Source organism: Diadema antillarum, unplaced genomic scaffold (assembly GCF_040938485.1).
Source record: "Diadema antillarum isolate AM-2024a unplaced genomic scaffold, OU_Dant_1.0 seq00001200_RagTag, whole genome shotgun sequence".
Lineage (NCBI taxonomy): Eukaryota > Metazoa > Echinodermata > Echinoidea > Diadematoida > Diadematidae > Diadema > Diadema antillarum.
Window position 1 is genome coordinate 9,283 of NW_027271994.1, and position 72,089 is coordinate 81,371.

Consider the following 72,089-nt stretch of genomic DNA (forward strand, 5'->3'; position numbering starts at 1 on the left):
GGAAATAGTAAAATAACAACCACAGGGGCAGCGTACGGTAGTGATTGCCGAGTATATGAGTTGAAGTGCAAACGAAATTATTATTTTCTTTTGTAGAAGTCGACTCAGTTACGGAGCAAGCCTACCATTGCCGCATCATCGGCATGAAGATGAATTATGTGATTCTCTCTTTTTTTTGTTGTTACCATTTACCTTCGGCAAACCTATGCATGCATTATAAGGTCTATAGGGCCCTACCTGTCGACACTTTCTTAAAAATCAATTTCCCGCATAAAACAGTAAATGTATTCCCTCTGCCAGCAAACAGAGTGATTTGACGGTAACTATTCTTGGCAACATCGTCATGGACAATGTTGTGCATACAACGTTCGGGGATATCTTGCAGATTCCCGTCATGTCCATAGCCCAGTCCGTGATTCTATCATCCAAATTCTCGCAGGATGCATCTCTCTTACTCCTCAAGAGATCTGCTTTCGTTGCTCACTATTCGCAGCGTCTTTTTCACCACCGTGATTGTTCATCGGATGGTGTCAACTTATATTATACCCTCTAGAAGCAATTTCTGCTATACTGCAAACATTCTCAGACTCCGAAAAGATGATCTCTTTCGCTAGATATGGCACACTCTTTTTCTCACAATTAGAATGTAAGTTGCCCACTTTCGACACGAGTAAACGTTGGTTTAGTTCTTTTTTTTTTTGCTTGATATGCCTTTGTTTTTATAAAGTTTTTTTTTTTTTGTTAATGCCACTGTACAGGAATGTAAATTGAAGAAGTCATTGTGAAATTAGTGTGTTCATTGTATAGCTGAAAGGCACAGGTCTATCAGTTTGTAAACTCTGCCTTAGTGAGTTTGCTTCGACAAAACACATTTCTATCATTCTGTTCAAATTTTAGCCTCTTAGATCTCCCTTTTTAATAGGGTTTGCAGGATGTTATCTTTATCTGTTATCTGTTTTCAACTTTTAGAGTACATGGTAGCATTCACACACAGGACGTAACAAATCTCCCTGTATACGCAGCCACTCTGAAGTGTCATAGATTCCCAGGTCAAAGATAAAATCATTGCATTGATATCATACGCCATACCATGTTACTGCATGTATGTCATGCCATACGGGCGTATGATGGTAGCTATAGCTGTAGACAGTCTTTGAAAGTGAAAGTCGTATCTTGCCTTCATTTTTCCTTCTTTTCTTCCTTCAAAGAATAAACACGCCAACAAAACAGTAGATGTAAGACGAGATATGAGACAGTCTGTTTTTGAGACATAAGTAAAACTGTCTGCCAAATGGAATCCGAGAGTCCTCTTAGCCTAAACAGTGCTAAGAAAAGATGCGCCAGTATAGGACCCATTCTTGAGTGCAACACCACCCCGTAACTTGCCCGCTGAACCATGAGAGGTACAAAATGAATTGTTGCTGTCTATTCATGAAAAGACGAATATAACTGGCAAAACATACAACGGTAGGAGGTCACAAACTGCCCAGCTATAACATGAAGCGATGCAACTGATGCCGCTATGATGTGCTGCCACTTCTGTTACTGCTACTTTTACGTACTTGCTGCACGTATTTTCTAACAATAATTATAGCCATCAACAAATCTGAAATAAACCAAGTTATACTCTTCAATCTATGTGGTCAGGGTCCAACAGCGTAGCCAGGATTTCATGTTGGGGGGGGGGGGGGTTAGTCTGCGAGGGAGCGAAGCGACCGAGCCCGAGCGAGCGGAGCGAGCGAGGGGGGGGGGGGGAGGGTGTGGGAGGTTGGTGTCCCCCGCCCACGGTAAGAACTTTTTGCATTTTGATGTTGTAAATGGTGCAATTTGATGCATGTTTTTGCGCGTTTTATCGACGTGAAACAGTCCCACTTGTTTAAGGTAGCAGTATATTTTAGCGTAGATTATTATTGAACAATTTGCCTATAAAATGGTATAATTTAAACACACTTCTTGTATTAATTCTTTTTCACTGAATATCATGAACGCGACTGAACCCGAGCGAGCGGAGCGAGCGAGGGGGGAGGGGAGGGTGTGGGAGGGGGATGTCCCCCCTCCCACGGTAAGAACTTTTTGCATTTTGATGTTGTAAATGGTGCAATTTGATGCATGTTTTTGCGCGTTTTATCGACGTGAAACAGTCCACTTGTTTAAGGTAGCAGTATATTTTGATGTAGATTATTATTGAACAATTTGCCTATAAAATGGTACAATTTAAATACATTTCTTGTGTTAATTCTTTTCACTGAATATCATGAACGCGACTGAACCCGAGCGAGCGGAGCGAGCGAAGGGGGAAGGGAGGTTGTGGGAGGGGGGTGTCCCCCCTCCCATGGTGAGAACTTTTTGCATTTTGATGTTGCAAATGGTGCAATTTGATGCATGTTTTTGCGTGTTTTAACGAGTTGAAACAGTCCCATTTGTTTAAGGTTGTAGTATATTTTAGTGTAGATTATTATTGAACAATTTGCCTATAAAATGTTATCATTTAAATAATCTTCTTGTATTAATTCTTACACTGAATATCATGAACGCTGTCTGCAGTTCAGCAATCATACAGAAAAAGCATGCACACGAGGGTGTAGATAGGGGCATATCCCCTCCCACACGAAGGTGATTTTGCGTTTTCAGACCTGAAATTCAGCGATCTGGTGCAAATTTTTGGTGCAATACTTTTTCGTCGAAGTGTTTAAAATCACGGAATTTAGCTCTTATTCCGAATGTGCACCATCTGTGTGTATGTATAAAGTCTAGTGAGGTAGAGCTTAGGGGAAGGGGGATCCCCCCTCCCGCTCGCGGAGCTTTTGCCTTTTTAGAATTGAAATAAAGCGATCTGGGTATAGCCACAGTCTACTTCTATGCATGGCGGAAGGGGGGGGGGGGAGGGGCGGGCGGGCGAGCAGGGAGAAGGCGTGGGCGAGTGTTATCTCCACCCTTCCCTTCCGATGGAGCTTTTGCCTGTTTAAGGTTGAAATTGAGATATCTCGTATACGCATATTTGATGGAATCAACATTTGGGAAATCACAAAAAAAAAAACAGTGGGGGGGCGGGGCTGAAGGAGGAAAGGGTCGATTAAAAGGGGGAAATTCCCCTTATACATGAAGGAACCTTGAGTTTTCGGAATATAAGTGATAAGTCTTGTGCACTCAGAATTATTCATAATTTTGGGGTTTTTTTGTAAATCTAAAAAGTGTACTAAGCTATAGGGAAAGAGGCACAAAGGGGGGGGGGGGTTGGGAGGGGGATACCCCCTCCCAAGCACGAGAGATTTTGCATATTTTGAATTGAAATTCAACGATCTGGTGCACACTTTGAGTGAAATATTCAAAAAAAAATATCTTATTTGATGAAAGGTTGCAAAGGAGACCCGCTTCATGTGCATGCATACGGTATACACGCATTTTTTTTCCGCCTCCCAAATCCCCGGTCCAAATCTAAGGGGGGGGGGGGGGGGGCGACCGCCCCCATCGCCCCCCCCCCCTCCCCCTGGCTACGCCAGTGTCAGGGTCACTGATCATGATGATTATTATGATAACTAAATGATTGTGACGATAATCAAGATAAGATAGATTAATGACAATAATAACGATAACATTGTATTAAACTAAGATAATGATAACACAACAATTTTTACGACAGAAGCTTCAATGATGTCCCTGCTTTTTCTTGCACACTATAATTGCTTGCTCTTACTTCCTTCTGCTACTCCTCCTACTGCTTCTGCTTCAGTTTTTGTTTTATCACAAACTTAAAGCCAAAAGACTGTCTCCTAGAAACATCACTTGCATAACACTATTTTTTTTTGGCCATGCGTTATCCTCCATCCTGCTGAAACCTATAACAATAACTCTGTAAATCACCATCATCCGTTACAACCGATACAGCACAGCCGACACGCTGCAAGTATAGAGAATTTAGTACATTAATATGTATTGATTCATGAGCCCAACGTAATGATAATCAATAACGTATAAATCAAATCAATTAAATCAAATCAAATAAATCAAATCAAATCAAATCAAATCAAACTTGGATACTGATCGGTCAATAACCTTACAACCATGACAACGTGACAGTCAACAACCTCGCTATGCACACAACCACCATATATACCTTAATTATGCTACATCAAAACACAAGCCTAAAACAAGCCTAGTTGAGCCTAAAACCCCAAAACGAAGTAAAAAAAAAAAAGTGGTCCTGATAAGAGGCTGGTCTCACCTTTTATTAGGACCTCTTTGGTTTTGGATATCTCTGGTATTTTAAAACCAATTATCATTAAATAAACTTTGAATTCCTCTTTGATAGAATTGTAATTGTATGCTTTTTCATATTTCTTGAGATGTTTCTAATTATCTCGCACAAAAAAAAAAATCTGAATCCCCCATCTCAAGCAAAACTATATCATCCCTTTAAAAGACTTGTTTGTATCTGAAAGTGATTTGAAGTTTTCCATCACTTTCCCCTGACGGAAGACGTCGTTCAATGAAAACAGAAAATTAAAAAAAATCCTTCAACGGAGGGACACGTTTTATACCTCAATAGAGCATTTGACCCCTCATTTGGCCCCTAACTTCTACTTTTCCCACTTTTTAGTTTCACTTGAGTGGGCTAAAAGCCACATTTGAAAAAAAGAGAGATTACCCATCACGCGACAAACATTCTCTTTCCTGAATCTTTATTTGTGTTCTGGGATGCCTGAATAATTGATACACAGTCCCACTATTATTTATACAAGTGTGTATGAGGGACTTAAACTGCCACCTATACTTAGTCATAAAACGAAGATGCATGGACCTCGCTCGCATACACAGTTTGCTTCTTCTTCTTCTGCTGCTTTTGTGATAAAAAACATTCACACTCTATACTAGAATTTTTGTATCCACTCTACTAAATTCCATTTAAAACAGCTATTTTCAGAACATTTTTGCCTTGTTATTGCAATAAATGGAGTACTTCATATTCATTCTCGATATAATCTATTTCACTTCCAACAAAACTGCAATTGCAAATACATATTTGAACACACGTCATTTTACAAAATCAGTACAGCATTCAAGGAAAATACTGTAAACTGGTAGATATTGGATAGTAAATACCAAATAAAATTGTCGGGAATGGAAAGGATTACTAAGAAGCAGGACTTTGTAGTTAGCAATAACTAATTGCTTAATTGCTGAACTAACAACACTAGGCTAATTGCCTTAATAAGACTACAGGAAATCACAAATAACTATAAAGGTATACGTTCTTCTATGTTTAGATAGATACAATTTTGACCGAATTCGGCAGTAATATAGACTGAGTTTGCCAGTGAAGACTAGCGACGATCTGGCAATCCTGGTGGGGCAGCCACCTGAAATTTATGCAGTTATCTGAGAACTGAGCTGCGAGTAATAATCTCACGTTCTCTGGATGAGGAAAACACATGAAAACATTGTGCACTCTCATAATTTTTGGCGTCTCGATTAGGCCACCACAACAGAATTTCTTGATAAGTGGTGGACGAAATCTTATATCATGTCGATACATGGATATAGTAGCCATTATGGTGAAATTGATAAACATTTCCCATTTAAGCGGAAGACTTAAAAAATGTGTCGGAATACTGTGCCACCTTCATATCCCCTCTCGATGACACAATATCGCTGATGATTATAAACATGGATAGCTTAAAAATCTAGTGTGATTTGGCCGGTCACACCCTACAGTCCTTGCATGATTGTTGCAATTGACATCTATGCATGGAATGGCATTATTCTAGACATTTAGTTTGAAGTTTCAATCGATATTTTGCAAACATTTTAAAACACAAAATTTTCTCGAGTTTGTACTGTTGCCATGGATATGATTCATTTTAAAAGTCAGATTTTGCATGACGGTGACTGTATATAGTTCACACGCTTTATTTGGCAACCAACTTGGAAATTGATAAACATTCCTATCCACTTAAATTGTGATTAGGGTCAGTTTGGTAACAACGCTAGCCACAGCATCTCACTCAACCCACTGTTCATGGTTGTTATTGGAGTAATATTGATGGCGTCATTTGGTTTGTTGCCGAATAGTAATTATGAGTTGATTTCGATCGTGAGGTTGTCAGAATCAATACAACTTCAAAAAAAATCGAACTTTGTTAGTTATGCGACAGGTGCCACTTGACTTGAAAATCCACCAATCATCTATTGGCCTACTTCACTTTGACAGATTGATGATGCGACCTCCCCAGAAATCTGATGGCTGTTACTCAAGCTGACGTGAAGATTATAGATCCTCAGCGTTGATTAGGATGACCGCCAACTGTCGTCTCTTGTAGAAAGCATAATACAAGTGTTGATGTTGTTGCCTCCGCTAGTCGGTAAAAACGGCCCGAGGTTATGTTTTCGGTTCCGTATATGTTTGCTTGTCTGTCTGTCTGTTTTTGAACAAGAAAACTCGAGAACGGATTATGTTCACGAGAAACGGATCATTAAACGGAAGTTGTTTGTTTGGCAATACAGTGACTTAGATTTATGTAATGTTTGCGGTTGTATAGGGAAGATATCCAACATGCTTTTCTGTTTCGTAAGATGAACAATTTTTTTAGAAACAAATTTAAAAGGTTATTAAATGTGTCTTTAAAGTTGATTTAGAGATCAATGTTTTGTTGATATCAAAGTTGCGGGGAAATAGGAATATGAATGATTTGGTAAATTTGGCTTTCTCGAGTATATTGCTGATTTTGATGAATGAAACAAGGGAGGATAAAAGGAACTAATACTTATGGTGCTTTTTTGCGGGAAATCAACAGTCGTTTAAATAAGGATAACATGTTTGGAAAATGTGGAAAAAGAAAGTGTATAATTTTCATCTGTTATTGACTGCTATAGCCATGTATAGACAATATGTTTTGAAAGAAAGATTGTAACACGTCATACGTTATTTTTTGGGGGAAAATGTTGAATTTATTGTTTGTATGGGCGAAAGAGAAAAAAACCTCGAGAACGGATGGACGAATTTCACAAAATTTGCAGGGTGTGTTCAGAATGAGGTAAGAAAGAAACGATTACAGTAAATTTGGGGATCACGAGGTCAAAGGTCGTAGGGGTCATAATGAACATAACATATTAATACTTATTCTCCCAATAACTGAAGAACGGATGATCGGATATCCACCAAACGTTCATAATGAACTATTCAATTACTTTGGGGTCATAAGGACAATGGTCAAAGGTTATGAGGGTCATAAAGGACATACAAATATCTCATCTGCTAACAGCTCAACAATGGATGATCAGATTTTTACCAAATGTGTTGTGTAGATATCCCTATATCTCTATGTTTGTGATGAAAATAGTGCCCACGAAATGGCGATGTTTGAAGCATGCTGCTCTCTCCAGTGTTCTCCTCTGTTTGTTGTTGCATTAGACTATATGACTCCGAAGGTTCTTAATCTTTAATTTGGGCTAGAACATTAGCAGGTGTGAGTTTCTCCATCTGAACTGAAATGAAATGAATTCAATTTATGTTTTATATTTCACTGCAAAAGCCAAATACGGTACATATCTCTGGACAAAAACATTATCAAAATCATCAGCTTACAGATCGAAACGTGAAACGTACAACTAAAAAAAAATGCAATGATATAAGAGCAAATAGACACTTCACCCTATATTTCCATAAAAGAAAAGAAAAATGATGGGAAAATATACAGAAATAATGATGACGGCATGTTCACGAAAATGAGTCGAACTTGCTTAAAACATCAGCCCCCTTGGACAAATATTATGCGTATGCGGCCCCCAGAATGATTGACAAGTTCTCAAGATCAGTGTCAGACTCGGCTTTCGGCGCGCCAACTCTAGCTTTGGCAGCATCTGTGATATTCTATAGCACCATTGGCCTAGATTTATTATCGGGAGAGAGAAACAGAATCACACATACGTCTGCTCAACGAAACGCTCGAAGCTGAGCTTACAAAAAAAAAGAAAAAGAAAAAAAGAACCCGACAACAACGACCATGAAACTAAAAATCATCAAGGGTCTGGTGTGCGTGTGACACATGTGAGGCATCGGCATACTCTATTGCAACCAAATTCCCATAGGCCGCCGATCTTTCGACATTGATATAAATGCATTCAGATGAACGTACTCATATATATTTTTGAGCAATAAGAATTAGGAAGAATTGAAATGTTGACATTAGTAAGTGTCGTTTGTGACTAATTAAAGAAAAAAAGATGTGCAAGATATCACTATGATATAGTTATGCAGTAGGGCCTGTAGTCAGAGATGTATGATATCGTAATAAAGTAAACAGAATCAAATCAAAATCAAATCAAATCAAATCAAATCAAATCAAAACAGAGTCAAATCATCTACCAAGTGCATTCTAGGCCTACCAATAACGCTGGAAAGATCTTAGATCATGGATAACAATAACATCAAAAGATGCAATAGCGTACTGAACAACGACTGTTCTTCGGGCGCATTCCATGATCCCCCTCAGTCCCTTGAGGAACTTGGTAATGTGATAAGCTCTTTCCCATTACATGATTACCTTCTTCAGGTTCAGGCTCGCTCGTCTAATTAGGCCCCTTAATGCCGTTCTGCAGGTGCGCAGCTGTTTCTGTGAACATCACGATCCCAGCGTATCAAGAACGTACTAGTAATTCTATTTTTACTTTGAAAATGATGATTTCTAATAAGAAAAAAAAAATACATGAAGATAACACGCACACACGTAATGCACATGCACGCACATGGGATTTGACGCAATCTCATTATCAGGCAGTTAGATAATGTACGCCAGAATCATATATGTCGAAGAAAAGAAGAAAACACAAAACAGACACGTCAAACAGACATACACAGACATAAATATCTAGGTCTGTGTGTACAAAGCAAAAAATGTTCTCAGTTTAGACATCACTCCTACTGTTTTCTGTACAATTGAATCTATGTAGGCACACAGCATCACACAGAAAAAAGCACACAAGATGATAAAGTGACACCCTCATTCCGGTGCAATGCTATACCATACATTATAGTCACACGAATATCTGAAATGTGACCTTAGGCTCGCGGGGCGTGCGTCGAATAACTCAACTAGATCTAAAGTAAGTTATATTCCACAGAGAGACAACGGAAGTTGGGAAACCGAGTAACTAGAATGAAATAACGAAGAAGTATACAGTAATAGGAACCAAAGTTTTACTTCAATTTCGATTTTAACATGTATTCTCTCGACCTACACCCCCCCCCCCCCACGTACACACCTCGTGCAGCCAAGTAACTGAATAATGGTCTTTAGGAGTTTACATGTCATAATGGCTTAAAGAGTTGAGTCACATTATTCTAATTTTCGTCGCTTCCTTTGACTTTCATAATTTTTAGAGTAATATATGTATGTGAGACGTTGTTGTTACAATGCTTCACTTTGAGAAGTGAAAATTACGTGGCAATGAAAAAGTAGATTGGATTCACCAACAGAATGGTCGTGCCACATTTTGCATCATGACGTCATTAATTTCGTAATTGTTTACTGTCTGTTAGCATTTGAAAGGTACACTTACACAATTGAATATTCCCATAGTAGAGAAATTGATAGTGGATGATCGAGAACATGCAGAAGACTCATACGCTTTACAGATGTAATCCCACCATTTCTATAAAAAAAGAAAAAAAGGTATATATATAGCTCTGATTCACTTTGTTACATCTATTTAGATTTAGAGAATGTAGATGATATATAATCCAACATTTCGTGAAAAAAAAGATGAAATTCGAACCACTACTGGTCAAGTTATGAGTCATCGACATTTTGTTACATTCAGTCTGCTTTCTTCCCTAGATGGGAACTGCACAATATGGTTATGACGTTACAAAATAGGACTACATAAAAAGAGGAGATTTCACAAACAGGCAATTCTATTTAGAAATGATGAAGTACTATATAGTACATGCTCATGTGACCTGTTACTGATTATGTTGACGAAAATATATTCTAGATGGCGTTGCCTTTTAGAGAAGCTATGTCTTGTAATTGTTTCGATTTCATAGAAAATACCTTTTGTTTTTCATATATTGCCTTTTGTTTTACAACGGTTACATCACGATTGTTGTGCAGTTTCCAAGCTGCGACGATGACATTAAATTAGCCACAACATCATACAGTAAGAGTTCTTGAGCGGATTATTAGTACGATTTGATCAAATTTTCATTGACTGCATGTTTTACTTCCTTTCGCTGAATCCATGGCCAAATTCGTTCAATCCATGTTTTTTTTTTTTTTTGGGGGGGGGGGGGGGGGACTTCCCCTCAACGAGGATTAGGATTTGGGAAAGTCTTGATTTTATCTTTAGAGCCAAAGTTGACTGTGGTCATTAACACCAGGGTTGAGTACTATCAAATTTGAAATTCAAACAGTCGGTTACTGCTTAAGAAGCTGGTCCAGTTTCGAAAATAGGTCAATCATGATATAAGTGAAAAGATACCTTCTGTATCGGTAATGATTGTTATCGTGCGGGTTGATATTTCAGATCATTCGTTACCTCAAGAAAACAGTAAAGGCCTCTCTGTTTATTCGAACAAAACGGTCTGAGGTTACGGCTACCTCTCTCTCTCACACAACGATGAAGGAAGGAAATATCTCGAAAAGCAGGAGAGGGAGGGAGAAAATGGAGAAGAGAGAGAGGGGGAGATGGAGGGAGCTGATGAAGGAGAGAGAGAGAGAGAGAGAGGGAGAGAGAGAGAGAGAGAGAAATTGAGAGGCAGAGAGAATGATGCAGAAAGAGAGAGATGGACAGAAGGAGAGAAATATAAGGGGAGGCAGAAAGAGGGAGCGAGAGGAGAGAGGCTGAAAGATCGAAATCGATCGCCAGCATTATGCACACCACTTCTATCGCAACTCAAGCGACGAAGTGGATTAATCAGAGACACGAAAGAAACAGGGGACGGCGGACCCGCGCGACGACGAGCTCAAACATCGTCTCGCTATCTCCCGCCAAAATCTCTTGTCGTCTGACGGATAGAGAGCTCACTAAATGCCTGGAGGAAACAGGTAAACAGATCGGGTCAAAATTTTACGGCGACCTCTGTTAATTATGAACGATGTCGATTGCTACACTTATTACCGTTCGATACGCAGATCCGCCAACAGCGTATAATCGAAATAGTAAGTATACCGGAGACAGCAAATAGTGTTCCTATTAGCGGCCATCGGCTCGCGCATAATTTAATGGTGAGCAGAAAGGAAATTAACTGATATTAATATGGCTGTGACTGTGACTGACGATCAACGATGATAATTCGAATATTAATAAGATGTATTTATAAATGAATGAATGATGATCAATGCTGATAACAGTATTATCATCACTATTATCATTGCTATCATCATCATCATCATCGTCTATGTTATTACTATTATCATTATCACTATCATCTTGACATTATCATTATCTGCGTTTGATTTTCTTGAGTTTACTCGAAAGAATTAAGATGTGGAAGAATGAAATGTAATCTCTCAAAGTGAGAGGGTGGCTGGAAATGTCCTTCTTTTAGAAATTAAGTCTACACCTGTATGGACATCTCATGTAATGAAAAGTATAGTAAAAAAAAAGGGAAACGGGAAGCTGTTTGCAAGTGACACCAGACCGGAGGGAGTATTCGAAATGACCTTAACTTGTGAGGAGCCGTTTCAGTTGACGTCGTTGGTTGTCGAAATTTCCTGAGACTTTGCCTCTGTTTCCTTGGGTTCATGATTTTTTTCTCTCCCTCTCTTTTCCCTCTCACCCATCTCTCTCTCCCTCTCTCCCTCCCTCCCTCTCTCTCTCTCTCTCTCTCTCTCTCTCTATATATATATATATATATATATATATATATGTATGTATATATCCATCTTTCGACCAATATATATCTATCGATACATCTATCTATCTATCTCTCTGTCCGTCAATTCTCCTGTTGTAATCAAAGCCGTATATATCACAGGAAGAGATGAAAACATATCCTATAAATGCAAATTTGATAAAAGAGACAGGGATATTGACATTCAATTCTCTTAAATTCAATTATACATGTACTTTATTCTCATCAAACAAAAGGTAGTACATAATACAAAGTATACAGTCACTGAAAGTTGTCAATTCTCATTGTTAAACAACTAGAAAGAAGTACAAGTCACAAAGTGTAATGCAAATCACATGCACGGATAATTATATAACGAGAAAACAATGTACACTTTGCTGTGGTAACAAAAATCTTAAAAAGCGATGGAAAAGAGCATGTGATCCATTAAAAAGTGGAGCTTGTAAGACGTGGAACACTCGAGAATACAATATATAAATAACACATTATTATTATTAATCTAAATGTACACAATTAAACCATTGATATGCATGATATTAATGATAATTATAAAAGCATATTTTGAACAGTACTTGCTTTAAAGTACAAATACAAACTTAAATAACATAACATGATAGGGAGAAACACACACACACACACATGCATGCACGGTCAAAGAAAAAACGCTTACATCGCTATCGCTATTTATTCAATCTAGATATCAATTCAAATTTAAATTCAATTTTATTTTCATATTTCTTAATGAAAAAAATACATCAAATACAACAAAATAAAATGATACATGATATCCAGCTAGGATGCACTATAGAATATTGCAAACAAAATAGAACATGGTGGTCAATGAATGAGAATGTATTTGCTATACAGAGATCAAGAGTGAAGCGATCTGATTAACAATTCACACTTAACTATGTTCAGCCTTTTTTTTAATTCTAAAGGTGACAATTATTATAATCAATAATTACAATCTTGATTCCATTTGCAATCGTCCGTATTCGGGAAAGAAGAGTGAGAAATTCTGCCGATGGAGAAGTCAACGCAAGTTCATCATTATTATTGTTCATGTCTGAACACCGAAGAAATATCAATATTTGACTCGTGATCTGTGTTCTCAATGTTGTGCTGTGGTGGCAATACTTGAAGAAAAAATAGATTTCTAGGAGGAAGAACAGGAGAAACGTATGTTTTCTAAATATGAATATGTAGATACACATACACACACACATGCACACACACACACACACAAACCCACAAGCGCACGCTATCATGCTATACAATGGACGTAGTTGTGTTTTATGTAATATTAACACACACACACACACACACACACACACACACACATATATATATATATACATATATATATAATCTATACATATATATATATTATATATGTGGATATATATGAGTAAAAAGAATACATATACATACATGATACAATGTTTTATATGATATATACATACATTATGATATGATGTGACACAAGTGACACTCAAAAATCACACCGTAAGTAAGGTCTTATTGTTTGATTTTGTTAACATTTTTAATTGAGATTTTTGTGTGTTAGTTAATTGTTGCACTGGGAATCTGTTTTAGAATTAAGATCCACAAAATATATTGATATACAGATCAAAGTCCTTTATCAGTGAACGATGTATACGAAATGGCATTCTCGATACAATGCATTTTTTTTATACCATGTACAGTCTGTACTACCAAAGTGCCCCATAAAGTGTCCATTTTACGCTGTTCAAGGCGCGTTTCAGGTCATGCGCTTGCCACTTTGGTATAACCGCTCAACTGTTGTTTTTTGCTGTTTTTTCGGCCCATGAAGAATGTTTGTGTTGACTCGTTCGCTGCATCTCGTCGCCATATTTGATGTCCTAAAAGCATTTCGCCTTCTGCAGCCATCTGCGTCTGCGGTTGCGCTTATGTGCAGGGCCGGCTCTGTTGACTCTTATACCGGCGTTGATGGCAATCAGCATTTAACATTGTCACGCGAGGCCTTGTGCAATTTTAATGCGTCATTACCATCAGGCTTGCCATAATTGGCGCATAATGATCGTCGTGCTTTAAGCACGATCATCTAAAGTGTTTTGAAAGTGAAGTAGTGGACGCGTCGATATACAGGCGACAGACATGGCACGTTTGATGCAAATACCTTCTACACAGGAATAACGAGAAATTGACGTGACTTTCACAACACACACACACACACACACACACACACACACACACACACACATACACACACACATACACACACATACACACACATACACACACACCCACCCACACACACACACACACACACACACACACACACACACATTATATATGACACATATAGATATTTTGCATTTCATACAGTCATACAGATGTTCATTATACATTCCGGTCAAATTCGTTCATATACTTGATCATATTAATGACCTATATTCTTGAAAACGATCGTCAGCTCAATAATATAGATTTTTGATTTTAATTGCAGAGAGGGTGTAACAGATAGTTGAAAGTGTTTTAGCGAGAGCAAAGGAATCTTTATTTTTCAGATAGTATTTATAATTATATGTTTGTTTCAAAGATATATGCAGGGGCGGGTGGGTTGTGGTTGTGTCTGTGTGTGTGTGTGTGTGTGTGTGTGTGTGTGTGTGTGTGTGTAGGCATAGGTTAGGGTAGTTAGAGGGGATGTGCAGAGTTCGTTTTCATTAATCTGTTATCTATAGTTTCGAGTGTTTTTTCGTGTGTATTAGATATTATTTCAGTAATTTTGTGTTTTATCCTATTGTTTGTTATCAATTACTCATTTTAAGATATTTAAGTTTTAATGGAAATGTAATTTTATTTCTTGTAAATTGATAGTCTTGCCTATTTTGTGTCTTGCCTATGATATGTAAATTGATTTGTGTACTCTTACGTATTTTTTATTTGCTTTGTATCTATGGTGATGGATCATGTTATGCATACTTATTTTTAATTGCACAGACTAACTGAAAAACAGCCGTGGCTGATGTTAGTACCGTGATTAAATAAAATGAATTAATGAATGAATAAATGAAACTTTGTTGTATGACAACAGTCAAACTACGAGCTCCCCTCCGTCCCTCCCCCTCCCTTTTCTCCCCCCCCCCCGCCTTCTCCTCCCTCAACCTCTCCCCCATCTCCCCCCCCCCCCCCGTGCTCCCACTGTCCTCGCTCCAACCATCTCCTGGATGCAGGGCTTGTGAGTGAGTCGTCATTTAGAATCCTATTCAAAGTAGCTTGATGGGAGAGTTAAATGCATACGAAGAAAAGCAACCCAGTAAACGGCTGATTGGTATCGACTGTTTGAAAGCAAAAAGATGAACGCTCTCTGGAACCTTTTTGCCACCTGGTAGGATGCCTCAAAGAATCTTAATGGGGAATACTGACCCTTTTACGTTCTAACTACAAAGTCCTTCGTGGTGCGATCACTTCTTCGGGACCAAGACACCTGAGTACATCCTCAATCACATTTTAATTCCGCCATCTGAGAACCAGAGCAAGAATCTCATTTGAGAGATGCCACGGATAACGTTATCTGACGAAATCAATGGCGCAATCAAACCAAAAAGCACAACATCGTTCGCCGAGTGTATCCATCATTGAAAATGTAGACCTACACGCATTTTGAGGTAGCTCTCACCAGGGAGGTGAGAGAGGAGGAGTGGAATCTCTGTCTAATTTGTGCAAAATTATACGTAGGTTCTATCTGTCTATAGCATGACAGTTGAATGCTTAGCATTCCACTGGCTTTGGCGTTCCATGCTCCAAACCGCTCCTGCATACAGTTCTGATACGGAGACCAATAAAAGGTTCTTGATTTTAACCATTTTGAGCTGTATTTCAGAGGAAATGTTGAAATCCTGTGTGGAACTTTTTGGTTATATGTTACGGAACAAATCCTTTCAGTTTTTTTTCTTCAAATCTTCTTGTTACCAATACCCCAGGACTAAAATAGGAAACATCAGAGTCGCATGAAAAGTTAGCATTTAACCATATTGCGCACATTAAATCTTGTGCATAATTTTGTTTGCCAGGTTTTTTTAAACTGTACAATTTTGTTCATGTGTCCTGTTCTCTACACAGTAATAACTTCTGCCAAAAATATTGAACGGGACAGCGAACTGATGATCGCTCGGTCTGCTGTAAAGAGGAATGATGCAAATACTTCAATTTTGCACATTATTGTTTTGTCGACGCAATTATTCATTAACACCTGTGATTGAGTGCATAACTTCTTGGCGGCACGGGAACTCTTACTTACCCACCAGTGATCACCCACTTATAATGCAAGGAAGAGATCGCACCTTGCCATCAAATGTACAGGTACCTCATGTGTAGTATGCTCACCCTCATGAATTTATATTATATGATGTTTGTGCAATAAGAAATAATTTATTAATCTGTGCATTTGTATGGTAAAGTATAATTTGTTTTGTGTTTTCTGTAATAATTGATATGAGTAATTGGATTTGGGAAATTGACGTTAAGTTCAATTAAAAATGAATGCAGACACAGTTATTTGAGCATCAAATTGTTAATGGTTAATTAGTTTATTTTTTTGTGGGTTTTTTTTACAGATGATATGCATAATATATTTATTGAATTTTTATATTGCATTGAATTAATCACAGGGAAATTTAAGTTTTATATGATATGATGTTGTGTATTTGTTATGTTAATGTAATTGGAATTTGTTATTGTTAACATGTTCATACAATGTATGTTGTTTGATGTAATTTATACGTTTTTATGTGATGCATTATAATTTAGCCTTCGGGCTATACTACTTTGCATGTTTGTTCTAATAAACCATTATCAATTCAATTCAAACATGGGTACAAAGGATATATACTTGTTTCTTCTCCTCTAATACTATATAGTACCTCCCTGCTCTCACCATGTACATAGGCCTACATCATAATATAAAGTACCACACACACACGCTCGCACACACACACGCACAGATACATAGCTTAACACAGACTTAAACAGATTATGAAACATAGCTTGTAAATTTGTTCAGATTGATTGATTAGCTGATCGATTTTATTTCCATTCGTCAATACGTAAACAAATGAAACAAAATGCATGTATACATCGAATACAATAACATACAGAAATCCATATAAAAATATCAAGCAGCGCAAAGACAGAGAAAGTGTAGGTGTGTGTGTTTTGAACAAAACACATTACAGTTTTACTGGAAAGCAGAAAAGCTGAAAGAAATTGGACGTAAAAGATACTATTTCTGACTGAGGAAAGGTAGAAAATATGAATAAAAAATGTGATATATACATATTTTTTGATTAAACTAGTCTGTTAAATAAAAACTAATGGCAATTATCCTACAGATACTGTGTGATATTGAAATGAGAACAATAACTACGAAAAAGGAAGATGATTATGACGCAACAGTTTGATGTACAATGTCTAAGGTCTTGTAAAAAGTGAGGAAAATTCTCCAAAGGATATTTTTGACAAGCCTGGCCGAAAATATACATTCGTCTTGATTGTCACTGCTGATGACAATGATTCATGAGGTTGGACCTCAGCTGATAAAAGTTGACATGATCATTAAAGGGGATTACAAAGCGAGGAATCAGCACAAATCAAGAACAGATGCGCATGGCATCTTTCCACCTGCTGTCACTGCATGCAAATTGCGCCATGAAAATTCAAAAACACTTTTCGACACGTGCACCTCATGAAAAATTAATGACTCTTTTGTTTGTTGTTTTGTCGGTCTTTCTTCTCTCTTTCTTGTCTTCTTCAGCCCTGCATTCGTAAGAGGAAAATGATCATGTCAGAGCCCCTTGAGCGGACATCGAACACCGCTGGAAAGCAGGGCGTGAATTTTTCTAGGCCCGCCATCAACAGCGCTCACAATTTTCACTTACGTGTTTGGGGCGCAGTAGGGAAACTCGGCAAATCGGTGATGAGCAAGCCACACGAAAATGAAAGGGCAAGGCTCGTGACTAATTGCACAAGAATCTGTGGAGATTGTCTGCCACTCCGTGTGACTAGAGTTCTTCTTCTTCTACTACTTCTTCTTCTTCTTCTTCTTTTTCTTCTTCTTCTTCTATACTTCTCCTTCTCCTCCTCCTCCTTCGATCTTCTTTTTCTTCTTCTCCTTCTTCTTCCTCCCTCTCCTTATCTACTTCTTCTTACAATAACGGGTTTTTTTTTTTTGCAAAATTTCTGAAGGGTTGTTCTCCTATAAGGTTCCACGATCGCGATATCCCCTGAGAAGTGTACAATCATATTCTACACAAGTCCCGAGGATGCAGATGTTGATGGGATCACATTTCAGTGTCGGTTATTGACCCGACCATACAGTCATGTTGACTTCTGGCTGTTGTGAACAGATCTTACACAAGTTACAAAATCTGGAACTGCTTGATCAAAATAAGATGTGCCATTAATTACTAGTCATTTTATTCATGTTTATTCTGCACCCACTAAGTTCTGCCAGTATGAAATACAGCGTCATTGCTTCTCGTGTTATTATCAGCAGTAAAGTCAGCTGAAATAAGTATCAGAATACCTAATATTTGCAGCGCTTCAACTTGATTATGATAATCAAGCACAAACTTACAACAGCAAGGTTGGCCTCACTGGTCTCACAGATTTATACGCCTGTCATCTCTTGGATATACATGTAACGACATTTTAATTATTATCATCGCATTGTGGAAAATGTACCTGCATGAACTGAAAGTATGGCAAGAAAAGATATGATATTATACTTTAGGAAAATAAAATCTGCCTAATAGCCACTGTGAGCTGGAGCACTCGGTCATGACAAGGTGCATGCTATTATGACTGTGTTAATGGCGTGACGAAATGAAAAGGAGAATCTTAGTGGCCGGAACTTAGGGCCTACACTTGAAGAGATGTCGCCGCGACTGCCGCGATTCGTGCGACACGAAAGACTAAAACAATGGCTTGAGCTCTCAACAAGAAGGCGGCTCTAGGGCGACGTCCGAGACGTCTCCAAACAAGGTTACAATCTATCAATTTAAGTCGCGGAGACGTCGTCACAACGTTTTCGTCATTCGTGGGATGTCTTCTCAGTTGCACAGACGTCTCCGCGACGTCTCCATATCTTCGACGGTATAGGTCTCCGTGGGTCACAGGAATATCGTTTCGGACAAAACTAGTCTCCGCGACGCGGCCGCAGCTCAGAAGACGTCGTAAAGACGTCGTGTAGACTTCTCCGAGACTGTAGCTTGAGAATGGAAAAAGTCTCCGAAAAGAAAAAATCGAACACGTTCGATTCTCCCGCAACTCCCCGGAGACCCGGCTGTCTCCAACATCTTGTCCAAGGGACGTCGCAGAGACGTCAACCAACGAGACTCGAGTCGTCACCAGGTCGCCAGCTTTCATGATAGTCTCCATGCCAACGAGACAACGAAAACAGATTAAAAATGAAATATTTAGACATCTGATAGGCCTACATATTTCCATTGAATAATTTCGGAATGATGTATGGACTTATATTTACATCAGCAAAAGTCATCATGGACACAGGACCGGAAATGGATGTCATGGGGCCTTAACTTTCAAAACCACACTTGCCGAACTTTGCCCACGACCGCCTTTATGCCATTATTTCGTTACAAAATCGTAACATCTCCAAAACAAACATTATATTGGTAATGGGAGGACGACTCATTGCCACTATTTCCTTATTCATTATCCCTTCGTATTACATTTTTTTCCCAATCACGAATGAATTTGGCGCCCTCGTAGCCTGCATCTTGATGATTACGAGTAACGATAATGGTGATAATAATGATAGTAACTGATACAAATGATGATAACAATAATGGAAATGAGCAATGATCCTCAACTAATCGACTTGAAAACATTTTACTTTTATCTGAAATTGAAACAAACAAAAAAGAATATATGTATTTATGTAAGCTACACACCCAAACATAAAACACAAATAAACACACAATCAGAAGCACACACACATGAACACACGCAAGAGCATGATAATACATTGTAAATGCATAAATGTACAGATCGACAGACGGACAGAACTGGGCCCAGATACTGGAATGACCTCCCTCAAGATATTACCTCTTCCTTATCCCTATTCGCCTTCAAACGCAAATTAAGGGCTATTACTTAGTGGATACACTCTACCGGGCTTTCAGCAACTTTTTTTTTTTCATACTCCCAGTTCTTTGTCCTTGTCCGCAGCTCCAAGTTATTTAATGGTACCGTTATAGCACTTTTTTTGTAAAAATCGACGAAATCTGTACAGTCTGGTTTGAGCGATATTCATGTGGTTCATTAGTTCATTCTTTATATTGATTTTTGCACTGGTGTAATTTTAGTTGGTCAAGATAAACATATCCGTTCTCTGGATAATTCCACGCCTATGAATTCGGGAACCTACAGTTTTACAAGCATTATTGCTTTTATGTAGGCCCCATCATATTTCTGACATTTACTTGTGATATCCTCAGATGATAATGACCATTTACATTTGTGTTAAGTATGTTTGTTTCTCTTTCTTCTCCAATCAAAAGATATGGTTGTATATATTTTGTATTCGTGTTTTACTGTCAATCATTTTGTAATCCAATCACTGAGAAAGTGGAAATATGAAATAAACTTGAACTTGAACATGTAAATACACACACGTATAGTCTTACACTCGCAGTCTGTACATGTAGACATTTACCTAATCACGCAGACAAATACACACACATAGCCACACAATACACACATTGAATATTAACATTAACATATAACATATTAAACGTTCTCAGATGTATTGCCATGACAAACAGACTATCATGCAGGGATGTCCATGATCTCGAGCTGATTGAAGTCCAGGGACGTTCGGAAATGAATAATTCATTGTGTACAGAAAGGAATAATTCATTGTTTATTATGAAAAGAAAATTGTTCGACGATCCTACACCTCGAGTACTCTTCGCGTAGTGGACGCGGAACGTTGAAGAGTGTGGGGAGGCTCACGGAGGGGGGGGGGGGGGAGTGCTCGTGGTTTGTTGGGTTGGTTGGATCGTAAGGGTCAATGCTCCCCTTCCCCCATCCCCACCGCAGCGCGGTCGTATACTGGAGTTCAGCTCAGTTTAGTGGCTCGTAGATAAAAACATGATTTAAAAAAAAAACACCACCACATACAATGCGTCAAGCAGAAACACACCCTTGACATGATACAGAGGTGCCAAGGTGAAAGACCGGGTGAGAGAGCAGCAAGGTGTGAGATTTGGTTTATTGCCAATTGGTCTACTCTATCAGTTGGTTTACTTCCAAGTTCGTCTAACACCACTACAGCTAAACTCATTTCGTCTACTGTCAATTTCGTCCTGTTTGGTCTAATCCTCACTTGGTCTAATGTTTAGTTTGGCTGATCATCGTTTCGTCTAATAACCAGATGGTCTAATCGCAATTTTGTCTCCCTATGGGAGGACTTTTTCCCATTTTGGTTTACTGAACTGAGGGTATTAGACGAAATGGGAATAGCCCATCTGGAAGCAGTAGGACATCTGGTAATGAGACGAGGTGGCAATTGTACTAAATGGTCATTAGACGAACTGATTGTTGACGAAATTAAACGGGATTGAGACTAAATGGCTACTGGACGAAGTGGGAGTAGACCATGGTATTGTGAACGATCACCGTGAGATTTTGCGGCGCGTCAGCGGCACCCGAGCATGCCGAGGGAGCGAAACGACAGAGCGATTGGTTGAAATGTTGGTTGAAAGCGTGGTTGAAAGGTTGATTGGTTGAAAGAACTTCACGCGATCAGTTGGTTACCCCTATGTTTTACACAAAATAAAACCGTCGGCTGAGAATGAGAAGGGCGTTAAGTTGTCTCGAACACTATGGGTTTAGTGACAACTTAACGCCCTTATCATTCTCAACAGACGACGGTAACATATACTTTGCTTTGAGAGTTTCTGGTTAAAACTATGAGCAGAGGTGACTCCATCACTGAGGCTCGAAGCCCGAAGATAAAGTGCTTTTGGAGGCACCAAGGCCCGTAGTTTTCACCACAAAGTCGACTTTAGGCAAGTGTATTTGCTTTATAGATTGGATTACAAATTTCAACAAAAGAGGGAGATATGAGGGGAGGCGTCGTGTGTTAGATGCTATGTTGTGGCGGTCACGGGATCCTACATACAGTGACCTGGTGACCGTACGAAGCAGAGCGCGATGTCAGATTTTTTTTTTAACTACAAAAACGTGCAATAAGAGTTCTCAACCATTCAACTTATCTAGCTCACACTTCACCACTTTTTCACACCCAAAAGATTTCAACGTTGTATGATAGATACAAGTACATTTTAGGTAATCTTATGTTTTTATGGCATAGAGAGCTTTTACCAAATTCTCTGCTGTATATTATTTCACTTTTAATTGCCATATTCATTCATACCGTACCAGAAACGCTGAGAATTTTCACATGCCAAAAGTAAGAACATCGTTATTTCAGAAATCTGTTTTTTATCAAGGTCAGCTTATATGGAATTCAATACCAGATGATATTCGTAAAGTTACCTCTTTTAATGTATTCAAACGTTAACTTAAGGAGAATTTCATACAAAATTATCATTCCTATATTATAACTATTTGACATGCTTGGCTGGCATTATTTTATCTAATGATCATAACTCACTTTGTGTTTGTTCTGTCTTCGTAATGTAAATGTAATGTTTTGTGCATCATTGCTGTATTTCTTTTTGTTTTGTTCTTATATCTGTATATTTGTTCATCTCTCGTTGCATTTAAAAATATGAAAATAATTATCACCAATGCATTTTCTTATTAATTATCTGGGTCGGCCAGATTTTAAGGAAACTTTTGATTCCTCGTTGGCTGCTTCTTTTCAGCTTTATGTATTCCATAGATCCGTCTTTGGGGCCTACTCTGTGCTTGTCATGATTGTTAATCATTGTCATTCTCTGTTGTTGTTTTTTTTTATGCTGAACAAATAGATTCAATTCATTTCAATTCAATTCAATTCAATTTGCTTTGTGATGTCACAATTTTTTTGCAACATTTCACAGAGTGGCAGTATGGCTTTACGAAGAAGTGCGCAATATCGGAATTGCTTTGTGATGTCACAAAAAACTTTGTGACATGATTTCACAAAAGTGCACTATTTAGAAAATGTCGAGCATAAACACTGACGTCATTTTTCAAGTGATATAGACCTACCATGGACATTTAAACAGGCCAACATTCTGAAATAGTTGAAAATATTTTATCACGTGAAGCCCTTTCAACCCATCACTGTATTAGAGGATTAACTTTTGATCCGAAATATAGTTTCAACCATTTTAGAATGTTGGTATGTTTGACACTCTATGATATATCATTTGGAAAAGAACGTCATTTTTATGACAACTTTTTTCAAATAGTATGCTATTGTGAAATGATGTCACAAAACAATTGCGAAATAGCGCATCCTTTGCATACGGTCTTTTTGTGAAATATGTCACAAAGCAACTCTGACATCCCGCTGCTTCGTACGGTCACTCTATATAGTGAAGAGCTTATATTTTTTGTGACATCGCGCCCTGCTTAATTTGTACGGTAATAGGCCTATAGGATATCGCCACCGGCACTGCGACTTCTCTCCTTATCTTCCTCACTCATTTCTTTATTCTTTTTAATCCAAAATATAAAAGAAATATTATTTGTTATGATCTGCCTAATTTCGAGTTTCTGGTTAAAATTAGGTATGGGTCTTCCATATGCCGATAGTTTTAACAAGAATCTCTCAAGGCAAAGTATCCTAAACATCATACACCGTTCTATCCAAGTAGGCATATACTTGTCCACTAACCACATTTTGTAGGAATTTTCGATTGCCAACTATATCCGGGCCAACTATTCATTGTCTCATTGTTATAACTATCAAATTACTTGCGGTACCCGTACCCTTGTCCAGATTACACGTGAATGTCTGAGGACACTCTACAATCAACATGTATTGCTGCTGTCGTTGATAATCTCATATTGGGGACTTGACATATCTATCTCTCTCACATATCATTGTTTGAGAGAGACTGAAAATGGGTCATTGTAAGTATAACAGAAGTGCAACTATAGAATATAAGAACAGCACATGGATGGTAGGCTATACTTCAAGCAAGGAGGTTCGAGAATTGGAGTCACAACAATCTTATTCGCGTTGATCCCATGCTCGAAGCCGCCACTCAAAAATATTTGAAGTATGTGTCAAACTGGATCTGCCCCCCCCCCCCGATAGGAAGAAAATGAATTCACGTCTCATTGCATAATGACCATTTAGCCACTGTCTAAGGAAGATAAGATATGTCTTTTTGATGGTAGATAATTACTTTTTGCTATCCCTACTTACAAACGATGGGCGGTAGACAATGGTAAAGGCACGGGGGTGCGCGAATAGAAATTGCTGAAATATTGCTGAAATAGATATCAAAATTACTCGACTGTACGTGTCAGTACACTAAATCTGACATATTAATTTATAAAGAACTATACTTGAAGATGATACCATATTAGTTTCATTTGTCGGAAATAATCAGAAAAGTGATAAAACCGGCTTTCCATGAGGGTAAAATTTCACACTTTTCACAATTTTCACAATTTCACAAATTTCACTGAAAATAACACTTTCACAAAATACAGCTCAGATTTACACTTTTGCACATATTTTCGAACGGAATTGACTTTTGTTTTTATGCTTTTAGGTGAAATTTCATTGCATTTGATATATAAATGAGCAGCATATACCCGATATTATATTAGCGTTAAAAATGAATCTTTTTCAGATTGCTCAGAAAGATGGAGGCTTCAAGCATCGAACATCACAGGCACAAATGCACCTGTGGAATTCTTTTGTCCATCCATAGAAAACTGACAGTTAATTGAATAATTATAGTCAGTTGTAACTCCATCTCTTGAACCTCCTTGGTGGTACAGTAGCAGCCCATTGTAGCAGCTATTTATATGCTCAGTCAGTGTGCTCAGCGCGAAAACCTCCTTGCGAGGACGTGCGAGGACGCCACCGGACCAGGCATTCACGGGAATTTCCCGTCAACCAAGCAGCGATAGAAAACGCACTGACGTTCGACAACGGCGTATCAAGGCAAGGGCATGAATGTTTATTATCTGGACTCAACAGAACACGACGCATTCCTCTCCTGTATCATATAGAAACCATTGGCGTGAGTGATAGTGACATCCAAGATGCCTACCGACGTCGAAACACTAATGGAAATGGGATTTCCGCAAAATAGAGCGTGAGTAGCGGTATTGCTTAGTTACTAACAGTAGCACTGTCACTGTATCATGCATGCACATGTGACATGGCCACATACCCACAGCACACAGGCCACATTCACAATGAGAACGCAGAATTCAAAACCTACACGATCTGACGCATGTGGGACCACGTAATTATGTCGTGTTTTTTCACAGCTCTCACATTGCCAATCCTGTTTTTGTCAACATCTTATGCTGTTACTCTTCTTGAAACTTCAATTTTGAAGACCATTTCATTCGTATTATTTAGCATCCTCTCATGAAATGTACGTTTACAGTGAACTTTAACTAGATCTAAACATTTAAAAAATATTCTAATTTCTATTTTGACAGATCTTCGATTCCCTTAGCCTAAATCTCTCTGGATTCTCAGTTTTACTTAGATCTAAACCTCTAGTACAATGTACGCAAATTACAGCCTTTCCAGATCACGATTACAGTCACACCCAAACAGCAGTGCACAGTGCAAGCTCAACTTCAGACAATCATGTTGCATAGTTTGTCTGAATCCATCTTAGTCTTTGTAGCCCAGAAAACAGGTGTTTCTCCATTGCATTAGAACATGTCTTGTGTTCATGGCCATGCTGCATATGGATGCCATGCAGTGACCATTCCAAGCCTTGCAACATTGATGATCAGATTTCTTCATGAAAATAAGTGGGGCCATATTCTTGTAATGGGAGGTCCAGGAGTCCATCTCATGAAGTCATCACATAAAAAGTCTTTACATAAATCTCAGAATGACTAGAGTCCCTCATATGTAGCTATTTTAGAGACTTTCAAAGAGAAATAAAATCAATTTCATGAAGTCTCTCATATTGTATGTCTAATGAGTACAAAGTCTCTTATAAGACTTTCATGAAATGTACCCAAGAAGATGATATTCTATGAAGTATTTCCCAAAAGAGGATAGTGATCAACAGTTTGTGAATGATCACCACTGCCTGATATCAAACTATGTGTTGTTCAAAGTTTTTGTGTGTAGAGGAACTGTGCTATAATAAGCTGCTTGGGAGTGCAGAATTTCCTTCCTATGTTGGGTATGTTGTTATATCAGGGATAGAAATAGAAGAATTATAAAAGGAATGGGACCTGCAAAATTACCTTGTTATATATTGTGTAGTGCACTATATCTAACCTTGTTATAAGGAGGTTTTCATTGTATTTTAAGAATTGTCGATTCTTGTTTTGAGATTCAAAAATCCATTGCAGTTAAGTCGTTGTGAAGCATTCATTAGACAATTAAGATGTCCAAGCATTGCACAGTTTTTTTTTTTTCAATATTTGCATAATATGGTGCTCTTCACACTCACCCTTTCGCTGGTGTTGATTTTAGTATATTATGTCTTTGAAGAGAGAGAGAGAGAGAGAGGAGAATTGTTAGCAGCAGTATTCTCCCCTCTTCATCTCTAATGTGAAAACATTTTCATTAACAAAACTCAATACCTTATGACATGCAGAGTACAATAGATGGGCACTAGGAAGTCGTATGGAGATTGCAACTGAAATATCCATGTTAGATTGTCATTTTGAATCTTCAAATTGTACATTTTTTGATGGCATCTGCCATGAACTTTTATGAGATGATATTTGTTTCAGTATAATGTTCTCTGACATCTTCTTTATGTTATGATCTCCATTTTATCGTAACAGTATTCTCTGAATGAATTTTCTATTTCACAGGCAAAAGGCTCTTGCCAAGACAGGCTATAAGGGAGTCCAGCTTGCAATGGACTGGTGAGTTTGACAGAATTTATTCATAACATTACAATATTTTATTCTTTGGGACAGTTTATATCTTCTGAGCATAAGTCATGGAAGAGGAGAAGTAAAAAAAGTGTGGAGTGTCTGTCGTGGGATTGGGACTTGGGTTAAGAACCCTTGGACCCTAAGGGTCACCAAGTCAACAACTGATTAATTGGCCTTCAGCACCTGCTCATAATGGCATCTGTTTGTTGTTGGGATGTCAAAATTGTAATTTTGATATTGATTAAATTTCAAATGATACTTCAATCTCTCATTTGAAATCTGTTGTTGATGCAATGCTGTTATATTTTTGTCATGTATTGGTACTTAAATGGAAGGCCTTGTACATCAAATCAAATTATTACTTCAGCTCTCTTGTAAAATGTGTCAACCATCTCCTTCAGAATATGGTTATTTCTCATTAAAAGAAAACTGTACTGACATTTTGTAATTGTCTGATAATTCTAATCTACATTTTTTGATGCCTACAACTGGAAAGAGAGGATTCTAAAACCCAGGATAAGCCTGTAATGATTTTTTGAAAAAAATGAAAACGAGCAAGCCAAGGAACGATCCACACAATTTGGCATACGTCACAGGTGCCAACCTCCGACTTTAGTAAAACGAACTACACATGTCAATTTACTGATGAAATCTCACACGAAGTACTGCAAAAACTGTTATTTAGTAAAATTGCAATATGGAGCTGAAATAAACATGTTAAACAATATTTATTAATTTTTAAAAGGAATCTCTTCAAAAGCTTTTTATTTAGATAAAATTGGTGGGGAATATTCCAGATATGCAAAATGAAATTGGCATCATTGTCTGAACGTGCTGCCCATAGAAAACTGTAAAGTAACGTTGCACTAACTATGCATTGATGATGACCGATAATGGTTCGACATCACAGTTCAAACTATCAAACGAAGATGAGGACTGAGTAATTCTTAAAATCTAAATCCCAAAAGTAGTCAACGGCAATCACGGTTTATGCCTAGTTAGAAGAAAACAGCACCCAGTACATATAGACTCTAGACTAGAACTAGGACTAGGACTAGTGAGCAGTCAAGGACCGAGAAGATTCTACTCGCCGCCCCGTCGACAGCTGTATGTGCACAGCGCTGATAATAGGCACAGCATAAACGTTTAGTATACAATACATACCCCTGCTGCCAGAACTTGAAGAAAGTCCAGACCAAAGTCCAAACTCCACACAGTCCAAGGTTTAGTGTTGCCGCTAGATCTAGGCCCTTGTGCTGCAGGCCCTGTTGTTTCTGTGTTGAATTTTGCAGGTAAGGTATCTGCTTTATGGATTTTCAATGTTTTTGTAGTCGAGATAGATCTCATGGTGGTCGTATTAACACCAAGGACTAACTTAGATCTAGTTTTAGTAGGACCCATACCTTGGAAGAGTGGCCTGACCACGTAGATACAAACAGTGCCGCCGCTTCGCGATCCAAGCGCTGGTGTAGGTATAGTGCTAGAGTACTTCCATATCCATCCGATATCTCAAAATTCACTTAACCAAATTGCACCAAAATCACAAGAAATATTTTATGACTCATGTCCACTTGCTCACGCTAATTGGAACCAAATCGCAAGTCGGGAAGCGTAAGTGAAGTTTTCGACTTTCCTATCGTCGCTAAAAATAATCTGCTCTGTACGACTAAACAAGAGTGATCGCGGCGTAGTAGCCCTACCTGCCTGCGCACGCACAGACTGAAGTTAGCCATCTAATATCATGAGACAAATCTTTCAAGTAATCGGGAGCACAAAATCAATTTATAAATTATTTGAGCTAAGTTGAATGAAAAATAAAGTTCGTAAATCACACAAATAACCAAAATCATGACATTTTTTAGTTTAGTTCCCGCGTAAATTCCCCGTTCGCACAGTACTAGTCGGCTAACTTCAGTTCTAGATTGTGCATGTCGCGTTTACCAAGATCTCTCGCGAAGAGTGAGTTTTTTTTGAGTGACAACTTGAAAGTCGGCGTCAATATCGATACTTCTCGATTACCGATTTCGTTCAAATATAATACAGTATTTTGAAATATGCTTAGAAGTATATCCTGTAATTTTGGTGCAATTTGGTTCAGCGAAATTTGAGACAGCTGCATGGATAGGACAATACACAAGTGCCGCCTGCTAGCTAGATTGGGCCTAAGCGTCGTCTGCTACTCGGCATGATTTAACGCACGCGTATGCGAGGGCTTGTAATCAGTGATATATTTGGCACCTGTGACATCACGACATCCGGGCTCGTCAGCTCATTAGCATAATTCTCGCCCAAAAAGTTCCATTTTCAACATGAAATTACGGACTAAATCGTTATGAAATTTTGATTCTGTTTGCACCGCTGGGTCTTTTAGAATTACAAGAACAACATATAAAAAAATAAAAAACCGGTACAATGCCCTTTTAAAAAAGGTGTAACATTGGGTTCCTCTGTGGGTTGATTTAATTTGTAGCACCAGTATTTGAAGTGGTTTGCCAGTCAGTTCCTGTCAGTATTTGTCATTGCAATATGATATTATGATGATGGTGATGCATGATGATCATGATGATGAATGATGATGATGATAGCGATGCATGATGATCATGATGATGAATGATGATGATGATGATGATGATGCTGATGCTGATGATAAGGGTGATGATGGTGATAATAAATGATGTTGATGATGATGAATGATGGTGGTGGTGGTGGTGGTGATGATGATGAATGATGATAATGATGATGATGATGAATGATGATGGTGAATGATGATGATGATGATGAATGGGTGATGATAATGATGATTGATATGGTTGAAAGGTAACCATGGTGATTGACAAGACAAATTTGGGAAATTTTTTGTATGCAGGCTGTTTGCCCACAGTGACGATCCAGACATTGACGAACCGTTTGAGGTGCCAAAAGGGGTAACCCTCGGTGGAGAATCTGCTGCGACAGGAGATTCCAACACAGAAGGCAAGTGCTGCCCCTTTCCAAAATGCATATCATGAGATCCATAATGAGCAGAATGTCTTTATTCTGTAGCTGCAGTTGCAGCTCGTTAACTGTTGAAGATGAGTCCCGAGAATACTCAGGCAGGTGTCTGTGGGAAATGTGTGTTATAGCAAATCAGTCCGTCCTCGACAGGTTAAAAACTTACTCATTCTGCAATGTGAATGGATTATTCAGAGGTGCAAGATTTAATTCTTCATGTATTTTGTCCGAGTTTGTGTTTATAGCATGTGTGAGTTTTATAATCAACGCAAATCTGCTTTCTTATTCCCCCTGTAACAAGGTTCCTCCAATTCTAATTTGCATTTTCTCGCTTAATTGTTGGGCAATTACAAGTACATATTTGGAAGCATGTTTTGTAGAAGTGTTACAATGAAGTTAGAATATTCTAATATAGTCATGCAAAATTTTTGCTATTCTCTGTGCAGTGATATATTTACATGAAATAAGTCTTTGATTTATGGAGAAGAAAAATAAAATCTGTCAGGTTTTGATAAGATTTGCATACCATTTGTGTGCATCACCATTCAAGAGTGACAGTCAGATGTTGGACTTGTGTTTTCAGGCACTGCCAGTGGGGAGCAGACGACAGAGCAGATGACAGATCAGACGACAAAGGAGACAAGTTCTGAACCAGCGCAAGTCAAGTCACTCAAGTGTGACGAGTGAGTGCTGCTTATTAGTCCTTTTCAAGGCAGCTTTGCAATTTGTGTGTATTAGTGAGGGACCAGAGCAGTGTTTGTTGTCTCATGTTTGTTTATGGTTTGTTGTTGTTGTTGATAGAAACAGAACTGTGCACATAGATAGAAATGAGAAATGAAAGACTGTTCAGTTCATACTACTGACATGATTCAAAAAACAAACAAACAAATAAAACAAAACAAAACAAAACACATATGATGAATTAGTTGACATTGACTAGCCAAAGTCACTGGCATATTTCTTTTCAAAAGCAGATGTACCTATAATTTGCATTAATCACCATTGTTATTTGAGACATACAGGTGTGGCATGGATATCAGTCTTTGACGGTGTTGAAATTACAGCATTTTTTTTTTCTTGTTTAGAAAGTTCACAGAATGAAATGAGTCAAGTATATCAGTGAAAAGTGCTGATTTAAGTGGAAATTTGAAAGAGGGATGAGTTGGGAGGAGAAAAGGAAGATGTTTTCTCAAAATGGTACTACTGTAATCATATCTTAGCATCAGTCGGTAATAACTCTTTAGATTCATATGTAGATTGTTGCTTCTGCCAAGGAGGTTATGTCTTATGCTGCTGTTTGCAAAATAATTCAAAAAGATTAAGATTGGACGTACAGGAAAAGTTGATAATGATACAAGTAACAAGTAGCTTTGGTAGTGATCCTGGAATTTTCATGAATCTTTGAAGGATTTTTCATCTCTTGGCAAATAGGGTCAGTGAACTTGGGAGTTCAAGCTGCGCGAATTTGAGGTTTGCATACACGCACGCTAAAGCGCATGCCCTGCCCGAGGTGCCGCGCAGCAGGGAGCTGATGAGGTGAACACAAGACTTCTTTATCATTGGGGAATTGGGCAATTTTCTGCATGAGTGTACAGGTGGACATGAGCTGCGTGACGGAGGTCTGTGCGCTCTGAGTGCTTTTCTAGTTAGTTCAAATGTATTATGCTGTATAATATATGCTAGATGCATTTTTCACTTTCAAGGCAATAGAAAGAAAAGTATAATTTCAAACAAAAATGAAATTCAGATCGCAGAATTATTTCATTTCCTATCGATAGAAACCTTTCCAGCAGTGATAGGATTAAGTTTGGCCCTTGCTATTATGATGGCAGTGTAGTTATCATATACCTGGTTGAAATATAAATATAATGGTTGAAATTGTCAGAGTTGGTAAAGAGTTGTACCTTCAGAAGCCTGACAAATTGGATAATTGTGTGCCATGTTAGGAGAAAAATCATGCATTAAATATCATCAATGTCAAAACCACTGCATAACAGGTTTTTAGTTTTCTTCACATAGATAACTGAATTAACCAATATCGCAAAATGATGGATGGTCAGATGAGATGACTCACAATCAGTATGGTCGTTGAAGTGCCATGAAAAAAGGTCGTCTTTCCCTCCCAAGTTAAACTAAGTCTTGAAACACATGCAAAAATTACCTGATTTATTCCTTTGATTACACAGTACAAATCTTTATACTCTTATGTTTTGTATTTCAGTTGTGGGAAGAAACTTCGAACAGAGGATGATGTTCAGGTGAGAGAATGCCTTAAAAACTCTTCTCATAACACAGAGGAGTGAATATTGATAATGACATCAGAAGTTCCAGTCTGAATATATGGAGATTGCTGAACTTGACATCACAATGATGTTACTGCAGTGAAACCCACACCCTCACATGCATGATTGCAATGTATCTCTACGTTTGTACTCTATGCCATCAAAATCATGCTGTTGTTCACATAAATTTAAGGCAAGGTACATGTATGATTAAACAAGCAGATAACTGCCTGTCAGAATAGCATGATAATATGTCATGAAATGAGGTGACATGATGCTTATGTATAAGATTGTTCCTCTAGTTTGGCGACTGTTGTCTCTCTATGTTATCTTGCATGATTCTAGGACAATTTTTTATTTGAAATTTTTCGTTTTTTCCAGTTCATCTTATTTCTCTTTTGTATCCATGTTTCAACCAAAGCTCCATGCAGCCAGGACTGGGCACCAGAGCTTCTCGGAATCCACAGAGGAGATCAAACCACTCACGGAGGATGAAAAGAGAGAACAAATGGCAAAGTAATAAATTTGATATGTATGTGCGTGTAGTTTTAAGTGTATATTGGCTCCTCAAACTGGTAAAAGTGATAGTGATGTTACAATTAACTTTCATGACACATACGGAAATCCACCTGGTAAGATCCTAGAATTGAGGCACTCGAAATTTCAAAATATGAATAACCTATTACCTGTACAAAGTCTACAGTGGATTGAAGAATTTTTGAGGGGAATGGGTGAAATACTATGTCTTTATTAGATGTGTCCCGAGAATTTTGTAACATTTGCCTCCATCCATTTGTGCCAAGGTAATGGTAGTCTACTTCCCTGCCAGTAGTGTAATACCCTCATTCCTCAGAGATTTTCCTCATTGGTCACTCATTGGAAGCAAAAGTGTTTGCTTCCAGCCACCCACTGATGGGGTTTCGGATCACAGTCTGATGAATCTGACTGTGTTGGTCGACTATCGGGTCAGTGTCAGATATGTTGGCCGTGATCTGATGAGGACCTGATAGTCGACCAACATAGTCAGATTCATCAGACTGTGATCTGATACTGTTCAGTGGGTGGCCGGAAGCAAAAAACTTTGCTTCCAACGAGTGAACGATGAGACAAAATCTCTGTGGAACGGGATCATAAGCCAGCAATCTAAGCTACTAAAAACTTTTTGCATGCGTGTAATGGCTTGAGAGTGTTGTGTTATTTGTTGTTGTTTTTTCTGTACGCTGTTTAAAAAGGATGAGTCAATCCTGTGAAGATGACCTAACCTACAAGGTTTAGAGATAGAATCTCAATTATTATTATACACTCAGCAAAAAAAAAAAGAGAAAAAAGTAAACACTTTTTACAGCACATATATTTCATAGAAGAATTTGATCAAAATTATTGTGTCATTGTGTATATGTGTCATATCTATGAAAAATATATGCTGGAAAAAGTGTTTACTGTCTTTTTTTTTTTTTTGCTGAGTGTAGATTGATCTCGGAGATGTTAGCTGTCTGACTTCGCCCAGTGCAATGTCCAGTTATGATTTTTTTAAATGAAGTGGAGGAATTTGGGAAACAAAGACATCTTGTAATTTCCTGTGAATAGCTAAGTGTCAGGAAAGTGTCAATTCATTGGACTTTCTGAAGTCCCCTCCCAAAACAAAAAAGGAGAAGAAGAAGCGATTGTATGGACTTAAATGGATATTTGTCTATCCCTCTATCCTTTGTGACCAGGTTGCAAGAGAGACTGAAACAGAGGAAGGAGGAGAAGAAGGAGCAGGAGAAGAAGGAAGCTCTGGAGAGAGAGAAGATGAGGAGAAAACAGGGCAAGGAGATTGGGCAGGCCAAGCAACAGTGAGTGTCTGGAGATGCGACATGGACTACCCTTGTCCCATACCTTCCATTTCGATACTTTTGTATTCATGATGTATGCACAAGAGTAACATCTTGTTCCTGGAACATGTGAATGTATTTACAAGAACAACAACAACAAACAGATTGTTTTTGACATACATAAATATGTGAATGGACACATTCAAATCAACCTCATTGTGAGAAAGTATTTAGAGGATCAATGCAGATGCCTAAGTCTATTTGAATATGAAAGCTTTCAAAAGCTATTAAAGATATCCATACCCAGTAGTTCATTTCGTCATGAGAAATGTACATACGATGACGGTTCTGAATTCTTAGATTGCTGAGAAGGCATGTATATTCGCTATCATTTTATGATACGATATGTAAATGTCTTTCCCCTGCCTCATTCAGGATGGAACTGGAGGAGGCAAAGCGCTTGGCTGACCTAAAGAAAAGGGAGAAGATGGAGGACAAATTGGCAAGGTAGGTACCCCATCACTCTTTGAAATATTATGAGCAAATTTCAATTTGTTTCTTTTTTCTACTACAAAGGAAACTGAATCTGAATGTTGGGACTCTGATAAAGAAATAAAAAAATTATCCCTTTTAAAATGGGTACATTTAATAAATCAGTGCAGGTGACTGCCATTATTAAAAAGTTCTCGGGACCAGTTTTTGTTTGTTATATTGAAATGTCGTTCTAGCCGAACAGTAAAGCAGGGCTCAACATAAGCAGTGGCCCGGGGCCATTTACAATTGTTGTCGGGCCACTAAATTTATCATTTGGTGGCCCTGTCGTGCAACTAAGATTCAAAATGGATTGGTATTTTTGTTTGTTTGTTTGGTTTGGGGTTTTTTTGTGGGGGGGCGCAACTACATTATGTTTCTCAGGCTACCAGATAAAAGAGTTAGTGTCGAGCCCTTAGTTAAGTATATAAAGATATACAGAGGATAATTTGGGGACCTAGATTTTTACTCCATTGTATCAAGAATTTTGTTATTACCGTGTTCGTTATAACGGGAGTGCACTGTATTATATTTGTTGATTTCCCGCAATCCTCCAGGCAAAGAGTCAAGGAGCAGATAGCCCGCGACAGAGCAGAGAGGGCAGCCAAGGAGGCCAAGAGGAAAAGCGGAGAAGGACAGCTGCAGGGCTCGGTGCCAGCCCCAGCTGCCACTGCCACGCCCACTGCCACACCCGCAGCAAGCTCTGCCCCTAAGAAGGAATATGACACTTCCAGGTTACAGGTATGTCAATGGTGGATCCAGAGGGGGGCGCACCGGGTGTGCGCCCCGTCTTTATTTGTTGTTAAAACAAAAGAAATAAAAATGAAAAAAATGAAATGAAACCCGGAAGTAGCACCAGAAATATTGTTTGCCCCCCTTTACGAAATTCCTGGATCTGCCCCTGTATGTGTATTCTTTTTTTCTCTCTCTTACTGGGAGATGCATACTCTTCTTCTTCTTTTTTTTTTTATGCCATGGATATTTATATCGTATTGGATAGCTATGAATGGGATACCAGGGAAAATTGCACGAGTTAGGACCAATATTGCACGAATCGAAGATGAGTGCAATATTGGTCCTAACGAGTGCAATATTCCCTGGTTTCCTATGAATTTAAGCCATCCAATATAATTATCATTATCTATAAACATTATCTATGTACAGCAGAATTTGACTTACCGGTATCCAAGGGTGAAAGTTTTGAGACACACAGGCGTCTAGATGTACACATTGTATACTGTAAAAAATGGCTGCAACTCCAGCTAGGTCCAATCCGAATGCAAAGGTGAATGCGCAAAATTCCAAACTTGCAGAACATGTCCTACGTAGTAACACCAACGTATTTACAGGTCATACACGTAAGTGTTCCAGAAAGTCACTTTGAATAGTAGTTAATTGTCACATTGCAGTTGTTGAGCACAAAAGGGCTCTGTTGAAATCGCATAGATCTACTCTGAGTTTTCGAAGTTGTTGTATGAGTGAGAGTAGATCTGCTTACGTTGGCAACGGAACTGCAAGCTCTTGTGTTGTTTACTTCTGCTGTTGAATCAGCACAGTCCTTATTTATCTCCTCACACAAAACTTGAGACTCAGCGTGATGTGTTTCCTCGACGTCTTGGGAGCTGGTCAGAGAGTACGATAAATCAAAGTTCACCTCTTCATCAATTTGAGCCCCAGATGCAACACATGGAGCCTCAGTTTCTCCAATTTCCAGTGTCAGTGGAAGTGTTGGAGCTTTACTCACAGTTGCTGGCATCGTTGACCTTCTTGAGGTTGATGGCTTTTCAGGTTTAGAGCGTTTTGGGTCTGGTTCCTTACCTAGGGCTCTTGACAAGGCATTGGAGATGTCATATTTCTTGTCGTCACCAACTCGGCCTACATATGAAGCAAGGCTTCCTTCGTTTCTATGACCGGAAACCTGACAGATCTCCCTCGATTGAAAGCCAGTCTTGTCCAAGATCGTAATACATGTAGCCCTAAGGCAGTGATTTGTGTACGCTCTTGACAAGTTTGCAGCTTTAGAAATCTGCACCATCATAGTACCTAGTGTGTTGACACCCAGTGGACACTTCTTGTACCACGGTCCTGTGGATGGTGTGACCGACTTAGGGGTTTGAAAGAATGCTTCACAATCAGGGTTGAGCTTGGAAATGTACTTTTTGAAAGACACAACAGGGCACATATCATCCTGTGTTTCGTACATTCTTCCCCCATCAATTCGTGTAGATCTACAATCCTCTCGAGCTTTTTTTGTCAGCTCATCTCTAGCTTGAGCTACGTATTGACGGCCATCTGAGTCAACGTGAACATGGAAATGATCCTGTTTCAAGTCCCTTAGGTTTTCACGGCCTCTCCTACAGATGTAGATCATAAGTTCAAACCATACCTTTCTCTGCAAACCAGCTGGAGTGGACTGGTCAAAGGTTCCTGACTGGTACAGTGTTGCAATGTCATTTTTCATCAATCGAGGAGTGGTGCACAACATCCCCCTTGCCTAGTTTCTTTAACTGCACAGTCGCTGCTCGATAGGATACATTTGAATTGGCAAATTTGTTGTCTTTGATGATATCTATGATTCCATGATGATACGCGTCTTTCAAGTAGCGATTGAGACTAGCACGGATGCCAGAAAGTGAAGTCGTCTTGTAGAAGTCCCCATCAGCTTTCCGTGCTTCCAAGTAAAACCTTCCCAACAACGATGCCAGCGTGGTTTTGTCAAGCTTTTCAAAGTCCTCCTTTTGACCTTTTTCCTGCAGATACGATCGGAACAACGTGACCACTTTGTTCGTAGCCTTTTTTGTGTTTTCGGCGTCTTTGTCTTGCAAAATAAAACTGAAATCGTCCTCGGTTAACGAAGCAAATCTGGACCTGGAGGCTGCCATTTTGTTCGCAAACCCTTCGTAAAGTGTTTCAAATCTCGCGCAATATCAACACAACACGTACTGCCTGTAGGTTATACGTAGGCCTACGTCGACGCCTTCGCAATCCATCGTCTGCAAGTTTTACATACAAACCAATGGGATACTCGCTACAGCTAGTGTAACGCTCTAACGTTAGCTTGTGATGCATAAAAAAACAATGGGTATCGCGCGCGGCGCGTACGCAATAGACGGGACGCGGAATACGGTGAATTCCCGAACGACCGGGAACAACGGTAGCCTATGGAAAATTAATACGTAGGCCTATGCAATTCGTTCAATATGCTCTGATATTGAACGGTAATATTTGAGCGGACCCAATACGCATTTTTTACTGTGCGGCTAAAAAGTCCTATATAGATAATAATGTGGGATATTGCATTAATCAGGTGAATTTTCTCTTACTTGAAGATTTGAAATTGGTTGTGATATTATTTTTTCAATTTCTACCACTATCAAATCTTTATTAATGCATTTACCATACGTAAATGTATACAGGGACAAGTTTTTCAGTATTTTAAACCAAAAATACATATTAAACGTGGTTTCATTTTGGTTCAAAGTGGGCAAAGGTCAAAGCCAGAGGACAAAAAAAAAAAGTCCTCATTACAGTCAAAGTGAAGGCACAACCGTTTTATGCATTTCACTTCCAGTTTAAACAATAATAAATTCTTGAAAGGCATTTTATGCATTTTTTTTTTAAGATGAACTGAATTTCAAAGTACAAGATCAAATTCTGAAAGTTTCTAATTTGTGCTTTTAGCAGGGAAATATTCGAAAAGAATATTATCCCACAGAGTGCAGTTATGAATTCTGTCAAAGCAATTCCCTGGTTTAAATCAGGGCAAGATATGATGGAGGTCAAGGTGAATATTTTTCATTTATTACTCAAGTATCATAGTGCTGTTATGAAAACATATTTGGATGCAGTTCAGTCAAACCTATAATGGTAGTTTTTGAAATATATTCAAAGTGGATCAGGCTGTAAGCCCTAGCTAGTAATGAATTAAGATCTTAGGTCAGGGTCACAGGTTAGAGATGAACACCTTAAGATGATTTGTTATTAAAGAACAACAAACCAACAGATAACATTGTATATTCATTGTCATTGCACATTTCATTTATTGTTCCCCTATTTTGCTCCCAGATCCGACTGAGTAATGGAAGCGCGCTGACCCAGTCCTTTGGAGCCATGGAGCCCCTAGCTGCTGTCCGGGTCTATGTGGAGCTGAACAGAACAGACGGCCAGTCCGGGCCGTTCTCCCTCATGACCCCCTTCCCCAGGAAAATCTTCACCTCAGAGGACATGGAAAAGCCCCTCAAAGAATTAGGTAAAAATCAAGTTTTTCTCCTTTTAACCTGTTGAGGACGAGTCCCGAATATACTTGGGCAAGTGTCTATGGGAAATGCGTGTTGTAGCAAAATCAGCCCGTCCTCAATGGGTTAAGGTCTCAGTTTGTATCATTTCTGACACAATAGTGGTGGTATACCACTTTCTCATTGTTTGCAATGGAATTATATGTTTGAACCACATTATAGTCATTACGGTATATTACTTTAAGAAGGCAGGTGCTCTGTGCCTAATGGGAAGAGTGCACAAAATGGCAGATAGTGTGTAAACAGGTTTGGCAGTCATGGCAAGCGAATCAACTGCTACATAGCAAGAGAGTCTCATTAAACATCTAGGGAAGTAGAATAGAAATTGAAGGATAGCTTTTCCGTGTGTGTCTGGTGGTCAGGGTGAGGTGTGTGTGCATGTGTGTATGATAGATACAAGAATGAAACCTGCAGAGTAAGTGGAATGTGTACTAAACTTCATTGCACTGCTGTTTGAATAGTACATTTAGCAAGATTCACACTGAAAAAAATCCCACAATCATCCCATATCGTTCTTGTTCTTTCTCTGTTTACTATTCACAGGTCTTGTTCCCTCAGCGGTGTTAACAGTCACCAGACCACAATGATATCTGTCAACCTGCCAAGCTTCTAAATTATATACTCTAAATTGTCTGGGATCGCCCCCGATGACGCAAAAATTTTATGTAAACTCTAAAAGTTGTTTGCCAACTGCGGGCATGCTTGTAGGCATTTAGATGGAAACAAATTTTGCTGCTCTGTTGTGGTCCAGAGGAGAAATAAGACAGGCCAGTAGTTTATACCACTGTGCCATTTAGTGTACATGGAGTATCTGGTATCACAGTGAGGAAAAAATGTATACAGTAGGACCTCGATTATCCGGATTCTCTGTTATCCGACCGCTGACTGGTTTTTATGCATTTTCAGTGCCAATCCCTGTCAAAACAAACACATGTTAAACCATTATCATGCGAATACACGATGGGACATATTCCAATCATCGCAGCGGACTGTAACTTTTATATCAGTTCATGAGATGATGTCAGTGACTGGTACCGCGCTTGTTACTGGCACTGAGTGCACAGCAGTGGTAACAGTACAATGCGGCGGCAGTATTCGACAAGTCGCAATATCGATTCCATTGTCGGTCAATGCAATCAAACGAACGATACATGAAGGGATATTTACCTCCACCAAGGGAGGAGGTTATGTTTTCGTTACCATTGGTTTGTGTGTTTGTTCGTTAGTTAGTTTGTCTGTGTGCAAAATAACTCAAAAAGTAGTTAACGGATTGGGATGAAACTTGCAGGAAAGGTTGAGAATGACACAAGTACCAAACGATTAACTTTTGGTAGTGATCCGAGAATTTTTGGGGAATTTATGAAGGATTTTTGACATTTTGGCAGGTAGGGTCAATGAACTTGGGAGTTCAGGCTGCACGTATTTGAGGTTTGCCTGCGCGCATTTGAGGTTTGCCTGCGCGCACTAAAGTGCGTGCTCTAGTTTCTGCTGGGGTGAGGTGCGCCGTGCAGCTGAGTGTTTATGACATAACAAAGGCTTCTATATTGGGAAATCTGGCAACTTTCAGCACATGGTGGAAATCACTGATATCTCTACGGAAGAACAAGATCAGTGGTGAAAATGATTTGCATGCCTGGCGGAGGTCTGCGCTCTAAGAGTGCTTTTCTAGTTACTTATATTTTGTCTTATTTGGGCATATCTCTCTTATCCAGCCAAATTGATTATCGGGACATCTGCCGGTCCCAACGTGGTCGGATAATAGAGGTCCTACTGTACTGGTATTATTAAAGTCATGTGGATGTTAAGATGGTGATTTCTTGAAGATTTCATTGTTTTAACAATCCAGAAAGAGATATACATTTGTATGTGAGTTATACAAGGGAAATGCGATATAAAGGGGAGGTTGGTAACCAGCTGTGTTTCTTTGTTATAGTCATTATGTCAGTATATAGTACATACGGTTCCATGACATTTGCACCCGTGACAGTTTGCCCCCATGAAATATCTGCACGTTATTAAAAAGCCAAGCATAAATTCTATCCACAAACATAACCCGAACCCTAATCCTCACATCAAACTGAACCTAAAATCCAAGCACAACCCTAACCCTAACCCTAAGTCCTTGGAGAAAAATAAGACCAGAGCAATTGTCACAGAAGCAAATGTTGTGTTACCAGTATGTATAAAATGCAGTGCACTGTGCATTAACGTAATATGCTAACATGTATGTGTGGTATTGTATTATGTACCGGTGCTGAAACTGGATAATTGTTTTAGAGTATAAGTCACCTTTCAGATTTATTTTTTCACCAATGAAGTTGTGTTTCTCCCAAGTCTGTCTTGTTTTTTCATGCATGTAGGACTTTTCAAAAGTGCCATGTTCGTCATGGAGGCAATTGTAGGAAACCTATTGTCATTTCTGAAGTTCAGTGCGTACATTAAGTAATGCTTGCATACGGACATATACGCTTGCATGTGGTATGATGTTAGCAATGACAAACACATAAAGAGCATAATCCTACAGATGTGTGTGTATAAGTGTGTGTGTGTGTGTGTGTGTGTGTGTGTGTGTGTGTGAGTGGGTGTGTGTGTGTGTGAGTGGGTGTGTGTGTGTGTGGTACAGATGGTAAGTCACTGTTTTTTTTTTTTTCAATATGGGTCATACATGGGTAAGCAAAAGCAGCGTGATTTACCTGTACACAGCACAATTGGCAGTGTTGGCAAGGGGATTGTGCTGAGCGTGTAGGCTCTTTGACTTTGTAATGGTCATGTCGGCAATGGGATTTTTTTTTTGTCACAATGGTCTCAATTATCTCTGTTTGTCTTTGTTTGGAGGCTATAATGAGATATAGCTGGTTTGAGCATTTATTTTACAGCCAATCTTAAGAGTAGTGTAATAGGTTGATTTGTATAGAAGAAATATCAAGACTGCCGAAATTTCTTCAAATTATAGGACATGTCATTCCTGATAAATTAGTGTTTGTTATATCAAGGTTTACATAGCATCCAGGTGCATGTGTTTTTTTTTCAGCTCAAGGAGAAGCACGCCTGTGTACCAAATGTTCAGATATCATATTCACTATTGCAGTGCTCTCTGAAGAATGAATTAAAGATAAAGACTGTTGTCTGGAATAGGAGTTTTGCTACACACCTCTCATAAACTTATAAACATTGTATGACTGATTTGGAGCATGGCAAATGCAAAATGACATATTAAAGAAGATAGGACTTTGTGAGCAGTGAGAAAAATTGCTTTGTCAAATTTGCCAGCGCAGGCACACAAGTAAGATACAGAATGTACATGTTTTCCTATGAAAGTTAACAAGTTTGATATCAAAAGTCATGGCTTATTGATGAATTGTGCAGATATTTTATGCATGTTTATGTCTGCATGAGAGACTTCTGATCTTTGCATACATTGTATTTCATTTTTAATTTATTTGAGGAAGGGAATGTATCTTTTAATTTAAGTATTTGCAATAAGAAAGAAGGATACACAAGCTGTTGGCTGTTAATTCAAGAGAAGATGGGCATTGGCCTTAATCGTGATTGATCAACACACAACATCAGAAAAAAGGAAAATGTAAGTAAAATAAGAAAATGAATAAGTACTTAGAAAAATGAACAGTAAAAGAAATCAAATATGGAAATTGATGTATAATGATTAGATGAAGAACAATGTTCAATTCTGTTGGACTCGATTTCTGTGCAGGACACATACATACGTAAATTGAGAAATGTGTAGTTATGAAATAGCCTGGTTGAATATGCTAATTTTTTGTGTTGTTTGTTTGTTTGTTGTTTGTTTATTTTGTTTTTTCTGTCTGTAGGAGAAAAGTACATTGTCTTTGTATAGAGCAAGTGGTCACGACAGGTGCAGCCATGCATCAAGATGTAACTTTCTCTCATACCATAGACAGGGTAAAGAAACATAACATCAGAAAATGAAAAGAGGAGAAGTACACTGGAGTTTCGCTATTGTTTAGGCTACAAGGAATTCCTCATCTTCCTGTAAACTTCCAGCAGGGGGTGACGTATATTTGTGCTGAAAGCAGTTGATGCCGCTTTCCTGTAATCAGTATGTAATTCAGTCGAAGCATGCCAAAGAATGAAATAAACAAATGATTCATTCAACTGGCAGTGAATTGGATTAAATTGTGTCTGTGGATGTGTGTTGCAATGGTGTATTTGTCTTGTCAAAAGGACTACTGCCTTTGTAATGATTTGCAGCAAAGTTGACATTATTCAATGTTGATTAAAATGTTCTACATTTTCTGTAAACAGGTCAAGTTGACTTTTTCCTTGATGATTGTCAATCTGTAAGAATTATGTGTTTGTCTTACTTACAGTACTTTCAGTAAAACATCATATCATAGACTCTTACATAGCAAAACTCCTCTTATGACAAGTTTTTTTTTCTTCTAAGTTCAAGTTTTCTTTGTATTTTTAAGACCCTGATATAAAATTTCAACACAGTATAGTGATTCACGGGTACGGAGGAATTTGTTTTGAACAAGGGTCCACTGTATCAATGGCAAAGGGACACTATCTGTCATGTGAATATTCTGTTATGTGTTTGTCATATCAACAAATACTGGAATACAAAGGCATCGTGTTTGTACACAAGTAAAGAAACACACAAGTCACAACAGATGATTTTGTCCACAGACATTAGTAATAGTTTGGCAATATTGCATATTCAGCAAAATTCCTTTCATCTGGTACATATACATGGGCATTCTGGTACACAAAACATACCATTTACAGATGCTGCATTACTTCTTTGATATCTACAAATTAATACAGCCATATCAAATTGTATATACCTTCCACACGTTTCAGGCTGTTAAACAGAGATCATATATTTTCCTCGAGTTCTGTGTACTGTATATGCCGAATATTTAGCGAGATTTTTATTTTCGTGAATTTTGCAAGTCGGGTGCTATTGGCGAAATTAAAGACCCATGAAAATATTGATACTGACCCCGATATAAATGTGACGTACACTTATACATTTCTCCGTTCAGTACTCCACAATAGTGAATTTAACCACTTGTGAAATTGTTGGAAAATCCCGATTTGTGAAAATTCAGACTCGCTAAATATATGGCGTATACAGTAATCATGTGTGTCATTCTATATGATTTTCCTGTATCAGTATCTTTCCTAGTTGGGTCTGCTATTAAACGTAATGCATAAATGACACAAGTATAGTGTTCCTGAAACAAGCATAATGCCGTGTCTAAGACAGACAGATCAGCTGATGTTTCACAGAAGGGCGATCAGGAGAATAGGTTGGGTAGGAGATGCATTTAAAGTACCGTAAAGACTCATGTATAAGGTGCGCCTTTTTTGTTATAGCAAGTTGGCCCTATTGAATGGGGGGGGGGGGAACAGATGAACAAAACAGCAAAACACTCATCAAAATGGAGCTGAAACTAGGAAAATTATGGATTTTTAAAGTTGACTCTATTCACAAAGGGAGAAAACAATGGTAGAACTTTGATTAAAATGAAGCTTAAAAAATGGCAAAATCGTGGCTTTATAAAGTTTCACGTTTTTGTTTAAATGGCATTGATACTTAGTAAATGGCTGCACTTGAAAAATATTTCAAGCTTTTTCCACAAACTGCACAAGTCTAATGTGTTTGAAAGTTTGCTGCATGCAACTTTCACAATGATGGAAGCCTGACAAGCTTCATGTGAAGTGTGGTTGCACAGTGTACGAGTGGAAGTCATATGATGGACACTGCCACAGTGGGGGTTCTCATTGCAAATTGTCCCGGAGGTCTCAGGCAAATTTGAATTTGGTAGTGTGAGTTTTCTAGTGATGTTTGGATGGATTTGGATGCAGTCGTCTCACAACTGGAAGTCTACTACTACCAGTCCTTCATAGATAGGCCTGGGGCCGTATTCTGAGAGCTAATTAAGTGTCTGATTAGCACTTAATTACCGAATTGGTATTCTGAGAGCATGATTAAGTAGGGGGTATATTAACTACCATAGCAACAAGGGTTTTGGCGGGAAGGACCTACACGTTTGCGCGTATCAATGCGCGTGTACCTTTGAGAGGACTTAATCACAGAGTTAATTACGAATCGGTATTCTCAGGGTGTAATTAAGTATGAAAGTTAATGGAAAACTTAATGATACCAAAGAGTGTCATTAACTACTCCGATATCACGCATTACATCGTGTTTTCTCTGCCACAACGATGCTTACCGTCTTCGGTAACCGAGGATCGGTTGAATCTTGTTATCATGGTATCCATAGAATTCAGAGAAAAAAGAAATATAGCTGATCTTCGAGGAATTTTGTCATTTTATGTGAGCAAAGAGGTTGAGATCTTCGCGTGCGTAGGTGAGGGTTTGTAATCAAATACCGGAGTGTGCGCACGGAGCTCTTGGGTTGTAATTACAGGGGGCGTGCAGGAGCGTGCATTGAGGGCATATTTGCGCGTGTAATCATCATTTTGGTTTCTAACAACACATCTGATTGGATGGAATAACAATTAGATAGGAGGGACCTAAGATAATTACAGGGGACTTAATCATACCTTAATTACGTCCTCAGAATACCGATTTTGCCCATGATTAAGGGCCTATTAACTTCACGACTTAATCACGAAGTTGATTACAGACTTAATTACGACCTCAGAATACCACCCCTGGATATCATGTTTTTGACAGACCATCCCTAACATGATAAATCAACATCTCTCATATTTCACAATCATGTGAAAGGAGACATAGAATAACATGCATGCAGGTAGGGTTTTATAGATACATCAATGTCAAGACAAAGTTTTGGCAATCCTCTCCTGAATACAAGTATTTTGTTTTTATATGATAAAGAGTAGTCTTGATCCCAAGTGTTGGGATCTTGCGCCATGCACATGTGTTTGCGATATATCTACCCCTAATGAGACAAGATTTTTTTTTTTTTCAATTGAAAAGTAGATGGTCCATATGTATGTGGATATGTTGACTCTTTCATAATCAATCATTGGAGACAACTCTATTTAGGATGTCTCAATCTGGCTTTTAACTCAACATATTAAACTAATTTGTTGTGGTTGTGTCTTCAAAAACAAAAAAAAGAATCAACACCATGCCTCGATGTGCATTCAGAGCCATTCAGAACACTGTTGATAAACACAGACTTCAGGCAGGGTAAATTTTCTCTCTCATTCCGGCTGCTATGAATATTCAATGCCAAGGAGGACATCAGCTGCCACACACTACGCCTCCGTGTGTTATCCTCCCATCTGCATTTTGGAACTCGTCTCTTAGGAGTATTACATCCAGGGGTAATGCATTCACATTTCTCCGGAGAAGTTCAACATTTCTACCATAGATTGCACTTGTATCTTGAAGTATCTAAGTGAGACGATACATTTATATTTCACAACAGATCCTTCATCGTTGGGTGTGATGACATGATCACCAACACGTGTCAGTTATTGACTCCATTATCACAGTTGAAGTTTGTTTGGTCTCTAATGCTTTGATAGGGGAAACTGGAAACTTGTCCATCTCCTGATGGTCACTATCAGCTGTGATACATGGTGAGGATGCACTTCCGCAGAGTTGACATGTAGCGCTCAAGAACTGAATGGAGTCTGGGATTCCTAAAAAAAGAAAAGAAAAAAAAAGGCATTCAAATGACAGACACAAATCAACAAATACATTCCACTACTAAGAACAACATTTTTTTCCCTTCAAACAGAATTGAGTGATGAGCAATAAATAGCCTAAAAGTCTGAAATTAACACAATTGTATAATCTGAAATTGCAAAAACAGAGTGTCATTAATTTTCAACATTCAAACTAATCAATGATCAAATATGACTGATTTCACAAAAATCAGTATTCATCTGATATCAATTATTTGAATTGCTGTAGACCTGGTACACACAATTCAGGTCTTCTTGACCAAATCCTCAACAACACAAAAAAGTAGCAATGAACAAAACCTCTCTCACAATATTTTTTCAAAGTGCGTTCTGCTGTAAGAGTAGAAATTTCATGCAAGTAATTTTCATGCTTGATTCGGGAAGAAGAATTTCGCATGTTTTTAATTTTGCAAACAGTGATGAAAATTGAGAAAGCTCTTCTAACTGCTGCCATATGGTGGCTGAGGGGTTTGGCAGCACATACTACAGTATAGGACATCTCATCCACAGTATAACAGCAAATTCTTTCACACTACAGGACTGGCAAAGATGAAGAAAACTACAAATAACAGCAGTAATACCCCTACAATACAAGTCCATTAACATCAAACATATAACAAAATATTACATATAACAAGCAAAAAAATTTTGCACTTTTATTTTTGTGCCAATTTCCATTGGCATGAAATATAAGAAAAATTCCATCCCATGATGAAAATCTCCACTTTTACAGTACTTCATGTGATTTATGATTCCAGAACAATCTACTGACCTTCCCATGGCCTCAACCTGGAGACTACTGCTGGTGTAGATGGTCAGAAACTTGCCCACGTCGTCTGCTGTCCATCCAGACTGCTTGCATGGCTCGATGATCTGAGCACGATGAAAACCACAACGCTCGTAAACATTACACGCTTCTGGATGGAGTGATGTCATGCTGTCTTTTATCGTATGATGTGCATATTGCTTTTATAATCATCACCATAGGCCTCATAATTATTACCCCAGGTCGCTGCATAATGTTTCATGTTTGCATATTGCATGCATACCCCCTCCGATTCCCAAGGGGCATTCTGTGAGAGTTGCTATACATGACAAAATGTTTGTGTAACTTGGATAAAATGTTGTTTTATTGCAGGATAGTTAAAATGACAAAGATCATTCACAGCTTGAAATTTTCCACATTTCCAAAAATTTTTGGTGCATCGGACTAGTATTGGACATTAATCAACTCAAAATAAGGGTGTACTGATGATTGAACTCCATGAATTTGATGTATTACTTTCAATAGTGTGGGATTGAATTGTATCTCACTTTCTGTTTGTAAGTACCTGATTTGGCTGGTGGGGCAGTTCTACCACAAGAAATAATCACATAGACTTGAGAAAACAAACAAAAGGTGCTTCTTTATCTGAGTAACATGAAATGTATAAACATCAACTTCACTGTCAGAAATGTACATCATACACATCAGTTTTAAATGTTCACTTTCTAATCTCACATAAAGATTTTGATGTGCTCAAGTTCTAGTATCAGAACTGGGGTTAACCAAATATATGTCAGTCCACTTCAGTCTGTTCATGTAGGATGTCAATCATAACCAACATTTGCCTTGGCCTCCTGTCAAACCTGTCATCTGTAGAAGCCCCATCTTGATTCCTCAGCATTTTGACTTATGTAATTGTAATTCTTCTATTATACCAACAGCTTCTTTTGACAAAAAAAGAAGAAGAAAGAAACAAAACAGGCCTGGCTGATTGTGGCCTCATATTTCATGATCAAATGAAAAGAAACAAAGACATGCTAATTAATCATGTATGCCCATGCATCTTATTTCTGGATTACTGCTGTCTAACAGCTACCAACAATGAATCATACCCCAGGCGATATTGATAATCATAGAGATTAACTTTGATGTGAAAATACACAGTAAAAGGTCAACTCTATGATGTATTCCATGCACCTTCTGAACCACGTCACAAAAGAAGTCTCTGAGCTCCTTTGAATGTACCATGCTGCATGTCAAAAAAAGACATGCTAATTAATCATGTATGCCCATGCATCTTATTTCTAGATTACTGCTGTCCTACAGCTCCAAACAATGATTCATGCCCAAGGCGATGTTGATAATCATAGAGATTAACTTTGAGCTCAAAATAAAGTTCAACTCTATAATGTCTTTCATGTACCTTCTCGACCACATCACAAAAGAAGTCTCTGAGCTCCTTGGAATGTACCATGCCGCAGGCGATGCTGATGATGGCGCGAGACAAACTCTGAAATTAGTAGTAAACGAGAGCTTGAGAGAGGATGGCAGCCAAATTGACAATCTTTCCAAGACAGAATTTCACGGCGTAAATCTGTCAACAAATACTCCAATCTCTATTCCCTATACATATCTACATTAGGAGAGGGGTGTGTTTGATATGATATCGCTATTTTGGAATGAACATTGTGTATTCATGTAAACCAGACCAAGATCTACTTGCATCAAGAAATAGAGCAAGAAATATGCTGAGAAACATCCTCTGCAGATGACAGAAAACAATCAGTATGGATGTTTAAAATCATATTGTTAAATCACTAGGGGATCAATCTCTGATTACAGTACTAAAGAGGAATTCCAGTCCAGTTAATAGAAGTTAATCTGATATTAAAGATAGAGCAAAATCTTGCAAATACAACACTCAGTGAAAGTTTGACCAAAAGCTGATAAAGATTAGGGAAGTTATGAAATTGTGAAGTTTCTCTGATTTCTGCAGAACAGTTCTCGTGCAACTGATATGAATATGCAAATGAGTGAGCTGATGATGTCATCACCTTGTGATTTTCCCATTGATTGCGAAAAAAAAGGACAAAAATTCACTGTTTCTGTTAAAACATTATGTTATTCCTGACTGACTAACTTCAGAATAATATCAGTTAGATATATACAGGTAAGGATTTACATGTATGACTGGGGCATAATTGCATTTGAATTAAAAACTGGAAATGTATAAATTCCATGCGCAAACTATATGGCAAGTTGTGAGTAGATGACATCATCACTTTGTCATTTGCATATTCATATTGACTGTTCAAGAACTGTTTCCAAAAGAATTTGGGAAACTTCAAAATGCAATAACTTCCGCAGTTTTCATCCGATTTTGATCAAATTTTCATTGTTGTGCTAAGAAAATTCTACTCCTTCTTTTCAGACCAATGTTTAACTACACTGGAATTCCCGATAAAGGGAAAAGGAACAAAAGCAATCAATGATATCACATAGCAATATGTTGATGTTACCTTGAAGTCACTTTCTATGTCAGATTGGACTCGCTCTGTGACCTTCCCTTTTATTGCATTGCCCAGGAACCTGCGCCACAAAAACAACACATAAAATAATGTCAATCTCTTCCCTAAGCCACCCAGTTCTAATATGACATTCCAGCATGTTGTATGTTCAATAATGATTTACATCACTTCATGTGCTGTTGCAAATCATGTAGTAGTGCAATAACTTTAACTTTCTATCTTCTTTTCCTTTGAGGTATCTATGTGTTGCAAGCATTGCTTTCTACTGGATACTGGCATCTTGGCTGAACATGACAATTTTGATAGAATGTAACAAAGATTTATAATAACTATACTTTTTGCATTGTTCTCATAAAAGATTAGTGTATCTTTGAACCCTTTCTGTCTTTTCATCATTCTGATAATCAGCTCAAAAATGAAATGACGCCAAACTGAAATGAACGAAAATCATTTACTCTCCTCTATTCAGACTATTACCCAATACTATTCTTTGGGATTTTCTAAACATTTTCAAAGAAAATTAACTCTTATTCATGATTATTCATAACATCACAAATCACTTTCTGCTGGATTGCCTCTGGAAAAACAAACAAACAAACAAACATACAACATTGTCCAATCACATGGCAATATGCAATGCTCACATTCTGTGCTGATCGCTGGCGTCTTTGTCGTAGGCGAGAAACTTGAGTTCTCGCAGCATCTGCAGAAACTCTCGGTCAAAGTCCGCATCCAGATCTTCCTTCCTGGAGTCTGCCCGGCAAATAAAGAACAACTGTTGTCTGCTGCCATACATTCAAACTACTGTCCTGTTCAAGCTAATCTGTATAAGTGGTTTGCTGATTGCTGAAAGAGACGTACTGTAAAAGTGGAAATCTTCGCAGTGTGGAAATTTTCGCACATTTCGCGTTAACAGATTGAAGCTAGTGCGAAAATAAAAGCATGCGAATATTTTTGCACGCCATATGTTCCAATAGTTAATATCCTGATTCCGCAGAATTAAAGACACACAAAATTCATCTTACCCAACCGAACAAAAAAAATCACTCGCGCAAAAATATCCACTTTTACAGTAATCTTCCATAACATACATGACAAGGGAATAATCATGCAACTGATGCTTGATTTAAAGAACAATTTAACAGTATGTTCAAGCTGACTATATCACCAGACAAACAGAGCACCAGAAGTATCATTTAAATCTGACTGAAGATAAGAAAGTTCTATAATTTCAAAGTGTCACATGTTTTCATTGAATAGTGACTTCTGCTTAGCAACCACAAGGGGTGATGATATCCTTCACTTCACAACTCTCCTAGTAGTTCATTGACAAAATTATTATCAAGGTCCTGGATTTTTGTGTGCTGCTGTCATTGTTGTTGTTGTTATTAATGGTAATCACATTATACCCTGCACCTGGAAAAGTCAGCACTGCTAGTCAGTTGATGTATACAAAATAATAACTGTACATGCAAAGAATACAACCTCATCATTTTGTTTTCTTTCATGTACAGTTCAATCAATCGCAATGTCTGACTGGTATAATATGCATGTATGCATGTATGCATGTATGATTATAATCATGTGCTGTTTAAAAGTTGTTCTTTTTTAATTGATTATTGCTTCTCTGTGAAAACAAAAAAATGTAAAATTCTAAAACACTCTTGTTTTTCATCCAACTTTCATGAAACTTCTACCATTCTGTTGTCTGGTTTTACTCAACTCATTCAAGTAAATCTGAACGCAGTGTGGAGCTATGTTTTAGAAATAATCTAAATCTCATACTACAACAACAGCTGAAAAGCGATGTTCATATGTTATGGAACGGGTGTACAAACACTGAATTTCCAACATAAGTACCAAAATAATATTCACAAGAAACGAATATTCCTTCCTACTTTCATTTCCCTTCACACCCTTGTCTGTTTAGAGTATTGTTTACTTTACTGGACATACCAATGGACCCTGCTGTCCAGCTGATAATCATCTGGTCTGCACAGTACGCCAAGTCGTTGAACGTCAGGTACTGCACCCGCTTCTTTCCCGTCTCAAACCGATTGTTGGCGAAGAACACAATGGCAGCATATTTCCTGTTGGCAAAGGAATGAATAACTAATAGTGATGCTTTATGTTCTTTATTAAGATGTTGGTCTAAGAAACAATTACACTCTAAACAATTCTTCATGGATCATGGTCACTGAATACGACTACTGATGTGGCAACCTTGCATAAAAAGAACTGTGATTCTCAGTACAGGCAGACAGATAGATTGCTCAATAGAAAGTCCCTCAATGGACAAATAAACATAGACAATGAACAGACAGTTGAATATGGAAAATTGAAAGAAACTTCTGTAACTAAATTGACAAGCAAACATCGATTTCGAACAAACAAATTAATACATCAATGAATAAGCATCTCTTCACTTTTTTGCAATTCTCTTTATAAGGAGAATTGCCCATTGCTTGGAAAGATGACAATTACAGTCTAGTTCAAACTAGCTATGTTATCTCTCCTAGGTTATTTGGATATTTGCCATCTGAGTGAGTGATTTTTAACTGACAATCATTACTGAGACTCTTACTTTGCAAGTTCTTCGGATAGCAGAAAATGTTTCTGGATGTTTTTCACCATCGGGCCTTCCATGTCCTCGACTGTTTTGAATACTCTCTTGAAATTGTCATACTGCAATGCAAACAGACAAGGAACAAAGAAGACCTTTCTAAGATAAACATGTATAATTGTATCTTCATTTCACACACACATACGTGCACTCACACATACATACACACATAAGCAATGATGGCCTTTACTGCACATCAGAAAATTCAGAGGTCAGGAGTATAAAAGCTTTTATCCCAGTCACATAGCTTTTGGCATCTTCCTGTCCAGGCCAGTAGAGTTAATGTATCTTCAGATCCAAATGCATTCAACTAGAAAGTCAAAGGAAATGTGCATGTGGAAACACAGATGATTGATGAACAGGCATCGTCTGATACCATCGTTGGATTAAAGGACAGTAAGTAAGTAAGTAAAGTAAACTACACCTCTAAAAACAAAATTTTAAATGCACTTCTTGAATCATCACTAAATTTGAGACAAATTTTGCTTTATTACGGCCCTGTGATGACTTCTGACCTTACCGATAAAACTCAAATAATGTAATTTCTTTGTTATTATTAAATTCAAAATTTCATTACAGTACCACTACCACATGCTGTGTTCTCTGTCTAGTGGTAACAAGGCAACTACAAGTAGGACAGACTGACAGACAGACAAATACAATGTAGAACAAAAGGAAAATCTGAAAGCATTATGTCTGTGACACCAATACATGATATAGAGGCATACATGTCAAGACCAAACAATTTAAACAAGAAATATGTAGTATGAACTCCTAACCTGTCTTCTACAGCTTCGCAGTGCAACATTTGTTTTTTCTCCTATTTCATCGAGGTCCTTTCGATGTCTGCTGGAGAGCTTCTTTCCAAGAATTTCTCTGGCAACTGAGGAGTCCAGTTCATAATACCTTCAAAAGTTTGTAGGATAAATATATGCATTTGTTTATCAGTCAAGAGTAATGAAAATGAAAATGAACTTGTAACATTGATGTGCTAATCTTCATTGATCGGGAGTGATGGCCACACTTGCGCTATTTTTAAACAAGAAACATGTTGACTATATGATTCTGTTGTCAAAATAACATCTTCCTGCACTGTAACAGAGGCAGGACATCAGAATGAAATGTGACAACCTGTTTAGAACAATATGCAAGTAATCACGTCTGAAATGAAATAGCCATCAAGCATGTTTGCAATCTTGTCCCAGGCAGTTTTCCTTAGAGTATCTGAATTCCATTCATTTTTCTTTATTTTGTTCTTTCTTTTCTTTTCTTTTCTTGTTTGTTTGTTTGTTTGTTTGTTTTTTTTTTTGGGGGGGGGGAGGGGGAGAGGAGGGGATTGGGATCTCAATTGATTATACACACTCGTACATATATGTCATGATAATTTAGGACAAGGTAGCATACAATTGCAATATATTCAGTTGTTTACCAAACACCACAGGGTGTTACAAAATACATTTCTGACAACTGTAAGATTCAGAAAATTGGGAAAATGACCCCATACTTTTAACAGGCATGTGCCTATTCATATCACCTGCCTGGCAGCGAATTCGAGTCGTCCCGTGCGAGTAAGCAAATGGGTTTCTACCACCCTGCTCTACACATGTTCCTGCAGTGTGACATTTCATCTCACATTTCATTACCTGCATATAGATGCCTGTGAAAGTCTGGTGGGAAAGAGTTTAACCACACATCACCATGCTACACAGGGTATTTTGCTTCAACAGTAGATGTCTTTTGCACAAGAGCTGAGAGTTACATTGACAACATTTTGTTTGATAACACAGTGCATTTTCAATGAGATCGCTATTCCTGAAACCTTAAAATACATTCACAATGACTTACTTTTCAATAAGAAATCTCTTCATGTCATTTGGAATTTGAAACAGGGGCTGGTTGGCAAGACTTGGTGGATTGTGCAGATGCTTCTCCATTGCGATAAATGCACGGTAGTTATCATCTGTATCATTCTTGATGATATCAAAAGAGTATCCGGGCTTTTGTCTGTTGACCTTTTGATGTCTCCTCCTTGTAGCTTCATATGCTGGAAAAAAAAAATGCCAACAAAAAAACAAACGCACATGTATTTACTGATAAGTTCTTGCAGTTGCAGTAATTGAGGAAACAGAAGTACAAATTCAGTAGAGATAAAGGCAAACAAGATAGAGGCAATTGGTAATAAGGTATAATGACAATGGCTGCAGCGACATAATTAATATTAAAAATGTACTATTCGATTGCTGTACTTATATTACAGTTACTACTACTAATACTACCACTATATTTGCAATACTAATGATGGTACTAACATTTAAAAATGACATTGATATCATAACTTTAACTGGATAGTTTCATTTCATAATCATATTCATCATGGCATCATCACCATCATTGAATATGCATGGTAAAATACCAGATAATTTTGGTGCTGGAGCTAGCATGCGCTAGCCACTGCACTGCACTGCTCTGCACTGCACTGAAGCACACGCTATTGCTAGCACAGCGTGCCATGCATGGATAGTATAACATGCAGTGGAATGGGAATGACTATGTACACCCACACTCAGTGCATGCATTTCTCTGCGGCTGTCCTCGAGTGGATGTGAGGTGGCGCTACACAATGTGGTACCCCGGGGTAACGTGTGATGCATCATTTATGGCTTGTTCAAGTGATGCCATCACATGTAAGATGAGGAAATGAGAAATGAACACATCAAGCTGCACTGGAGATGATGAATAGAGTCAAGTGTTACATCTTAGATTATATTAAAATGCAGAGTGAAGATTGCTTTACACTTTCTAAAAGGAGGCAACATGACTCCACAAGCACAACAGATTAAGTTTCTTTTACAAAAATCCATCCACATGCATGTTGTTGTATGCACATATCTACTACTCTAGCAGATAAAGATGTATTCATTACTTTTATTAATAGGCCTGGAGTCTAGATAGACCTAGATTTTGCCTATGACAGGCACACACTCATACACACATACACAGCTACAACAATAACAACAACAAAATACAACTAAAGTCTACGTCTACAAGGCATAACTTTATGTCTTTAATTTACTTTTGTTATAAATTGAGACAAGTTATACTTCTAGTACAAGTAAATTTACGAAGTAGACATAGACTAGACCTAGTGGGCCTAGAATTGCTACTCTATGCTCTCTAAGTTAACGTTACAATTAGATCTAGGTCTAATTTACTGTACTTTGATACCTCAGTCAGCTCAGTAAACAATACAGGTCAGGCTCTACTCGTGAAACACACTCAGTCTGTCATCAATGCATGTCATGACGGGAAAATAAATGTGCAGGGTGCTACATCAGCTTTTAATAATTAACAGTAATATACCCTGATGATGTGCTCACGCCTTCAGCTCCTAAACCCCTGGATTGCTAGATCATCAGGCGTAGGCCTGAGCGTATACATGTACTAAGATGCATGCATGATGATGCATGCACGCGGATATTTGTTCACGTAACTCAAACTTACATGGAATGATATTATGTGGGACTAAACTAATAAATGCTCACTCACTTGATGTTCAGGTTTATACTCGAGTCTCTGCCACAATTCTTATCATATCTCACAACACCACTTACCTGAGTAACCATCCAACCAGTATCTATACACCTCCGGATCAACCATGGTGATGTTTCCAACGACAACGTTAACATTTAGCTCTGACATTTTGGACTTCAGGCTCGATAAAGCTTCTACTGTACAGAGCAAAATAATATTCGTGGAGAGCATAGAAGTAGAGTGACGTATGCAGGATGAGCAGTTAGTACAAAACTAGAAACGGTCAACGTAACATCAATATATGAATATTCATCAAATTGGTCATGCTACGCGCGATCTTTTTGTAACTGAGGTTGTTGCATAATATTTCTTAGGTCATTCCCTGCACTGCTGGAGCAGCATGTACACAAGCAAGCGAGCGAGAGACAAGTAAAGTGCAAGTGGCTGCTTGGACACACAAGATCTACAACAACGTTAGTGGCAATTTACTATTCTTTTGTGAGCAGTGACTAGCAGACGGCAATTCTCAAAGACATGGAGTTCGTGAATAAAATGTTTCACCCACGACTAGTGATTCCATTTTCTACGTTTGGAACGCTAGTCGGATGCACTGTACTCGCCAAGTAAGCACTGCGCTCCTATCCTTTTAACGTTGGAGACAATAATACTATTAATAGACTTTAAGACTGTCGGTGCGTTTCCTTGCTGTCCATTAGCTAGCAGCTGCACTAACGTTATTAGATCTATACTAATACTAGCCGACCTCATGTCATGACCTATATAGCAATGGCATAGAGTCTACCAGCATACCACTCACTGCATCTTCTTGACTCACCTTGTTGAAAAAAGGCAAGGCCAAGGGCAAGAAGTCGAGATCACATCTTCTCAACTTCTGTGGTCCAGAATTTTGGCATAATCGTGATATAGTCCCCACCGTAGGCCCCACCGCAGTGCGCGTGCACCCGCGGACTAGGGTTAGGGTATAGGGTTAGGTAGCCCCGGAGACCGTGCCACAGCTGCTGTCGCAGTTAAGGGTTAGGTAGGGTTGTATTAAATACGGACACGCAGCAGCGGTGGGATATCACGATTATGCCCCAGAATTAAGCTGTGTGAGAAGGCAACAACAGAGAAGGCGCCTTCTCACCTTTTCAACTTTTTGAGAAAAGATGAGATCTTGTACCTCGACCAAAATTCGCTCTACTTCTCGGATTTAAATAAGAACTTCCACTCCAGTCAAGTAAGGAGATCTGGTGCTCACGTACATTTTGCCTTTTTTGCCTAATTCTTGCAATAAAGAAGTGGAAATGGAATCAACCAATTAGATCTCAGATCTTAGTTCTTACCCACTCGCCTACTGGAACCGTAAGAAGTTGAAAAGGTGAGGCATTTTGTCCTCTCCTTGGTAGCATTTGTAAGTTTTTGTATGATATCAACCCAATCACGCTAGTTTTTGAGGGTTCACCATGTGACATGAGGCTATACATGTTAGTATTTTACAGCTTATGTAAGAATGTAAGAAATATCCAGGGAGTAGGAAGATGTTCGGCTGTTTTGTTTACCCTGTAAAAGTAAAAGAAAATCTTTTAAAATGTGGGGTATTGGCATTTCTTTTTGATGTATTCATCTTGTTGCAACATTTCATCAAAATCTTTTCACCATTTCATCAAAATCTTTTCACCAGGGACTACTTTGCTGGAGGAAAATGTAAAAGCAAAGCCATGGTAGACGGTAAAGTTTTCATAATCACAGGCGCAAATTCGGGGATTGGCAAAGAAACAGCTATGGAACTGGCAAAGAGAGGTAAGATCAGTAATACAGTCTTTATTTTCATTGTCCCATTTTAATTTGACTTCATTCTTATAAAACAATGTTCAAGTTTTTCCATCAATTCTGTGTTTGAGCTGTGTCAAAATGGAACTTCTGATGACATAAAACACTGCCTTCACTTGAAATGCATACTTACTTGAGATTATGATTACAATTCTGTGTATGAGCTGTGTCAAAATGAGCATCTGATGACATAAACACTGCCTTCACTTGAAATGCATACTTATTTGAGATTATAATTATTACATCTTACTGCAAATCAATGGGTCATTTAGTATTTATCTGTTTATCTTTTGTTTGATTTTCTAATGTTGTAATTAGGTGGCACAGTCATTTTGGCCTGCAGGGATATGAAGAAAGCAGAAAAGGCGAGAAAAGAAATCATCCTTGGTAGCGGCAATGTCAATGTGAGGGCCATGGAGTTGGACTTGGCGTCTTTCAGCTCCATAAGGCGGTTCGCAGAGAAGGTGAAATCAGGTGATTTTTTTTTTTAATATTACTTTGTTCAGTTTGCACTGACAAAAAGAAGTTGTGTTGATTTTAATGTTCGGTCATTTTTATTTCGATATTTTGTTCAATTTGCACTGAGAAAGAGAAGTTGTGTTGATTTTGATGTTAGGTAATTTGTATTTCTATTTATAATTATTCCATTTTGGTTTGGTTTTAGGGAACTAAATTTGAAGTTCTTGAATGCATTTTTTGAAATACGCAGTGAGTAAAGTTCATGCAAAAAGACACTGAATGCGATACACATTTAATTTGGAAACAACTACTAAGCACAGCTACAGCTATTGTACATGAGTGTGACAGATACTAGAAATAGAGAATTTTTCAAGATGTCTTCATACATGTACTAGATGATGGAGAAAAAGTATGTGTGGATTTTCTCATTGATTGCCAGCCTCTGAATCTTATTGGAGGAGGAGGAGGTGGGATGAGTGAAGTAAGTAAAGAGTTTGTTGGGGTATTTTCTGTCATTTCATCATAATTCCATCTGTAGCAATTCTGTACATTTCACTTTTGATGTATACAATCACTGTATTACAATACATGAAAAGTACTTTTGTGGGGGGAAAAAAGAAATCTCTCATAATCAGGAGAGTGTTTTGTTGGGTTTTGCCTATTGCACATACTGCAGATGAAAGTAATCTTCATGTTCTCATCAACAATGCTGGTGTGATGAGATGCCCAAAGTGGAACACAGAGGATGGCCTTGAAATGCAGATGGGTGTCAATCATATTGGTAAGAGTCTCTCTTTTTTTCTTTTTTTTTCTTTTTTTTAAAACCAGAGCTTATGCTGGTGACTCAGTATTTGTTGCCAACAAGACTTAGCACTGAGGTGTGAATTTTCTTCAATGTGTCTTCCTCTACAAATGAAATTTGTAAGATTGCAACAAAACGAAAATTCACACCTCAACCTTCACCCCTCTTGCTTTCAATACTTAAAACGTCATGAAATTTTCTATATAATGCTAATGAATACACACAGTTTATTTTTTTTTTGCAGTGGATGATATGATATAGATCTAAAACTGCTAAAATATGTGAAAGATAATTGCTCAAGAGCTTTACTCTGCATGTTGTGTGTGTTTGAATTCTTATGGAAATGAGACATACTGTTTATTTTTCCAGGAGTTTATTATATATAAAAACAAAGACAAATGCTTCTTCGTTCTGTACATACTTTTAAATGATGTTCTCAATCAGATTGGTCAATTGACAGATATTTCAAGAGTGATTGTGATTTACTATGCATAAGTATGTTGCTTTGTTAAGATGGCTAAGATCAGTAGATGATTTGTGTTCCAAAATCAGTTGCTGTGACATTACAAGTAAGCTGTGATCTTTGTGTGTGGATTTTTTTCTTCAGCAAAGTGTGTTTTTTGTCATTCTTTTCCATGTTATAGGTCACTTCCTTTTGACAAACCTTCTGCTAGACAAGCTGAAGGCTTCAGCTCCCAGTAGAATCATCAATGTGTCATCCATAGCTCACAAGGTTGGCCAAATCCACCTTGAAGACCTGAACAGTGAGGAGAGATACAATTCAGCAGAAGCATATGCCAACAGCAAGCTAGCCAATGTTCTGTTTACGAGGGAACTCAGTAAAAGACTTCAAGGTGAATGCAACTGTCTCATTGATGTCATTAGTTTCTCTACTATAGATCCAGTTTGACTCTGCTACCTCGCCATAAAGTAATGTCACACTTTATATATCTTTATTCGGTTGAAATTTTTGTCTATCTGTCTGTCTATGTGTTGTGTTTGAGTAGTGACTTGTTTCCTTCAAACTACTTAGACTTTGCCTTCTTCACAAGGCTGATTTTACGCTGACCTGTCATGGGTCATGATGGAACATAATTACGCTTTCTCGTAAGTTCCATCCATCTTTGTTTACTGAAACCTGAGCCCCAGTGCAATTTCACATGAAGGCAGGGGCATTCAAGTACATTGTACAACGTGCAATGCGTTGGGATGCCTCCCCCTTTCTTCCAATCTCAGTAATTTGTCACAACTACATACGTAGGCCTTCATTTTAACACTGTGATGACCTTCACTTATCTTAAAGGACAAGTTCACCTTCATAAACATAAGGATTGAGAGAATGTAGCAATATTAGTAGAACACATCATTGAAAGTTTGAGGAAAATCAGACAATCCGTTCAAAAATTATGAATTTTTGAAGTTTTTGTGCAGTACCCGCTGGATGAGAAGACTACTGCAGTGTATGAATAACTTAGATGTCACATGCGTACAACAATATAAGGAAAACATAAAGAGAATTTCACAAAATTCCATCTTTTGAAAAAAGTACACATTCCCCTGACTTGTTACCGACAAATGTTATGGGTAATATTATTCCCCCTGCCTTTAGAAAGAGGCAAGTCAAGTGCTCTTTTATTATGTGAAAAAAGTGAAAATATGTTGAATTTTCTTTTACATTTTCTTTATACTGTTGTACGCATATGACTCACAAGCTGTAGTAGTCTCCTCATCCAGCGGTTCCAACACAAAAATTTTAAAAATTCATAACTTCTGCATCGATTGTCCAATTTTCCTCGAACTTTCACTGATGTGTTCTACTAATATTGTTGCATTTTCTCAATCCTTATGTTTATGAAGGTGAACTTGTCCTTTAACCACTGAATAAGTTTAAAAAAAGATAATCAGCAGGAAGAGCAAACCTGATGAAGAATGAAAATGAAAGCACATCTTCACTGAATCCTCTATCTGTCCTAAATCCCTGCAGGGACTGGTGTCACTGCCAATGTGTTGCATCCTGGGGTGGTGAAGACCAACATTGGCCGCCACACAGGGATGCATCAGTCTGGATTCTCCATGATGATTCTCAGTCCCATCTTCTGGCTGTTTGTCAAGACCCCAAAGCAGGGAGCCCAGACATCCATCTACTGCGCCATCGAGGAGGAACTGGAGACAGTCTCAGGACAGTATTTCCAGTAAGTCATGATTTAAAAAAAAACATACAGGAGAAAGCCAAACGTTTTGAGGAAAAAAAAAAAAAGTTGAGGAAAAAGGGGGATGGTTATAGAATGAATCAGCAATTTTTTTTTAACCAACTATTACAACTCACTTGCTCACAATGAGGTACTATTTTTAAAGAGGTGAATATGGTGGTCCCGATGTCCAGTTTGCCAAATCTTGAGTCGGTCATCACTGCAGTTTTTCCCCTTGTCCATGACAGAAGAGGTGTTCCCCCAAGCTTTATGACAGTTTGCCTTATGGTAGGGTGACATTTATGTCCAAAATCGCATACTTATGTATGTGGACGAATGGGTAGAAACACCAGTAATCAATGTTATGTTGAGGCAGTGTAGAGAGTGTATTATTTTTGCCCCTGTCTACTGGTTATGGAGAGTGGAACTTGGCATGTGCTGGCTTCACTTTGACTTGCAGTAGGTCTATCATTTCATGTATCCATGTGTTGTTTTCATCTTTCAGGGACTGCAAGCAGACAGAATGTGCAGATACTGGCAAAGATGACGAACTGGCGGCCAAGTTGTGGGACATCAGTGCCAAAGTGACTGGTCTTCAGGCAAAGGAAGAAACCAAGGATACCCCTAAGACCACTATCAAGGAGGAGGGGAAGTCATGACAAAGGCATTTTTACCCCACCCATATTGCTTCTTCCATAAGACTGATGTTTTTAATCATTGTTTGTAAACCAGATGCAATTCAGCCATTGGGCTGCCAAATCTGAAAACCCTATTCATTTCAATTCAATTCAATTCAAAGACTTGATTCATACACATGGACAAGGAGGAAGGAGTGGATCTGGGCCCTGTTTCTTAAAAGATGTTAAGATGGCAACTCTTTCTGGAATGGCAACTTCCAATAGCAACAGCCAATCAGGAAGTTGGATTCTTGTCATTACCATGACAATTGCCATTCCAGCAAGAGTTGTTATCATATAAATTTTTTTATAAAATGGGGCCCTGGTGAGCCACTTGCTTCTAATGAAACCATCTTTAAGGACCACTTAAAAGGTTACCTTTTGCTCTACTTTCATTGAAAATAGTATTAGCCAAGAATGAAACTCTTCAGCAAAAGCCACCAGAAATTTGTTCTGTGGAAAGCATTTGGTACAGATCTCATATTAGTATTTATGAAATATTATAAGAAACAACATTGAATGTGTGAAATTGGGATCTCACATTCACCACTGAACTGGTATAAGTGAGAGAAAAAGGGTGTACCAGTAAATTGATGTTTGTTTTAAGCTCTTGCCTGTGTTGTAATGTGAGAACTTTGTTTGATGAGCAAAATATCAGAATGAAGAAAGCTCAATATATGTGCATGGATGAATAGCAACATAATTTGCAAGAAGTGCTTTACACATAACTGACTTTTTGATAGGATGAATAAGGGAGATTGTTTAACAGCTAGCCCCTGTTCTCTTCACTTGCAGCATGTATACTTTATTTTAAGAGGAATTATTGAAACCATTGTCGACATGGCATATCTTAACCCATTGAGGACGGGCTGATTTTGCTACAACACACATTTCCCATAGACACCTGACCAAGTACACTCGGGACTCGTCCTCAATGGGTTAAGCTGGGAGAATGCATTAGTGTATGTTGAGGTTTTTGGTTTTTTTTTTTCATTCTGATATTTTGCTCATCAAACGTAGTTCTCATATCTGTGATCTTTTAAAGGGATCGTACAGTTTTGGTTGAGACCTAATTTCAGGTTTCTAACATATTTTGGTGAGATAATGAGAAACCTCTATGAAATATGAAAGAGCATGTAATTCTATGAGGAATTTAATGTTTATTTGATGAAAATTGGTTTTGAAATGACTGAGATATCCAAAAGAGAGCGATTCTAATAAAGTGTGGGACCCACACTCTACTTTACGATCGCTTTGATTTACTTTGTTTTTGGATGTTTCAGTCATTTCAAACCCGATCTTCATCAAATAAACTTTGAATTCCTCTTAAAATGGTATGCTGTGTACTATATCATAAGTGTTTTCTTGGTGTCTCGCAAAAAGTTAAAAGCCCAATTTTCGTCTCCACCAATACTGTACCATCCCTTTAAGCAATGTCCACCACTTCTTACAAGATGAGCTTCAAGTTGTTCTTTTGACAGAGTTGTGTCGGTCAATCTTTGCTAAAAATGTGACGTCTGTGTGACTACTTGCAAATATAACAAGTGACAGTACGAACTATCATATTAGCATTTTCATACATGTGTGTGGATAGTGGAAGTGCTAAGCTCAGCCGAATTTTTGCTTTAAGACGAAGGTATGAAATGGGAAGTGAACCCCAAATATATTCGTGGATTGGGTGAATGCAGCTGTAAACTGGTAAGTGGAACACATTGTTTAGATATGAAGGAAAGTGGACAATCCTTAAAAATGTTAAGTTTTTGTGCCATTATTGATGGATTGAGAAGACTGCAATTTTTGACTTCACTGCAAGACAACCATATAAAAAGTTAACAGAATTCCACAAAATTTCATTTTTCTAAAATGAAAAGTACTCATTCCCTTGACTTGTTACTGACATTTGTTAAGGGTAATATGTATTCCCCCTGCTTTCTTAAAGAGGGTCAAAAGCTCTTCCATTATGCCAGAAAAAAATAAAAATAGAGTCTTGAACTGTTCTATTCTTCTCATCCACAGATGGCAGCACTGAAACTTTAAAAACTTCACAATTTTTGAACGGATTGTCCGGTTTACCTAAAACTTCACCGATGTTTCCTTCAATTTGATATTCACTCAATCCACAGATGTGTTTGGATATCATTCCCCTTTAAGTGAAAAACGGAATCATAAGAGCATTGTAGGTGCATAATGACAAGAGAATGAAGTCATGGATAGATAGGGGAGAAAAGGAGATATATGAGGGGGAGAGAGATAGAGAGAGTGTGTGTGTGAAGTACAGGGAGAAATAATGTGCAATGAACTGGATGTAGTGAGGCATGTAGCATACACTTTCATTACAGATGTTACACAGTCCATGCTTCTGTTCACAGTTACTTTTAATCACATATTGCAGCAGGTATTATCAAAGCCCAATATCTTCACTCATAGATATTCAGAGAGAAACAGATTCTTTATTACTCATGAAAAAATAACATGTTAGGAAAAATATGGAAGTTAAAAACTTATATAATGTACAAATGTAGCACAGTTTGAATAGAGAAAAAGTAGAAAAGTACGAATTCATTGTCACCCTGCTTTGCTTATCAATACTTATAAATATACTGCTATGATTTTATCATACAACAACTTGGATACTTATCAATGCGGAAGATTTCATATATCAAAACTAGACTTTATGCTGGCTTCTAACTTATGCATGCACAGAAACACACGCTGGTGTAATACACATAAACACTAACAACTTTTGCATTCTATTACACTAATATAAAACCCAGACTTTGTGCTGGCTTCTAATTTATGCATGCACAGAAACACACTGATGTAATACACACAAGCACTAACAACTTCACATCCTATTACACCTGGCTTCCGTCACCATCCCTACCCCCCTACCCCCATCACTCATATCTCAAGCTTGCCTGCCTTTAAGGACATTGTGCAGTCTGACGGGATAAGATAAGTTTTTGTCTGTCCTGTGGGACAAAAGTGGGGAAAATGGAAAAACATGTACAGCAGATAATTCACATTGGGTAACTATGCGTCCAAGCCTGAGACATTCATAAAAAACAAAAGGTTATTCATACAAGCATTCATTGTTTCCTTGTACAGTAATCCAACACTAGCACCCTCAGGTCACTTTGCTAGACAACCAAGGTGACTGGTCATTCTTTTTCTTCTTTTTTTTTTTGCCTTCATTAATACAAAAAAAGATGTAACAGCTGGTGTCATATGACTCAGTGGATAAGACCATGAGTGGTCAATCATGAGGTCCCTGGTCATTCCCTGGCTGCTGCAGCTGTGTCCATTAATAAGGCCAGCACATCATCCTCGGTGCTAATGTCCTTCATAGGGGACATAGAGCCATCTGGCCTGTAGTTGTTTGCTTTTGTAGCTGCCACATCGCGCAAATGCTAAATGCAAAGAGTAAAACACATAGGTTCTGTAGCTAACCAAGAGAGTGCATAGGTGAAGCCTATGATATTAGAGTGTACTCCCATTTTAACGACCACAGATGTAACAAAATTCTTGTTACAACGAAATCGAAATTCAGATCCCAAAATTATCATAAATCTGCAGTGTATAATCTTTATACACTTTACTGTTCAGCTATAATGACATTTTGATATAATGTAAGAAAACTGCCAGTCACGAGGACTTCATTACAATGTGAGTGCAGTGTAGTTACACTTTGAACCACAAAAAAATAAATTTACTTACTTGAGCCTTAGAAAACGTGTCCAACCACATACAGACACAGTGGAGACCATTCACTTGCAAACTGGTCTACTACATGAAAATGTATCATGCATTACGTATTAGAGCATTGTACTTTTTCAATTTTTACCCTGCAATTATTACCGCAGTCAGTTTGTATGGTACATAATATTCATTTTTTCACTGCATATGTGGTTTAAAAGTCTTTGTGTCATATCATTCATTCATTCATTTATTTTATTTTGTCACAGTACTGGGCTCAGCCAGAGGCTGTTTTTCAGCCAGTCCGTGAATTAAAAATACACGATACACAATGAATTGTACAATGCAAAAGTTACATAACTGAAAATGAGTAAAGAAACAAGTCAAAACAAAATGAAACACAACAAATCATTATAACAAAAGTACAAAACTTAAGACCAACAAATATATACAGAATAAAATTATAATAAATTACACAAAATTTAAGAAATTTATCATAGTAAGGTACACAAATGAAATCAGCTAATTGCAGACTGATCCCCACCCACTTATTTATACTAATCTCCAGTGTTTACTAAACTCAAATGTTTCATGTTATGAAATCATTCACCTGTCTCCTGAAATCATTCCAACCAAGCCCTTTTATCTCATTCGTTAAACTATTCCAAAGCCTTACTCCACTAAACAACAAACTTCTTTTTTTGAATTCAGTACGGACTTTTGGTAATTGAAAATTGTTCATTTGGTGTCTAAGGTTGTGCTCATTATTCTTAAATTGAAAAACTTTACAAATAACATAAGGTAACATTTCAAAAGCGACCTTATACATTGTATAAAAAGTTCGCTTTTTCCTCCGAATTTCAAGTTTATCAATTTTCAGTTCACGATACATGTATATCAGTAGATTCGGAGGGAAATACCCAGTTTACGCCCATAACTGTTTGAAGATTAAGCCGTTTACTCTGTGCTTCCAGTGAAAGTATATATGTCCAGATGACAGACTCAATCTTTTCACATTACCTGGGCAAGAATGGTTGGTAGTACACACTTTAACAGCAGAAATGTCCTACACTAATACATGGACAATACCAGGTTTTCAAAGACTACACTTATATATTTTGTTGTTTTGATATGAAATGTCTATTTTGATATAAAATGTTACCAAAATCCCTTAAACACTGACAATGCTTGGCCATTTGGACTTGCTGTCTGTGTTGTCAATCACCTCTTCTGCTTCAAAGAGTAAATAGTGAACTCGATATCTTAGTCTCAGAGTAATTATTGAACATGCTCTCTTGGAACTCAAATATTTCTAAGAACCCAATCTTGTTCCATCTCAATAATCTTGTCTCATTCATTCATTATGAGTAAAGCTACACTACCTGGCAACTGCATGTATACCGGTACTCATGTGACCAAGTGCTTGATTAATTCCAAATGCAAAAATAGTGATTTTGGGTCCTGTATGTGTGATCTTTCAATTGTCATATTTAAATATAAACCTGATTATCAATGGATAACAACAGCTAGCTCCACTCACATTGCCAATGTTCAACACAGTCAAGTGGCTAGAATTGGACACATCATAAAACATTTATAACCAGGTCATGGGAAGAATTCTCAGCTTTGTTGAGCAAGTAATATTCAACAGGAGAAACATAACTTCCTGCCCTATGCATTGTATCGCCATAATCGCCATAGTACAAATGTTACCACACACTTTCACATGCAAAGATTGGAATAAGAATAACAAAATGAAAATGGCATTTTGCTGCATCAGCAGAGGTATTTGGATGAAAATCCCTGTACACAGAAGTAATTGATCTGATATGATTAAGTCAGAGACCAAATTAGTAGGAGTCCACTCTGAAGCATGACCATGACTAGTCATGGACTCTGCTGATCGCCATTTGATGACCCCTGTTGGCCAGCCTCTGCTGTCTGACCAGGATGTGGGATTCTGATCATGGTGTTCCTCTCCTCCGCCCTCAGTGGACGGGTGAAGGTTGCCGTGTCTGGCCACTTCACCTCCAGGGTCAGCGTCGGCTCTTGGTCTCCGAAGCCGAAGTGGGCCACAGGTTCCATTTGGCACAGATAGCCGGACCCGCCATCGATCACTCGGAGCTGGGACACACCATCTCCCGATGTGACCTTGACCAGGGCCCCACGGGCAGGGGCACCTTGTTGGGTCAGGGGCATGACCCGCAGCCAGTTGTTGTTTGCTCCCTGGCGAGGGCGGTAGACAGTGAGTGGCTCCTCGGCACTCTCTCCATGAGCCAGGATGAGTTCCAGTTGTCCATCTCCATCAAAGTCTGTCACTGCTCCACCTGGTGAAAAAAAAAGAATTGAATTATGTGAGGGGAAGATAAAGCTGAGGTCACATATATGACAGGCATTGTAGATACATACTCAAATAAGGCGATGCAGTGTTATATAATATGTGTCTTAGAGTGCATAAGTGTGACTGTGTGTGTGTGTGTGTGTGTGTGTGTGTGTGTGTGTGTGTGTGTGTGTGTGTGTGTGCGTGTGTGCGTGTGTGTGTGTGTGTGTGTGTGTGTGAGTGTGTGTTTTAGCATGTACAGATTACAAAGACAGTTCATAAAATGAGAAATCTTTCAAAATGCATTTCATTGGTGATTGGTGGTCAGCGGTGATTGACAGTTCTCATGCTCCGCCAATGAACTTCAGTAAACAGGCACTTGAAACTGTACATGTATTCGGTGAGGATCATGCTTCACAACAGTATCTAACAGTTTGAATGGCTTTCATGTATGTTGCATGAGAGAGGGATCAACGGACCTGCCCTAAGCATGACTGAGTCATTCTTGAAGAAGTTGATGCTCTGTCTAAAATAAAAGAAAACCCCTACAACACGCTTGCCACACATACCTGTACCATGCCCAGTCTCCTCCACCGCTTTTCCAAGCTCAGTCTGCTGCTCAATCTGCACCCGCCCGTTCTCGGAGGGGCTGACCTTGAAGAGCCTATTAGGAGCCCACCCGCGGTAGGCGATGTTGTTGAAGAAGACCTCCATCACACCATCGTTGTCCATGTCTGCAGCGATGACCGTCCTGATAGGAGACGGTCTGGCAAATTCCGGGGTAGCTGCATCCTACAGGTGGGAAGATTTTCAACAGAAAGATTTACTTTAGAAATAAATACATCAAATCCAGTTATGATTGTCTTCAAGACACATTTATAGCTCAAGTATGCCTCCAAGACTTCATACTGAAATACACACTTCATGTTATGACAGGTGATATTATGTACACTTAAAAAAACAAAAGTAACATATCCATAGGATATACGATAAACCCAAAACATCATCAATCACACCATAGAATGTATGTAGTATTGCCTTGGTGTTCTTTACATGTATACCTTTCGCACTGAATGAAACTAAGTGCATGACTCTCCACATAGAAATGCACTCAATCAGGCATTAATGTTAATACATATTCGATGTGGTGGGGTCATACAGAGATTGTAGCTGTACTTCTTTTTCTACATCATCCACACTGATTTTTTTTTTCTGCTAATGTGATTAGGGCCCAAAATATATATATGCTAATCTGCATCTTGGTATTGAAACAAACCTTGAAACGTCTCCTGCCTTGCCTCTCTTGCTGCAGATAGAGGCGGTGCTCTCCATTCCAGTTTCCATAGACAATGTCCAGCTTGCCATCTCCATTGAAGTCAGCCAGTGCAACACCTCGGCCATTGTTGTATGGGTCTGCCACACCTGTAGAGTAAACCATGGAAGAAATAGACATAACTGACACTATTCTCATGCGACAATCCTTTACAACATTCAGAAACCTACAACAGAAGCTGACCCAGTAGGCCTATACAGGACATTGTGTTGACCTGAATAGTTTCAAGTTGATATACTGAAAAGTTGACTGTTGTGGGCTCAAGCATTTTCCACAACTTGTGACATGAAAAACCAAGTACATAGAACATTACAATGATCTATTCTACTCATATTATCGGTTGTATGCACATTATTACTTTGCAGTCTTTTGTTGAATATGCTGTTAAACCTGTCCAAAATTTCTGAGATGTGGTTCTTCTGGTCCCTAATTATGTACATATGTGCAAACAGAATACAATGTGGTCCATTCCTTGTTTATAATATCTTATCACTGCAATGAGACATAACCTGTCATGTTTGACAATAGAATAAAGAATGTTTCAAAGAACAAGAATGTCAATTAACCATTGCACATTTCAAGCTCCTCCACACTCACCATGATCTTGAGCTACTTCAGTGAACACTCCTTGTCCATTGTTCTTGTACAGGAAGTTTGGGCCCCTCTCGTTGTCACAAAAGATATCAGACCTGCCCTCATCATTTAGAATGGGTCCAACTGTAACCCCTCTCCCTCCTGTTTGGAAAAAAAAAAAAAAAAAACACCTCTCAATGTCAGTCATACAAATGTGTGACTTCATCATGTTTTTTTTTTTGTGCAATATATGTTTTATAATAGAGCATGGGAATATTTCAGTAGTGGTATTGTCTTGAAAGTTATCTGAGTTACAGAAAAATGAGTACACATATGAATATAAAGCCGATCATGTTTCACTTTCAAGCCCTGATAAACTTCAAAGTGGGATGCCCCACACTAGAGGATGAAATCTTGATTATTTTCCATCTCATGAAATCTTACAACATCTTCTATTCATCCAAGATTCAAACTGATATTACTAATTTACAAATTGCATTTCAGTGCAGAGTTCCTGGTAATGAGCCCCTGGCATAGGCGCCGGAAGTGGGGGGGCAGGGGGGGCGGCCGCCCCCCCAATCCAAAAAGTGGGGGGGCAAAACGCATTTTTGCCCCCCCAAAAAGCCCCCCCCAAAAAAAAAAAAGCCCCCCCCCCAAAAAAAAGTAATAATAATGATAATAAAAATAAATGAATAAACAAAGAAAATTAAATAGATATGTATATATATGAATAAAAGGGAAAAAATATGGCTACAAACGGCAGCTTTTGGACTGTAAAATGTCAAAATTTTCAAGCTCGCTCGCTTCGCTCGCTCGCATCCAGCAGTTGAGCCCGGTGCGCCTCCCCCTTAATTTCTAAAGCGAAAAACATAGCCACGACGGCAGTTGTTGGACTCTAGAATGTCAAAATGTTCAAGCTCGCTCGCTTCGCTCGCTCGCATTGAATCGTTATGCCATTCTCCTAATGTTGCTGACAGTAATTGCCAGTAGTTGCGCCCGATGCCCCCACCCCTTAATGGGGTTACTGCCAAATTGCCAGCAGTTGCGCCCGATGCGCCGCCCCATTAATTTCCAAAGTGAAAGATAAAGCTACAAACCCCAGTTTTGGGACTGTAGAATGTCAAAATTTTCAAGCTTGCTCGCTTCGCTCGCTCGCATTGAATCGTTATGCCATTCTCCTAATGTTGCTGCCAATAATTGCCATTAGTTGCGCCCGATGCGCCCCCATTTATTTCAAAGCGAAATATGTAGCTACAATTAAAACTCCAGTTTTGGAACTGTAGAATATCAACATTTTCAAGCTCGCTCGCTTCGCTCGCTCGCATTTTATTGTTATGCCATTCACCTTATGTTGCTGACAGTATATAATTTGTCGATCGTTTCACACCGTCATTCCATCCATGTAAGGAAAACTTACAATGTTCCTCAATGACTGCGTTGTTGAATGTATCACATTCCATAATGTATTGTAGTCCCATTATTGCTCACGCACACACGCACAAGCATAGTACAGACCGTCAAAATTACTTTATGGTTCCCCCCATGTTTCGACCCACTGTACGCCACTTTACATATATATATATATATATATATATATATATATATATATATATATATAATAGATGTGTGTGCGTGTGTGTGTGTGTGTGTGTGTGTGTGTGTGTATGTGTATATTGTGTAACATATGCATGGTCTAATCTTGAGCCCCCTCCAATGTTTGCCCCCCCCCCAATCCAAAACTGCTTCCGGCGCGCCTGGCCCCTGGTGCTGAATTGGACATCTCCCATGCATCACAAAGTGAGGACCGCTTTAAAGGACAAGTTCACCTTCATAAACATAAGGATTGAGAGAATGCAGCAATATTAGTAGAACACATCAGTGAAAGTTTGAGGAAAATTGGACAATCGATGCAAAAGTTATGAATTTTTAAAATTTTTGTGTTGGAACGGCTGGATGAGGAGACTACTACAGCTTGTGAGTCATATGCGTACAACAGTATAAAGAAAATGTAAAGAAAATTCAACATATTTTCACTTTTTTCGCATAATAAAAGAGCACTTGACTTGCCTCTTTCTAAAGGCAGGGGGAATAATATTACCCATAACATTTGTCGGTAACGAGTCGGGGGAATGTGTACTTTTTTCAAAAGATGAAATTTTGTGAAATTCTCTTTATATTTTCCTTACATTGTTGTACGCATGTGACATCTAAGTTATTCACACACTGCAGTAGTCTTCTCATCCAGCGGTTAC

At 38.3% G+C, this 72,089-nt stretch overlaps 4 protein-coding genes across 4 annotated transcripts in view; 2 read left to right on the forward strand and 2 right to left on the reverse strand.

Moving 5' to 3' along the window:
• The first annotated feature begins 25,087 nt into the window (after positions 1–25,087).
• On the forward strand, positions 25,088–39,655 carry LOC139744649 (UBX domain-containing protein 1-like). Its single transcript, XM_071655077.1, has 11 exons — positions 25,088–25,152; positions 26,858–26,911; positions 29,790–29,896; positions 30,498–30,597; positions 32,136–32,172; positions 32,618–32,712; positions 33,912–34,031; positions 34,446–34,517; positions 35,099–35,282; positions 38,607–38,790; positions 39,380–39,655. Exons 1-11 carry the CDS (start codon positions 25,100–25,102, stop codon positions 39,421–39,423), a joined length of 1,050 nt encoding a protein of 349 aa, XP_071511178.1. The 5' UTR covers positions 25,088–25,099; the 3' UTR covers positions 39,424–39,655.
• Positions 39,656–46,386: 6,731 nt separating this feature from the next.
• LOC139744651 (acidic fibroblast growth factor intracellular-binding protein B-like) lies at positions 46,387–56,144 on the reverse strand. Its single transcript, XM_071655078.1, has 10 exons — positions 56,039–56,144; positions 54,273–54,471; positions 53,207–53,333; positions 52,389–52,489; positions 51,761–51,894; positions 50,449–50,557; positions 49,796–49,865; positions 48,700–48,786; positions 47,283–47,383; positions 46,387–46,465 (listed from the first exon to the last, which is right to left on the reverse strand). The coding sequence occupies exons 1-10, from the start codon at positions 56,124–56,126 to the stop codon at positions 46,387–46,389; spliced, it is 1,095 nt and encodes a 364-aa protein (XP_071511179.1). The 5' UTR covers positions 56,127–56,144.
• A 314-nt stretch (positions 56,145–56,458) lies between these two features.
• On the forward strand, positions 56,459–61,897 carry LOC139744655 (retinol dehydrogenase 13-like). The gene is made up of 7 exons (XM_071655082.1): positions 56,459–56,581; positions 57,640–57,758; positions 58,107–58,262; positions 58,924–59,028; positions 59,694–59,903; positions 61,034–61,241; positions 61,744–61,897. The coding sequence occupies exons 1-7, from the start codon at positions 56,493–56,495 to the stop codon at positions 61,895–61,897; spliced, it is 1,041 nt and encodes a 346-aa protein (XP_071511183.1). The 5' UTR covers positions 56,459–56,492.
• A 5,601-nt stretch (positions 61,898–67,498) lies between these two features.
• The window catches only part of LOC139744656 (cartilage acidic protein 1-like), a 6,689-nt gene continuing 2,098 nt past the window's right edge, over positions 67,499–72,089 (reverse strand). Inside the window, exons 4-7 of the mRNA XM_071655083.1 lie at positions 69,862–69,999; positions 69,208–69,353; positions 68,501–68,723; positions 67,499–67,938 (exon numbers count right to left, since the gene is read on the reverse strand). Of these exons, the coding sequence (XP_071511184.1) occupies positions 67,499–67,938; positions 68,501–68,723; positions 69,208–69,353; positions 69,862–69,999 (947 nt within the window). The remainder of the gene's footprint in view (positions 67,939–68,500; positions 68,724–69,207; positions 69,354–69,861; positions 70,000–72,089) is intronic.

Excerpts from the sequence above, each read along its gene's own strand:
- LOC139744649 (XM_071655077.1), top strand. The coding sequence starts at position 25,100 with ATGCCTACCGACGTCGAAACACTAATGGAAATGGGATTTCCGCAAAAT. Across the intron at positions 29,897-30,497 it reads AGGAGATTCCAACACAGAAG|GCACTGCCAGTGGGGAGCAG; the intron begins GCAAGTGCTGCC and ends TTGTGTTTTCAG. Across the intron at positions 32,173-32,617 it reads GAACAGAGGATGATGTTCAG|CTCCATGCAGCCAGGACTGG; the intron begins GTGAGAGAATGC and ends TTTCAACCAAAG.
- LOC139744651 (XM_071655078.1), bottom strand. The coding sequence starts at position 56,126 with ATGTCAGAGCTAAATGTTAACGTTGTCGTTGGAAACATCACCATGGTT. Across the intron at positions 54,472-56,038 it reads CTGGTTGGATGGTTACTCAG|CATATGAAGCTACAAGGAGG; the intron begins GTAAGTGGTGTT and ends TTTTTTTTCCAG. Across the intron at positions 52,490-53,206 it reads TGCGAAGCTGTAGAAGACAG|TATGACAATTTCAAGAGAGT; the intron begins GTTAGGAGTTCA and ends TTTGCATTGCAG.
- LOC139744655 (XM_071655082.1), top strand. The coding sequence starts at position 56,493 with ATGGAGTTCGTGAATAAAATGTTTCACCCACGACTAGTGATTCCATTT. Across the intron at positions 58,263-58,923 it reads CGCAGAGAAGGTGAAATCAG|ATGAAAGTAATCTTCATGTT; the intron begins GTGATTTTTTTT and ends CACATACTGCAG. Across the intron at positions 59,029-59,693 it reads GATGGGTGTCAATCATATTG|GTCACTTCCTTTTGACAAAC; the intron begins GTAAGAGTCTCT and ends TCCATGTTATAG.